The sequence below is a fragment of the Engystomops pustulosus genome, chromosome 11 (assembly GCF_040894005.1).
Source record: "Engystomops pustulosus chromosome 11, aEngPut4.maternal, whole genome shotgun sequence".
Taxonomy (NCBI): domain Eukaryota; kingdom Metazoa; phylum Chordata; class Amphibia; order Anura; family Leptodactylidae; genus Engystomops; species Engystomops pustulosus.
Window position 1 is genome coordinate 89,543,744 of NC_092421.1, and position 60,948 is coordinate 89,604,691.

The following is a 60,948-nucleotide window of genomic DNA, read 5'->3' on the forward strand; positions in this document are numbered from 1 at the left end:
TCCCTGTACTGTGACATCACTGTGTGTATTATCTCTGTACTGTGACATCACTGTGTATTATCCCTGTACTGTGACATCACTGTGTGTATTATCTCTGTACTGTGACATCACTGTGTGTATTTTCCCTGTACTGTGACATTACTGTGTGTATTATCCTTGTACTGTGACATCACTGTGTGTATTATCCCTGTACTGTGACATCACTGTGTGTAATATCCCTGTACTGTGACATCACTGTGTGTATTATCCTGTACTGTGACATCACTGTGTGTATTATCCCTGTACTGTGATATCACTGTGTGTATTATCTCTGTACTGTGACATCACTGTGTGTATTATCCCTGTACTGTGACATCACTGTGTGTATTATCCCTGTACTGTGACATCACTGTGTGTATTATCCCTGTACTGTGACATCACTGTGTGTATTATCTCTGTACTGTGACATTACTGTGTGTATTATCCCTGTACTGTGACATCACTGTGTGTATTATCCCTGTACTGTGACATCACTGTGTGTATTATCCCTGTACTGTGACATCACTGTGTGTATTATCCCTGTACTGTGACATCACTGTGTGTATTATCTCTGTACTGTGACATCACTGTGTGTATTATCCCTGTACTGTGACATCACTGTGTGTATTATCTCTGTACTGTGACATTACTGTGTGTATTGTTCTGATCTTGTTATGTTCATGTCTCTTTCTTCTCCACCGGTTTCGCTGACTGTCTCTTTTCTCCAGGCTTTAGGTCTCTTTCGTGATGTCTCGGTGTCTGCTCTGGTGTCTCTCTCTCCAGATGCCTCTCTCTCTCTCCTGATGCCTCTCTCTCCTGATCTCTCAGTGTCTGCTCTGGTGTCTCTCTCTCCTGATGTCTCGGTGTCTGCTCTGGTGTCTCTCTCTCCTGATGCCTCTCTCTCCTGATGTCTCGGTGTCTGCTCTGGTGTCTCTCTCTCCTGATGCCTCTCTCTCCTGATGTCTCGGTGACTGCTCTGGTGTCTCTCTCTCCTGATGCCTCTCTCTCCTGATGTCTCGGTGTCTGCTCTGGTGTCTCTCTCTCCTGATGCCTCTCTCTCTCTCTCTCCTGATGTCTCTCTCCGGATGCCTCTCTCTCTCTCCTGATGTCTCGCTCTCCTGATGTCTCGGTGCCTGCTCTGTTGTCTCTCTCTCCAGGTGCCTCTCTCTCTCTCTCTCCTGATGTCTCGGTGACTGCTCTGTTGTCTCTCTCTGCTGATGTCTCGGTGTCTGCTCTGTTGTCTCTCTCTGCTGATGCCTCTCTCTCCTGATGTCTCGGTGTCTGCTCTGGTGTCTCTCTCTCCTGATGCCTCTCTCTCCTGATGTCTCGGTGACTGCTCTGGTGTCTCTCTCTCCTGATGCCTCTCTCTCCTGATGTCTCGGTGACTGCTCTGGTGTCTCTCTCTCCTGATGCCTCTCTCTCTCCTGATGTCTCGGTGTCTGCTCTGGTGTCTCTCTCTCTCTCTCTCCTGATGTCTCGGTGCCTGCTCTGTTGTCTCTCTCTCCTGATGTCTCGGTGTCTGCTCTGTTGTCTCTCTCTCCTGATGCCTCTCTCTCCTGATGTCTCAGTGTCTGCTCTGGTGTCTCTCTCTCCTGATGTCTCGGTGACTGCTCTGGTGTCTCTCTCTCCTGATGTCTCGGTGCCTGCTCTGGTGTCTCTCTCTCCTGATGTCTCAGTGTCTGCTCTGGTGTCTCTCTCTCCTGATGTCTCGGTGACTGCTCTGGTGTCTCTCTCTCCTGATGTCTCGGTGACTGCTCTGGTGTCTCTCTCTCCTGATGCCTCTCTATCCTGATGTCTCGGTGCCTGCTCTGTTGTCTCTCTCTCCTGATGTCTCGGTGACTGCTCTGGTGTCTCTCTCTCCTGATGCCTCTCTCTCCTGATGTCTCAGTGTCTGCTCTGGTGTCTCTCTCTCCTGATGTCTCGGTGTCTGCTCTGGTGTCTCTCTCTCCTGATGTCTCGGTGTCTGCTCTGGTGTCTCTCTCTCCTGATGTCTCGGTGTCTGCTCTGGTGTCTCTCTCTCCTGATGTCTCAGTGTCTGCTCTGGTGTCTCTCTCTCTGCTGATGCCTTGCTCTCTCTCTCTCTCCTGATGTCTCGGTGTCTGCTCTGTTGTCTCTCTCTCCTGATGCCTCTCTCTCCTGATGTCTCGGTGTCTGCTCTGGTGTCTCTCTCTCCTGATGCCTCTCTCTCCTGATGTCTCAGTGTCTGCTCTGGTGTCTCTCTCTCCTGATGTCTCGGTGTCTGCTCTGGTGTCTCTCTCTCCTGATGTCTCGGTGTCTGCTCTGGTGTCTCTCTCTCCTGATGTCTCGGTGTCTGCTCTGGTGTCTCTCTCTCCTGATGTCTCAGTGTCTGCTCTGGTGTCTCTCTCTCCTGATGTCTCGGTGTCTGCTCTGGTGTCTCTCTCTCCTGATGTCTCGGTGTCTGCTCTGGTGTCTCTCTCTCCTGATGTCTCAGTGTCTGCTCTGGTGTCTCTCTCTCCTGATGTCTCGGTGACTGCTCTGGTGTCTCTCTCTCCTGATGCCTCTCTCTCCTGATGTCTCGGTGTCTCTCTCTCTGCTGATGCCTCGCTCTCTCTCTCTCTCTCTCCTGATGCCTCTCTCTCCTGATGTCTCGGTGACTGCTCTGGTGTCTCTCTCTCCTGATGTCTCAGTGTCTGCTCTGGTGTCTCTCTCTCCTGATGTCTCGGTGACTGCTCTGGGGTCTCTCTCTCCTGATGTCTCGGTGTCTGCTCTGGTGTCTCTCTCTCCTGATGTCTCAGTGTCTGCTCTGGTGTCTCTCTCTCCTGATGTCTCAGTGTCTGCTCTGGTGTCTCTCTCTCCTGATGCCTCTCTCTCCTGATGTCTCGGTGTCTGCTCTGGTGTCTCTCTCTCCTGATGTCTCAGTGTCTGCTCTGGTGTCTCTCTCTCCTGATGCCTCTCTCTCCTGATGTCTCGGTGTCTGCTCTGGTGTCTCTCTCTCCTGATGTCTCGGTGTCTGCTCTGTTGTCTCTCTCTCCTGATGTCTCGGTGTCTGCTCTGGTGTCTCTCTCTCCTGATGCCTCTCTCTCCTGATGTCTCGGTGTCTGCTCTGGTGTCTCTCTCTCCTGATGCCTCTCTCTCCTGATGTCTCGGTGTCTGCTCTGTTGTCTCTCTCTCCTGATGCCTCTCTCTCCTGTTGTCTCTCTCTCCTGATGCCTCTCTCTCCTGTTGTCTCTCTCTCCTGATGCCTCTCTCTCCTGTTGTCTCTCTCTCCTGATGCCTCTCTCTCCTGATGTCTCGGTGTCTGCTCTGGTGTCTCTCTCTCCTGATGCCTCTCTCTCCTGTTGTCTCTCTCTCCTGATGCCTCTCTCTCCTGATGTCTCGGTGACTGCTCTGGTGTCTCTCTCTCCTGATGTCTCGGTGTCTGCTCTGGTGTCTCTCTCTCCTGATGCCTCTCTCCTGATGTCTCGGTGTCTGCTCTGTTGTCTCTCTCTCCTGATGCCTCTCTCTCCTGTTGTCTCTCTCTCCTGATGCCTCTCTCTCCTGATGTCTCGGTGTCTGCTCTGTTGTCTCTCTCTCCTGATGCCTCTCTCTCCTGTTGTCTCTCTCTCCTGATGCCTCTCTCTCCTGATGTCTCGGTGTCTGCTCTGTTGTCTCTCTCTCCTGATGCCTCTCTCTCCTGATGTCTCGGTGTCTGCTCTGGTGTCTCTCTCTCCTGATGTCTCAGTGTCTGCTCTGGTGTCTCTCTCTCCTGATGTCTCGGTGTCTGCTCTGGTGTCTCTCTCTCCTGATGCCTCTCTCTCCTGATGTCTCGGTGTCTGCTCTGTTGTCTCTCTCTCCTGATGCCTCTCTCTCCTGATGTCTCGGTGTCTGCTCTGTTGTCTCTCTCTCCTGATGCCTCTCTCTCCTGATGTCTCGGTGTCTGCTCTGGTGTCTCTCTCTCCTGATGTCTCAGTGTCTGCTCTGGTGTCTCTCTCTCCTGATGTCTCGGTGTCTGCTCTGGTGTCTCTCTCTCCTGATGCCTCTCTCTCCTGATGTCTCGGTGTCTGCTCTGTTGTCTCTCTCTCCTGATGCCTCTCTCTCCTGATGTCTCGGTGTCTGCTCTGTTGTCTCTCTCTCCTGATGCCTCTCTCTCCTGATGTCTCAGTGTCTGCTCTGGTGTCTCTCTCTCCTGATGCCTCTCTCTCCTGATGTCTCGGTGTCTGCTCTGGTGTCTCTCTCTCCTGATGTCTCGGTGTCTGCTCTGGTGTGTCTCTCTCTCTCCTGATGCCTCTCTCTCCTGATGTCTCGGTGTCTGCTCTGGTGTCTCTCTCTCCTGATGCCTCTCTCTCCTGATGCCTCTCTCTCCTGTTGTCTCTCTCTCCTGATGCCTCTCTCTCCTGATGTCTCGGTGCCTGCTCTGTTGTCTCTCTCCTGATGCCTCTCTCTCCTGATGTCTCAGTGTCTGCTCTGGTGTCTCTCTCTCCTGATGTCTCGGTGTCTGCTCTGGTGTCTCTCTCTCCTGATGTCTCGGTGTCTGCTCTGGTGTCTCTCTCTCCTGATGTCTCGGTGTCTGCTCTGGTGTCTCTCTCTCCTGATGTCTCGGTGTCTGCTCTGGTGTCTCTCTCTCCTGATGTCTCGGTGTCTGCTCTGGTGTCTCTCTCTCCTGATGTCTCGGTGTCTGCTCTGGTGTCTCTCTCTCCTGATGCCTCTCTCTCCTGATGTCTCGGTGACTGCTCTGGTGCCTCTCTCTCCTGATGCCTCTCTCTCCTGATTTCTCAGTGACTGCTCTGGTGTCTCTCTCTCCTGATGCCTCTCTCTCCTGATGTCTCAGTGTCTGCTCTGGTGTCTCTCTCTCCTGATGTCTCGGTGTCTGCTCTGGTGTCTCTCTCTCCTGATGTCTCGGTGTCTGCTCTGGTGTCTCTCTCTCCTGATGTCTCAGTGTCTGCTCTGGTGTCTCTCTCTCCTGATGTCTCGGTGTCTGCTCTGGTGTCTCTCTCTCCTGATGTCTCGGTGACTGCTCTGGTGTCTCTCTCTCCTGATGTCTCGGTGTCTGCTCTGGTGTCTCTCTCTCCTGATGTCTCGGTGTCTGCTCTGGTGTCTCTCTCTCCTGATGTCTCAGTGTCTGCTCTGGTGTCTCTCTCTCCTGATGTCTCGGTGTCTGCTCTGGTGTCTCTCTCTCCTGATGTCTCAGTGTCTGCTCTGGTGTCGCTCTCTCCTGATGTCTCGGTGTCTGCTCTGGTGTCTCTCTCTCCTGATGCCTCTCTCTCCTGATGTCTCGGTGTCTGCTCTGGTGTCTCTCTCTCCTGATGCCTCTCTCTCCTGATGTCTCGGTGACTGCTCTGGTGTCTCTCTCTCCTGATGTCTCGGTGTCTGCTCTGGTGTCTCTCTCTCCTGATGTCTCAGTGTCTGCTCTGGTGTCTCTCTCTCCTGATGTCTCGGTGTCTGCTCTGGTGTCTCTCTCTCCTGATGTCTCAGTGTCTGCTCTGGTGTCTCTCTCTCCTGATGCCTCTCTCTCCTGATGTCTCGGTGTCTGCTCTGGTGTCTCTCTCTCCTGATGCCTCTCTCTCCTGATGTCTCGGTGTCTGCTCTGTTGTCTCTCTCTCCTGATGCCTCTCTCTCCTGATGTCTCAGTGTCTGCTCTGGTGTCTCTCTCTCTGCTGATGCCTCTCTCTCTCCTGATGCCTCTCTCTCCTGATGTCTCGGTGACTGCTCTGGTGTCTCTCTCTCCTGATGTCTCGGTGACTGCTCTGGTGTCTCTCTCTCCTGATGTCTCGGTGACTGCTCTGGTGTCTCTCTCTCCTGATGCCTCTCTCTCCTGATGTCTCGGTGTCTGCTCTGTTGTCTCTCTCTCCTGATGTCTCTCTCTCCTGATGTCTCGGTGTCTGCTCTGTTGTCTCTCTCTCCTGATGCCTCTCTCTCCTGATGTCTCAGTGTCTGCTCTGGTGTCTCTCTCTCCTGATGTCTCTCTCTCCTGATGTCTCGGTGTCTGCTCTGGTGTCTCTCTCTCCTGATGCCTCTCTCTCCTGATGTCTCGGTGTCTGCTCTGGTGTCTCTCTCTCCTGATGCCTCTCTCTCCTGATGTCTCGGTGTCTGCTCTGTTGTCTCTCTCTCCTGATGCCTCTCTCTCCTGATGTCTCAGTGTCTGCTCTGTTGTCTCTCTCTCCTGATGTCTCTCTCTCCTGATGTCTCGGTGTCTGCTCTGTTGTCTCTCTCTCCTGATGCCTCTCTCTCCTGATGTCTCGGTGTCTGCTCTGGTGTCTCTCTCTCCTGATGCCTCTCTCTCCTGATGTCTCAGTGTCTGCTCTGGTGTCTCTTGCTCCTGATGCCTCTCTCTCCTGATGTCTCGGTGTCTGCTCTGGTGTCTCTCTCTCCTGATGTCTCTCTCTCCTGATGTCTCGGTGCCTGCTCTGTTGTCTCTCTCTCCTGATGTCTCGGTGTCTGCTCTGGTGTCTCTCTCTCCTGATGCCTCTCTCTCCTGATGTCTCAGTGTCTGCTCTGGTGTCTCTCTCTCCTGATGTCTCGGTGACTGCTCTGGTGCCTCTCTCTCCTGATGTCTCAGTGTCTGCTCTGGTGTCTCTCTCTCCTGATGTCTCGGTGACTGCTCTGGTGCCTCTCTCTCCTGATGTCTCAGTGTCTGCTCTGGTGCCTCTCTCTCCTGATGTCTCAGTGTCTGCTCTGGTGTCTCTCTCTCCTGATGTCTCGGTGCCTGCTCTGGTGTCTCTCTCTCCTGATGTCTCTCTCTCCTGATGTCTCTCTCTCCTGATGTCTCTCTCTCCTGATGCATCTCTCTCCTGATGTCTCAGTGTCTGCTCTGGTGTCTCTCTCTCCTGATGTCTCGGTGACTGCTCTGGTGTCTCTCTCTCCTGATGTCTCGGTGACTGCTCTGGTGTCTCTCTCTCCTGATGTCTCGGTGTCTGCTCTGGTGTCTCTCTCTCCTGATGTCTCGGTGTCTGCTCTGGTGTCTCTCTCTCCTGATGTCTCGGTGACTGCTCTGGTGTCTCTCTCTCCTGATGTCTCGGTGACTGCTCTGGTGTCTCTCTCTCCTGATGTCTCGGTGTCTGCTCTGGTGTCTCTCTCTCCTGATGTCTCGGTGTCTGCTCTGGTGTCTCTCTCTCCTGATGTCTCGGTGTCTGCTCTGGTGTCTCTCTCTCCTGATGTCTCGGTGTCTGCTCTGGTGTCTCTCTCTCTGCTGATGCCTCTCTCTCCTGTTGTCTCGGTGTCTGCTCTGTTGTCTCTCTCTCCTGATGCCTCTCTCTCCTGATGTCTCGGTGTCTGCTCTGGTGTCTCTCTCTCCTGATGCCTCTCTCTCCTGATGTCTCGGTGTCTGCTCTGTTGTCTCTCTCTCCTGATGCCTCTCTCTCCTGATGTCTCGGTGTCTGCTCTGGTGTCTCTCTCTCCTGATGCCTCTCTCTCCTGATGCCTCTCTCTCCTGATGCCTCTCTCTCCTGATGTCTCGGTGTCTGCTCTGGTGTCTCTCTCTCCTGATGTCTCGGTGTCTGCTCTGGTGTCTCTCTCTCCTGATGTCTCGGTGTCTGCTCTGGTGTCTCTCTCTCCTGATGCCTCTCTCTCCTGATGTCTCGGTGTCTGCTCTGTTGTCTCTCTCTCCTGATGCCTCTCTCTCCTGATGTCTCGGTGTCTGCTCTGGTGTCTCTCTCTCCTGATGCCTCTCTCTCCTGATGCCTCTCTCTCCTGATGCCTCTCTCTCCTGATGCCTCTCTCTCCTGATGTCTCGGTGTCTGCTCTGTTGTCTCTCTCTCCTGATGCCTCTCTCTCCTGATGTCTCGGTGTCTGCTCTGGTGTCTCTCTCTCCTGATGCCTCTCTCTCCTGATGCCTCTCTCTCCTGATGCCTCTCTCTCCTGATGTCTCGGTGTCTGCTCTGGTGTCTCTCTCTCTGCTGATGCCTCTCTCTCTCCTGATGCCTCTCTCTCCTGATGTCTCGGTGACTGCTCTGGTGTCTCTCTCTCCTGATGTCTCAGTGTCTGCTCTGGTGTCTCTCTCTCCTGATGTCTCGGTGCCTGCTCTGGTGTCTCTCTCTCCTGATGTCTCGGTGACTGCTCTGGTGTCTCTCTCTCCTGATGTCTCGGTGCCTGCTCTGGTGTCTCTCTCTCCTGATGTCTCAGTGTCTGCTCTGGTGTCTCTCTCTCCTGATGTCTCGGTGTCTGCTCTGGTGTCTCTCTCTCCTGATGTCTCGGTGCCTGCTCTGGTGTCTCTCTCTCCTGATGTCTCGGTGACTGCTCTGGTGTCTCTCTCTCCTGATGTCTCGGTGACTGCTCTGGTGTCTCTCTCTCCTGATGTCTCGGTGACTGCTCTGGTGTCTCTCTCTCCTGATGTCTCGGTGTCTGCTCTGGTGTCTCTCTCTCCTGATGTCTCGGTGACTGCTCTGGTGTCTCTCTCTCCTGATGCCTCTCTCTCCTGATGTCTCAGTGTCTGCTCTGGTGTCTCTCTCTCCTGATGTCTCGGTGTCTGCTCTGGTGTCTCTCTCTCCTGATGTCTCGGTGTCTGCTCTGGTGTCTCTCTCTCCTGATGTCTCGGTGACTGCTCTGGTGTCTCTCTCTCCTGATGTCTCGGTGACTGCTCTGGTGTCTCTCTCTCCTGATGTCTCGGTGACTGCTCTGGTGTCTCTCTCTCCTGATGTCTCGGTGTCTGCTCTGGTGTCTCTCTCTCCTGATGTCTCGGTGACTGCTCTGGTGTCTCTCTCTCCTGATGTCTCGGTGTCTGCTCTGGTGTCTCTCTCTCCTGATGTCTCAGTGTCTGCTCTGTTGTCTCTCTCTCCTGATGCCTCTCTCTCCTGATGTCTCAGTGTCTGCTCTGGTGTCTCTCTCTCCTGATGTCTCGGTGACTGCTCTGGTGCCTCTCTCTCCTGATGCCTCTCTCTCCTGATTTCTCAGTGACTGCTCTGGTGTCTCTCTCTCCTGATGCCTCTCTCTCCTGATGTCTCGGTGTCTGCTCTGGTGTCTCTCTCTCCTGATGTCTCGGTGACTGCTCTGGTGTCTCTCTCTCCTGATGTCTCGGTGACTGCTCTGGTGTCTCTCTCTCCTGATGTCTCGGTGACTGCTCTGGTGTCTCTCTCTCCTGATGTCTCGGTGACTGCTCTGGTGTCTCTAATGCTCAGCACCTGAGGGTCTCGTGAGGTCAGGTCTTCCTGCAGTCTCTCTGGTCGTCCCCATATAAAGTCATCCGTGCGTCGCCCCCATATACAGTCATGTGGCGTCTCCCCCCGGGCTGCGCTCACAATCCCCTCATTGTGCAGGAGGTCTCAGGATTCTGGCAGCGCTGATAATGCACTTCACCCCCCCCCCGGCATGGAGGTTTTACTATAAAAGTACAAAAAAACATTAACCCTCCGAGGACCGAGGCCACTTAAAGGTTCTCCTCTGCGCAGCGGAACGCAGACCTGAACTGCTCGCTGTTATCAGCCACTTCTGGATGGAAGGATTTCATTGGGACTTTGAAAAAAGGAATGCAAAACTCATCAATTTTTCCTCTTTGTGTTTCCATTTCTCTCCATTATCACAATCTCCGCTTGCTGTCAGGAAATAGATGCATTATTGGTCCTATGCGGCTGTACAGGTGTAATACTGATGGTTTGCTACAATGTATCGGTGCAGGCGTTACATCACACGGTCTGTGCTTGGATACAGTTGATGAGAAAAAGTAGAGAAGAAAGTTGCAACATTTTTAGGAAAAAGTTCTAAAAGTTTCTGTTCTGTCTTGTCCCTGGAGAGACGTGAGATCAGAGCTTTGTGTATGTTAGTAGCAGCAGGACTGTGATATCCTGGGCTTGTCCTCACACTGCTGTGCTCTGTGCATTGCTCCGCAGCTTCTTCCGTTTGCTCCTGCTGTTGCAGGTTTCTGATTGAACACTACAGCAATCAGTGAGCACAGAGCACAGCAGTGTGAGGACGCATCCCCAGATCACTTTCCTCTCTGTCACCCAGCATTGAGCTACTTGACAGCTCTGAGTAAAAGCTGGAGCAGGCTTCTGGATGCATACAGCAGTTACTGCCAGCAATGCACAGATATCAGAGCACAGCAGCTGCAATCCTGGAATATAAATGTATATCACAGTCCTGCTGCTACAACATAAAGGTCTGATTACTCATCTCTCCAGGGTCTATGCCTGACTCTGACTGCTGTCTGCTTGGATGGCTGACAGGTTCCCTTTAATGTTATTTACATAGATCTGGACCCCCCCTTGAAGCCGGGTCATGTGACCTGCACAGCCCCCCCCCCATTATTCCACATGTTGCCTTTTACCCTGTTTCTGGGTTAGATTTCATTTAACACTTGCTGCGCTGGACATTTTCTATGCCCCTTCACTGAGAGCGATCTGCAGATTATCAGTCCATTAACCCCTTCCCTCCCGTCACAGTCTCTAAAGTTCATCTCGGATTTTCCTGGCGACTCTCCGCCTCTGCTGTCGTCCGGATGGTTTCTCCGCCCCCTCTTTTTCGGAGGTCCCTGTTCTGGAGGAGTCTCTTCTGGTCCGGGAGGATTTGCTCTGGGTTTTCTCCGTCTTAGTGACCTCCCCGGTCACGATGCTCTTTGCTTCAAATCTTTCCTTTAAAGAGAAATAACACAGAAAATAACATCAGTTCAGGAGGCAACATGGCCGACACACGCGCCCTGGGGGCAATATGGCCGACACACGCGCCCTGGGGGCAATATGGCCGACACACGCGCCCTGGGGGCAATACGGCCGACACACGCGCCCTGGGGGCAATATGGCCGACACACGCGCCCTGGGGGCAATATGGCCGACACACGCGCCCTGGGGGCAACATGGCCGACGCGCGCGCCCTGGGGGCAACATGGCCGACGCGCGCGCCCTGGGGGCAACATGGCCGACACACACGCCCTGGGGGCAATATGGCCGACGCGCGCCCTGGGGGCAATATGGCCGACGCGCGCCCTGGGGGCAATATGGCCGACACACACGCCCTGGGGGCAATATGGCCGACGCGCGCCCTGGGGGCAATATGGCCGACACACACGCCCTGGGGGCAACATGGCCGACACGCGCGCCCTGGGGGCAACATGGCCGACGCGCGCGCCCTGGGGGCAACATGGCCGACGCGCGCGCCCTGGGGGCAATATGGCCGACGCGCGCGCCCTGGGGGCAATATGGCCGACACACGCGCCCTGGGGGCAATATGGCCGACACACACGCCCTGGGGGCAATATGGCCGACGCGCGTGCCCTGGGGGCAACATGGCCGACACACACGCCCTGGGGGCAATATGGCCGACACACACGCCCTGGGGGCAATATGGCCGACACACACGCCCTGGGGGCAATATGGCCGACACACACGTCCTGGGGGCTACAAACGCCTTCTAAACTGCAGAACATCTCTAATCCATGGACGACTTTCCCCAGAATCTAACGAGAGGCCAGAGCGCACATTGGGGCTCATTTACTAAGGGTCTGAACGCCACACTTCCTTCGGGTTTCCCGAATATTTCCGATTTGCGCCGAATTGCCCTGGGATTTTGGCGCATCGGCGTCGGCTTTCACGCATCAGAAACTGGGGGCGTGGCCATCGGACAACCCGACGGATTTGGAAAAAACACAGAATTTAAAAAATGAATTGTGTCGCAAGATCAGCACTTACATGCACCAGGAAGAAGAAGGTGAACTCCGGTGGATCTTGGCGCAGCAGCGACACCCGGTGGATATCGGGCACACGGACCTTAGGGACTCCCGGCAGAACCCGAATCAGCTTCGGACAACACGCCGCAAGATCGCGACTGGACCGGGTGAGTAAATGAGCCCCAATGTTTTAAATTACTGAAAATAACGGAACTTTTGCTGATCTTCTAATGTACTGAGAAGCCCTTGTACCTCTCAGCATGAGGTCAGTGGGGCAGGAGGGTGACCTGGGGGTAAATGTGCAGAGGGGCAGGTTACCTGTTCTGCATGCTCCTCTGACCCTGTGAACCACAAGGTTACGGCACATCTTCTGCCCCGCGTCACCGCACGGACCCCATGGACGTTCTCCCCTCCGGAAGTAAAGAGAACCAGGCGGCCGCAGCGGGGACGGACCTCCCCCTGCACAAACAAGACGACAGCAGCTCAATATCTCAGATATCACTTCAGAAATACAGAAGATATGACACAAATAATAATAATGACACTAATAAAAAACTTTCAGGATTTAATATTTATTTCACTATTGATTCTATTTCATCCCTAAAATAATTTGATGGAATCCTAAGCGCTGAGGGGTGACTGCAGGTTGTGTATAGATGGTGGTGGTGCGTCCTCACACTGCTGTGCTCTGAGCTCTCTGCATTATGATGGTGACTGCAGGTTGTGTATAGATGGTGGTGGTGCGTCCTCACACTGCTGTGCTCTGAGCTCTCTGCATTATGCTGGTGACTGCAGGCTGTGTATAGATGGTGGTGGTGCGTCCTCACACTGCTGTGCTCTGAGCTCTCTGCATTATGCTGGTGACTGCAGGTTGTGTATAGATGGTGGTGGTGCGTCCTCACACTGCTGTGCTCTGAGCTCTCTGCATTATGCTGGTGACTGCAGGTTGTGTATAGATAGTGGTGGTGCGCCCTCACACTGCTGTGCTCTGAGCTCTCTGCATTATGCTGGTGACTGCAGGTTGTGTATAGATGGTGGTGGTGCGTCCTCACACTGCTGTGCTCTGAGCTCTCTGCATTATGCTGGTGACTGCAGGCTGTGTATAGATGGTGGTGGTGCGTCCTCACACTGCTGTGCTCTGAGCTCTCTGCATTATGCTGGTGACTGCAGGTTGTGTATAGATGGTGGTGGTGCGTCCTCACACTGCTGTGCTCTGAGCTCTCTGCATTATGCTGGTGACTGCAGGTTGTGTATAGATGGTGGTGGTGCGTCCTCACACTGCTGTGCTCTGAGCTCTCTGCATTATGCGGGTGACTGCAGGTTGTGTATAGATGGTGGTGGTGTGTCCTCACACTGCTGTGCTCTGAGCTCTCTGCATTATGCTGGTGACTGTAGGCTGTGTATAGATGGTGGTGGTGCGTCCTCACACTGCTGTGCTCTGAGCTCTCTGCATTATGCTGGTGACTGCAGGTTGTGTATAGATGGTGGTGGTGCGTCCTCACACTGCTGTGCTCTGAGCTCTCTGCATTATGCGGGTGACTGCAGGTTGTGTATAGATGGTGGTGGTGTGTCCTCACACTGCTGTGCTCTGAGCTCTCTGCATTATGCTGGTGACTGTAGGCTGTGTATAGATGGTGGTGGTGCGTCCTCACACTGCTGTGCTCTGAGCTCTCTGCATTATGCTGGTGACTGTAGGCTGTGTATAGATGGTGGTGGTGCGTCCTCACACTGCTGTGCTCTGAGCTCTCTGCATTATGCTGGTGACTGCAGGTTGTGTATAGATGGTGGTGGTGCGTCCTCACACTGCTGTGCTCTGAGCTCTCTGCATTATGCGGGTGACTGCAGGTTGTGTATAGATGGTGGTGGTGCGTCCTGACACTGCTGTGCTCTGAGCTCTCTGCATTATGCGGGTGACTGCAGGCTGTGTATAGATGGTGGTGGTGTGTCCTGACACTGCTGTGCTCTGAGCTCTCTGCATTATGCTGGTGACTGCAGGTTGTGTATAGATGGTGGTGGTGCGTCCTCACACTGCTGTGCTCTGAGCTCTCTGCATTATGCTGGTGACTGCAGGTTGTGTATAGATAGTGGTGGTGCGTCCTCACACTGCTGTGCTCTGAGCTCTCTGCATTATGCGGGTGACTGCAGGTTGTGTATAGATGGTGGTGGTGCGTCCTCACACTGCTGTGCTCTGAGCTCTCTGCATTATGCGGGTGACTGCAGGTTGTGTATAGATGGTGGTGGTGCGTCCTCACACTGCTGTGCTCTGAGCTCTCTGCATTATGCTGGTGACTGCAGGTTGTGTATAGATGGTGGTGGTGCGTCCTCACACTGCTGTGCTCTGAGCTCTCTGCATTATGCGGGTGACTGCAGGTTGTGTATAGATGGTGGTGGTGCGTCCTCACACTGCTGTGCTCTGAGCTCTCTGCATTATGCGGTTGACTGCAGGTTGTGTATAGATGGTGGTGGTGCGTCCTCACACTGCTGTGCTCTGAGCTATCTGCATTATGCGGGTGACTGCAGGTTGTGTATAGATGGTGGTGGTGTGTCCTCACACTGCTGTGCTCTGAGCTCTCTGCATTATGCGGGTGACTGCAGGTTGTGTATAGATGGTGGTGGTGTGTCCTCACAATGCTGTGCTCTGAGCTCTCTGCATTATGCGGGTGACTGCAGGTTGTGTATAGATGGTGGTGGTGCGTCCTCACACTGCTGTGCTCTGAGCTCTCTGCATTATGCTGGTGACTGCAGGTTGTGTATAGATGGTGGTGGTGCGTCCTCACACTGCTGTGCTCTGAGCTCTCTGCATTATGCTGGTGACTGCAGGTTGTGTATAGATGGTGGTGGTGCGTCCTCACACTGCTGTGCTCTGAGCTCTCTGCATTATGCTGGTGACTGCAGGTTGTGTATAGATGGTGGTGGTGCGTCCTGACACTGCTGTGCTCTGAGCTCTCTGCATTATGCGGGTAAATGCAGGTTGTGTATAGATGGTGGTGGTGCGTCCTCACACTGCTGTGCTCTGAGCTCTCTGCATTATGCGGCTGACTGCAGGTTGTGTATAGATGGTGGTGGTGCGTCCTCACACTGCTGTGCTCTGAGCTCTCTGCATTATGCTGGTGACTGCAGGTTGTGTATAGATAGTGGTGGTGCGCCCTCACACTGCTGTGCTCTGAGCTCTCTGCATTATGCTGGTGACTGCAGGTTGTGTATAGATAGTGGTGGTGCGTCCTCACACTGCTGTGCTCTGAGCTCTCTGCATTATGCTGGTGACTGCAGGTTGTGTATAGATGGTGGTGGTGCGTCCTCACACTGCTGTGCTCTGAGCTCTCTGCATTATGCGGGTGACTGCAAGTTGTGTATAGATGGTGGTGGTGCGTCCTCACACTGCTGTGCTCTGAGCTCTCTGCATTATGCGGCTGACTGCAGGTTGTGTATAGATGGTGGTGGTGCGTCCTCACACTGCTGTGCTCTGAGCTCTCTGCATTATGCTGGTGACTGCAGGTTGTGTATAGATAGTGGTGGTGCGTCCTCACACTGCTGTGCTCTGAGCTCTCTGCATTATGCTGGTGACTGCAGGTTGTGTATAGATAGTGGTGGTGCGTCCTCACACTGCTGTGCTCTGAGCTCTCTGCATTATGCTGGTGACTGCAGGTTGTGTATAGATAGTGGTGGTGCGTCCTCACACTGCTGTGCTCTGAGCTCTGTGCATTATGCGGGTGACTGCAGGCTGTGTATAGATGGTGGTGGTGCGTTCTCACACTGCTGGGCTCTGAGCTCTCTGCATTATGATGGTGACTGCAGGTTGTGTATAGATGGTGGTGGTGCGTCCTCACACTGCTGTGCTCTGAGCTCTCTGCATTATGCGGGTGACTGCAGGTTGTGTATAGATGGTGGTGGTGCGTCCTCACACTGCTGTGCTCTGAGCTCTCTGCATTATGCGGGTGACTGCAGGTTGTGTATAGATGGTGGTGGTGCGTCCTCACACTGCTGTGCTCTGAGCTCTCTGCATTATGCGGGTGACTGCAGGTTGTGTATAGATGGTGGTGGTGCGTCCTCACACTGCTGTGCTCTGAGCTCTCTGCATTATGCTGGTGACTGTAGGCTGTGTATAGATGGTGGTGGTGCGTCCTCACACTGCTGTGCTCTGAGCTCTCTGCATTATGCTGGTGACTGCAGGTTGTGTATAGATAGTGGTGGTGCGTCCTCACACTGCTGTGCTCTGAGCTCTCTGCATTATGCTGGTGACTGCAGGTTGTGTATAGATGGTGGTGGTGCGTCCTCACACTGCTGTGCTCTGAGCTCTCTGCATTATGCGGGTGACTGCAGGTTGTGTATAGATGGTGGTGGTTCGTCCTCACACTGCTGTGCTCTGAGCTCTCTGCATTATGCTGGTGACTGCAGGTTGTGTATAGATAGTGGTGGTGCGCCCTCACACTGCTGTGCTCTGAGCTCTCTGCATTATGCTGGTGACTGCAGGTTGTGTATAGATGGTGGTGGTGCGTCCTCACACTGCTGTGCTCTGAGCTCTCTGCATTATGCGGGTGACTGCAGGTTGTGTATAGATGGTGGTGGTGCGTCCTCACACTGCTGTGCTCTGAGCTCTCTGCATTATGCGGGTGACTGCAGGTTGTGTATAGATGGTGGTGGTGCGTCCTCACACTGCTGTGCTCTGAGCTCTCTGCATTATGCTGGTGACTGCAGGTTGTGTATAGATAGTGGTGGTGCGTCCTCACACTGCTGTGCTCTGAGCTCTCTGCATTATGCTGGTGACTGTAGGCTGTGTATAGATAGTGGTGGTGCGTCCTCACACTGCTGTGCTCTGAGCTCTCTGCATTATGCTGGTGACTGCAGGTTGTGTATAGATGGTGGTGGTGCGTCCTCACACTGCTGTGCTCTGAGCTCTCTGCATTATGCTGGTGACTGCAGGTTGTGTATAGATAGTGGTGGTGCGTCCTCACACTGTTGTGCTCTGAGCTCTGTGCATTATGCTGGTGACTGCAGGTTGTGTATAGATGGTGGTGGTGCGTCCTCACACTGCTGTGCTCTGAGCTCTCTGCATTATGCTGGTGACTGCAGGTTGTGTATAGATGGTGGTGGTGCGTCCTCACACTGCTGTGCTCTGAGCTCTCTGCATTATGCTGGTGACTGCAGGTTGTGTATAGATAGTGGTGGTGCGTCCTCACACTGCTGTGCTCTGAGCTCTCTGCATTATGCTGGTGACTGCAGGTTGTGTATAGATAGTGGTGGTGCGTCCTCACACTGCTGTGCTCTGAGCTCTGTGCATTATGCTGGTGACTGCAGGTTGTGTATAGATGGTGGTGGTGCGTCCTCACACTGCTGTGCTCTGAGCTCTCTGCATTATGCGGGTGACTGCAGGTTGTGTATAGATGGTGGTGGTGCGTCCTCACACTGCTGTGCTCTGAGCTCTCTGCATTATGCTGGTGATGGCTCCTGCTGCATTTTTTATCCATTTGTTAAATTATTTGAACCTTTATATAAAATGGCTGGACCCTTGTACAAGTAAAGGTCCTGATAGATTGTAAGCTCCTGGGAGTAGGACCCTGACCAGGTTATTACTCTGTAATGTCCCCCATGATCTGTACAGCGCTGCAGCATATGATGGCGCTATATAAAGATTATTATAGCTTCTGTGTGTGACTTGTCCCCTGAGCTGTGAGTGGCTTCTGTAATATTGAACCAGAATCCTAGTGAAAAGCTATGAGCACAGAGCACAGCAGTGTGAGGACAAGCCCCCAGTGCACTTGTAGAAGCTACAATCTTAGAATATATATCCGTATATCACAGTCCTGCTGCTACTAATAACACAAAAGTTACAATTACACATCTCTCCAGGGACAATACCTTATACAGCTTGTACTGAGCACAGAGCACAGCAGTGTAAGGACAATCCCCCAGTACATTTTCAGAAGCTACAAACCTTGAATACAAGTCCATATTTCACAGTCCTGCTGCTACTAACAGCATACACAAAAGTATGATTACACATTCTCCAGGGACAATGCCTGACACTGACTTCAGAGAGCACATAGCACAGCAGTGTGAGGACACACACCCAGTGCACTTACAATCCTAGAATATAAATCCATATATCACAGTCCTGCTGCTACTAACACACACACAAAGGTCTGATTACACACTTCTGTTGCTTGAACCTGCTTATTGGTTCCCTTTAATTGTACACATAACTAGTGATTGTCCAGCAGACGGGAGGATGATGAGAGTTATCTTCCCCTATGACTATAAAGGGGGAAATCCTCAGCCACAACAATAACAGAACTTTATGGATATTTTGTGTAATTGTCCCTTCCTATAGTAAATCCGCAGCGCAACCTACAGGCCACCAGAGGTACTGCACATGTCCCACTCACCGCCACGCCGCTCCCATCCGCCTCCGTGAAGAAGACGTCGCCCCCCAGGAAGTCCTCATTCAGATAAAGGACCCCACTAGGGAAAAAGACAAATGACAGGACGGATACAGCGGCAGCGATGTAACAATGTATCACACACATGAATCAGATCCTCGGGGCGCCGTCACACAGGAGATGATTTGCCTAATTAAACAGCTGTTAACACTTACGTTTACAAAACACAAATGTTAACACATGCGCTAAACGCAACAAGTGACCGCGCCCCCAGGTCTCGGGGTGGTTATACCGGACGTCACCAGGATAATCCAGTAGTATCAAGCCTAGATAATGCGCAAATTATATGTTCAGGATTATGGGCGATGGTTCGAGGGACGATGGTTCGAGGGACGATGGTTCGAGGGGCGATGGTTCGAGGGGCGATGGTTCGAGGGGCGATGGTTCGAGGGGCGATGGTTCGAGGGGCGATGGTTCGAGGGGCGATGGTTCGAGGGGCGATGGTTCGAGGGACAATGGTTCGAGGGACAATGGTTCGAGGGACGATGGTTCGAGGGGCGATGGTTCGAGGGGCGATGGTTCGAGGGGCGATGGTTCGAGGGGCGATGGTTCGAGGGACGATGGTTCGAGGGACGATGGTTCGAGGGACAATGGTTCGAGGGACAATGGTTCGAGGGACAATGGTTCGAGGGACAATGGTTCGAGGGACAATGGTTCGAGGGACGATGGTTCGAGGGACGATGGTTCGAGGGACGATGGTTCGAGGGGAGATGGTTCGAGGGGCGATGGTTCGAGGGACGATGGGCGAGGGGCGATGGTTCGAGGGACGATGGGCGAGGGACGATGGGCGAGGGACGATGGTTCGAGGGACGATGGGCGAGGGACGATGGGCGAGGGACGATGGGCGAGGGACGATGGGCGAGGGACGATGGGCGAGGGACGATGGGCGAGGGGCGATGGGCGAGGGACGATGGGCGAGGGACGATGGGCGAGGGACGATGGGCGAGGGACGATGGTTCGAGGGACGATGGTTCGAGGAACGATGGTTCGAGGGACAACGGTTCGAGGGACGATGGGCGAGGGACGATGGGCGAGGGACGATGGGCGAGGGACGATGGGCGAGGGACGATGGGCGAGGGACGATGGGCGAGGGACGATGGGCGAGGGACGATGGGCGAGGGACGATGGGCGAGGGGCGATGGGCGAGGGGCGATGGGCGAGGGACGATGGGCGAGGGACGATGGGCGAGGGACGATGGGCGAGGGGCAATGGGCGAGGGACGATGGGCGAGGGGCGATGGGCGACGGTCACCCACCTGTAGTCCCGGTGGATGTATGCGGGGGGCTCCCGCCAGCACTCCTTCTCCTCAGGGTCCAGGATACAATTGTCGGCATGGACGGGGTGACTGAGGTCGGAGCGCCCCTCCTGTTCTCCTGATACAACAGGAAAAAGAGGAGTCATCGTTTAACCCCTTCACAACATGCGGCCATTTACGGAAAGGGCCAAACGCCCAAATCTCCTGAACCCCGGCTCCTAGAAACACAGGAGAACCTCCCCTGTATTATGATTGGATTGTCTGATGTTCCCTCTTAACCCCTGAACAGCTCCAGTCACCGAGGGGCATTTTTAGCAAATTTTAGGACGTATCGTTTTGAGGCCAGATCTTTTTTTTTTTGCTACCTTAAAATTTGGAGCTCGTTAAAAGTTAAAAGATTTTTTTCATTGTTTTTTTTTTATTGTTCATATTAATGACTTCCCTATTTTGTTTTGGTCGTTATGATGTATAATACGTTTAGGTTTTTCATCACATTGGGGCCTCTATAAGAGCCCCGGGTACAGGGGGAAGTGACCCCGGTGAGGGCCGATGCTGATCAGACCCAGCAGCTCCGATTACCCCCATGTGACCGCCGATGTCTGTAGCGCCACTGGTGCCGGCTCTGATCCGCTCTGAAGGGAGAAGCCGTAATAAACCGCATCTCCTTAGGACGTCTTAGACTCCGGACCTGTGACGGCTGACGTCTTGAGAGAAGAGTTACAGGAAAAAATAAAAAATGATGTGCGATGATCGAGATGTGCGATTGTGAGTGTGAGAGCGGATCTCTGCGGTTCTGTGATGCCGCCACAATCCTTAGATTCTCCTCTTTGGGTTTCTAGGTGCCAGGGTCCTGGAGTTACAGGCCATATGTCAGCTGAAGGCAGAATCTAGAGGTACACGCACCTGAATTGCCCTGAACATTCTGGCATCACAGACCATGAAGGGGTTAAGGGGAGTATACGGGGACGCGGGGTATAGACGGAAAGTTACCTTCAATGGCCGAGCGACACACGAGCTGAGAATACGAGAAATATAAGTTCTTGGTCTGGAAGTAAGACTGCGTGAGGATGCGGGCGCGCTCCGTGGCGTGATACAGGAAGTACGCACGGTTCCGGTCCACCAGTCCCGCGGCCGCCAGCTGAATAAAGACAAAGCCAAAAAGACGCCAATTATATCACCCAACACTGCCCGGAGCGGCGGCCATAGTGCTGGAGCCGTGTGTCACCCTGGAGGTAGGTACCTGCAGAGCTTGCAGGACGCTAAGACCTTGGAGACGCTCATGAGGTGTATAAGGAGATCGTCTTCTCTTCAGCGCTTCACCAGAGGCTTCTGCTTCCTGAGTGCAGACACAAGTTTACATTATAATCCCTGCCCTAGACCACCAGGGATTGTACCATACCCACCTACACTACCCTAGACCACCAGGGATTGCACCATACCCACCTACACCATCCTAGACCACCAGGGATTGTACCATACCCACCTACACTACCCTAGACCACCAGGGATTGTACCATACCCACCTACACTACCCTAGACCACCAGGGATTGTACCATACCCACCTACACTACCCTAGACCACCAGGGATTGTACCATACCCACCTACACTACCCTAGACCACCAGGGATTGTACCATATCCACCTACACTACCCTAGACCACCAGGGATTGTACCATACCCACCTACACTACCCTAGACCACCAGGGATTGTACCATACCCACCTACACTACCCTAGACCACCAGGGATTGTACCATACCCACCTACACTACCCTAGACCACCAGGGATTGTACCATATCCACCTACACTACCCTAGACCACCAGGGATTGTACCATACCCACCTACACTACCCTAGACCACCAGGGATTGTACCATACCCACCTACACTACCCTAGACCACCAGGGATTGTACCATACCCACCTACACTACCCTAGACCACCAGGGATTGTACCATACCCACCTACACTACCCTAGACCACCAGGGATTGTACCATACCCACCTACACTACCCTAGACCACCAGGGATTGTACCATATCCACCTACACTACCCTAGACCACCAGGGATTGTACCATACCCACCTACACTACCCTAGACCACCAGGGATTGTACCATACCCACCTACACTACCCTAGACCACCAGGGATTGTACCATACCCACCTACACTACCCTAGACCACCAGGGATTGTATCATACCCACCTACACTACCCTAGACCACCAGGGATTGTACCATACCCACCTACACTACCCTAGACCACCAGGGATTGTACCATACCCACCTACACTACCCTAGACCACCAGGGATTGTATCATACACACCTACAATACCCTAGACCACCAGGGATTGTACCATACCCACCTACACTACCCTAGACCACCAGGGATTGTACCATACCCACCTACACTACCCTAGACCACCAGGGATTGTACCATACCCACCTACAATACCCTAGACCACCAGGGATTGTACCATACCCACCTACACTACCCTAGACCACCAGGGATAATAATTTATTATAATATTTATTTATTTATATAGCGCACACAGATACCGCAGCGCTGCACAGAGCTATCACATCCGTCCCTGTCTCCATGGGGCCACAATCTAATCACCTACAAGTATGTATGGAGTGTGGGAGGAAACCGGAGGAAACCCACACAAACACAGAGAGAACATGCAAACTCTTTGCAGATGCTGATCTGGGTGGGATTAGAACCCAGGACCCCAGCGCTGCAAGGCAGAAGTGCTACTCACTCAGCCGCCGTGCCGCCCCTTACCACGGGGACACTATTATGATGCGTCCACTCCCTTAGTCCCCTTTTACCGTTACCACCTCCGTCCAGCAGGGATCGTCTCCATTATACTATTAACCCTTCAGATCCTTTATGATTATGTATTATTCTTACCTGTACAAGCCCCAGTAAAGCCTCACACTCGTCCTCAGTGAGGACCCCATCTAGGGTGACCCTGGACGTGCCGTTCATTTGTCTTGGGGTCAGGGTGACCGTCACCTCTTCATATGGAAGTTGTCCTGTAGGTTAGATATGACATTGGCGCTGAACCCATACACAGCCCCCGGCCCTGCCCCCGCATACACACAGCCCCCCGGCCCTGCCCCCGCATACACACAGCCCCCCGGCCCTGCCCCCGCACACACAGCCCCCCCGGCCCTGCACCCGCACACACTGCCCCCCCGGCCCTGCCCCCGCATACACACAGCCCCCCGGCCCTGCCCCCGCATACACACAGCCCCCCGGCCCTGCCCCCGCACACACAGCCCCCCCGGCCCTGCACCCGCACACACTGCCCCCCCGGCCCTGCCCCCGCATACACAGCCCCCCCGGCCCTGCCCCCGCACACACAGCCCCCCCCGGCCCTGCGCCTGCACACACACTGCCCCCCGGCCCTGCCCCCGCACACACAGCCCCCGGCCCTGCCCCCGCATACACACAGCCCCCCGGCCCTGCCCCCGCACACACTGCCCCCCGGCCCTGCCCCCGCATACACAGCCCCCCCCGGCCCTGCGCCTGCACACACACTGCCCCCCGGCCCTGCCCCCGCACACACAGCCCCCGGCCCTGCCCCCGCATACACACAGCCCCCCGGCCCTGCCCCCGCACACACTGCCCCCCCGGCCCTGCCCCCGCATACACAGCCCCCCCGGCCCTGCCCCCGCACACACAGCCCCCCCCGGCCCTGCGCCTGCACACACACTGCCCCCCGGCCCTGCCCCCGCACACACAGCCCCCGGCCCTGCCCCCGCATACACACAGCCCCCCGGCCCTGCCCCCGCACACACTGCCCCCCGGCCCTGCCCCCGCATACACACAGCCCCCCCGGCCCTGCACCCGCACACACTGCCCCCCCGGCCCTGCCCCCGCACACACTGCCCCCCCGGCCCTGCACCCGCACACACTGCCTCCCGGCCCTGCGCCTGCACACACACTGCCCCCCGGCCCTGCGCCTGCACACACACTGCCCCCCGGCCCTGCGCCTGCACACACACTGCCCCCCGGCCCTGCGCCTGCACACACACTGCCCCCCGGCCCTGCCCCCGCACACACAGCCCCCCCGGCCCTGCGCCCGCACACACACAGCCCCCCCGGCCCTGCCCCCGCACACACAGCCCCCGGCCCTGCCCCCGCATACACACAGCCCCCCGGCCCTGCCCCCGCATACACACAGCCCCCCGGCCCTGCCCCCGCACACACTGCCCCCCGGCCCTGCGCCCGCACACACACTGCCCCCCGGCCCTGCGCCCGCACACACACTGCCCCCCGGCCCTGCGCCCGCACACACACTGCCCCCCGGCCCTGCGCCCGCATACACACTGCCCCCCGGCCCTGCGCCCGCATACACACAGCCCCCGGCCCTGCCCCCGCACACACTGCCCCCCGGCCCTGCGCCTGCACACACACTGCCCCCCCGGCCCTACGCCCGAATACACTGACCCCTGCACCCGCACACACACTGCCCCCCCGGCCCTACGCCCGAATACACTGACCCCTGCACCCGCACACACACTGCCCCCCGGCCCTGCACCCGCACACACACTGCCCCCCCCCCCCGGCCCTGCACCCGAATACACACTGCCCCCGGCCCTGCGCCCGAATACACAGTCCCCCGGCCCTGCGCCCGCATACACAGTCCCCCGGCCCTGCGCCCGCATACACAGTCCCCCGCACCCGCACACACAGCCCCCCCGGCCCTGCGCCCGAATACACAGTCCCCCGGCCCTGCGCCCGCACACACTGCCTCCCCTCCCCTGCGCCCGCATACAATGATTCCCGGCCCCTGCGCCCCCACACACTGCCTCCCCGGCCCTGCGCCCCCACACACACTGCCCCCCGGCCCTGCGCCCGCACACACTGCCCCCCGGCCCTGCCCCCGCACACACAGCCCCCGGCCCTGCCCCCGCATACACACAGCCCCCGGCCCTGCCCCCGCACACACTGCCCCCCGGCCCTGCGCCTGCACACACACTGCCCCCCGGCCCTGCGCCCGCACACACTGCCCCCCGGCCCTGCGCCCCCACACACACTGCCCCCCGGCCCTGCGCCTGCACACACACTGCCTCCCCGGCCCTGCGCCCGCACACACACAGCCCCCGGCCCTGCCCCCGCATACACACAGCCCCCGGCCCTGCCCCCGCACACACTGCCCCCCGGCCCTGCGCCTGCACACACACTGCCTCCCCGGCCCTGCGCCCGCACACACACTGCCCCCCGGCCCTGCGCCCGCACACACTGCCCCCCGGCCCTGCCCCCGCACACACAGCCCCCGGCCCTGCCCCCGCATACACACAGCCCCCGGCCCTGCCCCCGCACACACTGCCCCCCGGCCCTGCGCCTGCACACACACTGCCCCCCCGGCCCTACGCCCGAATACACTGACCCCTGCACCCGCACACACTGCCCCCCCCCCCGGCCCTGCACCCGAATACACACAGCCCCCGGCCCTGCCCCCGCACACACTGCCCCCCGGCCCTGCGCCCGCATACACAGTCCCCCGGCCCTGCGCCCGCACACACTGCCCCCCGGCCCTGCCCCCGCACACACAGCCCCCGGCCCTGCCCCCGCATACACACTGCCCCCCCGGCCCTGCGCCCGCACACACTGCCCCCCGGCCCTGCCCCCGCACACACAGCCCCCGGCCCTGCCCCCGCATACACACAGCCCCCGGCCCTGCCCCCGCACACACTGCCCCCCGGCCCTGCGCCTGCACACACACTGCCCCCCCGGCCCTACGCCCGAATACACTGACCCCTGCACCCGCACACACTGCCCCCCCCCCCGGCCCTGCACCCGAATACACACTGCCCCCCGGCCCTGCACCCGCACACACAGCCCCCCCGGCCCTGCGCCCGAATACACAGTCCCCCGGCCCTGCGCCCGCATACACAGTCCCCCGCACCCGCACACACAGCCCCCCCGGCCCTGCGCCCGCACACACACAGCCCCCCGGCCCTGCGCCCGCACACACTGCCTCCCCTCCCCTGCGCCCGCATACAATGATTCCCGGCCCCTGCGCCCCCACACACTGCCTCCCCGGCCCTGCGCCCCCACACACTGCCTCCCCGGCCCTGCGCCCCCACACACTGCCTCCCCGGCCCTGCCCCCGCATACACTAACCCCCGGCCCTGCGCCTGCACACACACTGCCCCCCCGGACCTACGCCCGCATACACTGCCCCCCCGGCCCTGCGCCCGAATACACTGACCCCTGCACCCGCACACACAGGGCCTGTAGGTTAGATATGACATTGGCGCTGAACCCAAACACAGCCCCCCGGCCCTGCCCCCGCACACACAGCCCACCCCGGCCCTGCGCCCGCACACACACTGCCCCCCCGGCCCTGCACCCGCACACACAGCCCACCCCGGCCCTGCGCCCGCACACACACTGCCCCCCCGGCTGCCCCCCTGCGCCCGCATACACTGACCCCCGCACCTGGGCCCGCATACACTGACCCCTGCACCCGCACACACAGCCCCCCCGGCCCTGCGCCCGCACACACACAGCCCCCCCGGCCCTGCGCCCGCACACACTGCCTCCCCGCCCCTGCGCCCGCATACACAGCCCCCCGGCCCTGCACCCGCATACACTGCCTCCCCGCCCCTGCGCCCGCATACACTGACCCCCGCCCCTGCGCCCGCATACACAGCCCCCCGGCCCTGCACCCGCACACACTGCCTCCCCGCCCCTGCGCCCGCATACACTGACCCCCGCCCCTGCGCCCGCATACACAGCCCCCCGGCCCTGCACCCGCATACACTGCCCCCCGGCCCTGCACCCGCATACACTGATCCCCGCCCCTGTGCCCGAATACAACGATCCCCGCCCCTGCGCCCGCATACACAGCCCCCCGGCCCTGCACCCGCATACACTGCCCCCCGGCCCTGCACCCGCATACACTGATCCCCGCCCCTGTGCCCGAATACACTGATTTCGCCCCTGCGCCCGCATACACAGCCCCCCGGCCCTGCACCCGCATACACTGCCCCCCGGCCCTGCACCCGCATACACTGCCTCCCCGCCCCTGCACCCGCATACACTGACCCCCGCACCTGCGCCCGCACATACTGCCCCCCGCCCCTGCGCCCACATACACTGATCCCCGCCCCTGCGCCCCCACACACTGCCTCCCCGGCCCTGCCCCCGCATACACAGTCCCCCGCACACACAGCCCCCCGGCCCTGCGCCCGCACACACTGCCTCCCCTCCCCTGCGCCCGCATACAATGATTCCCGGCCCTGCCCCCGCATACACTAACCCCCGGCCCTGCGCCTGCACACACACTGCCCCCCCGGCCCTACGCCCGCATACACTGCCCCCCCGGCCCTGCGCCCGAATACACTGACCCCTGCACCCGCACACACAGGGCCTGTAGGTTAGATATGACATTGGCGCTGAACCCAAACACAGCCCCCCGGCCCTGCCCCCGCACACACACTGCCCCCCCGGCTGCCCCCCTGCGCCCGCATACACTGACCCCCGGCCCTGCACCCGCATACACTGCCCCCCGGCCCTGCACCCGCATACACTGCCTCCCCGCCCCTGCGCCCGCATACACTGATCCCCGCCCCTGCCCCCGCATACACTGATCCCCGCCCCTGCCCCCGCATACACAGCCCCCCGCCCCTGCCCCCGCATACACAGCCCCCCGGCCCTGCACCCGCATACACTGACCCCCGCACCTGCGCCCGCACATACTGCCCCCCGCCCCTGCGCCCCCACACACTGCCTCCCCGGCCCTGCCCCCGCATACACTGACCCCCGGCCCTGCCCCCGCATACACTGACCCCCGGCCCTGCACCCGCATACACTGACCCCCGGCCCTGCGCCCGCATACACTGCCTCCCCGCCCCTGCGCCCGCATACACTGACCCCCGGCCCTGCGCCCGCATACACTGACCCCCGGCCCTGCACCCGCATACACTGACCCCCGGCCCTGCACCCGCATACACTGACCCCCGGCCCTGCACCCGCATACACTGACCCCCGGCCCTGCACCCGCATACACTGACCCCCGGCCCTGCGCCCACACACACTGCCTCCCCCGGCCCTGCGCCCGCACACACTGCCTCCCCGCCCCTGCGCCCGCATACACTGACCCCCGCACCTGCGCCCGCACATACTGCCCCCCGCCCCTGCGCCCACATACACTGATCCCCGCCCCTGCGCCCCCACACACTGCCTCCCCGGCCCTGCCCCCGCATACACTGACCCCCGGCCCTGCACCCGCATACACTGACCCCCGGCCCTGCACCCGCATACACTGACCCCCGGCCCTGCACCCGCATACACTGACCCCCGCACCTGCGCCCGCATACACTGCCTCCCCGCCCCTGCGCCCGCATACACTGCCTCCCCGCCCCTGCGCCCGCATACACTGACCCCCGCACCTGCGCCCGCACATACTGCCCCCCGCCACCTGCGCCCGCACACACTGATCCCCGGCCCTGCCCCCGCATACACTGACCCCTGCACCCGCACACACCGCCCCCCGGCCCTGCACCCGCACATACACAGCCCCCCCGGCCCTGCGCCCGCACACACACAGCCCCCCCGGCCCTGCGCCCGCATACACTGCCCCCCGCCGCTGCGCCCGCATACACTGACCCCCGCACCTGCGCCCGCATACACTGATCCCTGCACCCGCACACACACTGCCCCCCCCGGCCCTGCGCCCGAATAAACAGTCCCACAGCCCTGCGCCCGCATACACTGACACCCGCACCTGCGCCCGCACATACTGCCCCCCGCCCCTGCGCCCGCATACACTGATCCCCGCCCCTGCGCCCGCACACACAGCCCCCCCGGCCCTGCGCCCACACACACAGCCCCCCCGGCCCTGCGCCCGCACACACAGCCCCCCCGGCCCTGCGCCCACACACACTGCCCCCCCGGCCCTGCGCCCGCACACACTGCCTCCCCGCCCCTGCGCCCGCATACACTGACCCCCGCACCCGCACACACACTGCCCCCCGGCCCTGCACCCGCACACACCACCCCCCGGCCCTGCACCTGCACACACAGCCCCCCGGCCCTGCACCCGAATACACAGTCCCACAGCCCTGCGCCCGCATACACTGACCCCCCCGGCCCTGCACCCGCACACACTGCCCCCCCCCGGCTCTGCACCCGCACACACACTGCCCCCCCGGCCCTGCACCCGCACACACTGCCTCCCCGCCCCTGCGCCCGCATACACTGCCCCCCGGCCCTGCGCCCGCATACACTGCCCCCCGGCCCTGCGCCCGCATACACTGCCCCCGGCCCTGCGCCCGCACACACTGCCCCCCCGGCCCTGCGCCCGCATACACTGCCTCCCCGCCCCTGCGCCCGCATACACTGACCCCTGCACCTGCGCCCGCACACACTGCCTCCCCGCCCCTCCGCCCGCATACACTGATCCCCGCCCCTGCGCCCGCACACACTGCCTCCCCGGCCCTGCGCCCGCATACACTGCCCCCCGGCCCTGCGCCCGAATACCCAGTCCCCCGCTGCTGCGCCCGCATACACTGCCCCCCGCACCTGCGCCCGCATACACTGACCCCCGGCCCTGTGCCCGAATACACAGTCCCCTGCGCCCGCATACACTGATCCCTGCGCCCGCACACACAGTCCCCCGGCACTGCACCCCAAGACCCTTCACTCACCCCCGGCCTCCTCCGCAGCCGCTCTCTCCGCCCTAAGTATAAAGAGACATAAACCTCATCATATAAAGGGCCAATAATTATACGTGGCGAATATTCCGCGGATCTGCGGTTCCACGTACCTGATTCTCTCTCTCAGACTCGCTGGGATTATTTCCTCTGGGGTCCATCGGTCCTGGAAAGAAAGATGGTAGAAGATGGAAGCAGTGTATACATCATGTTATGTATTCCGTCTGGGGGAGGGGCTTGATTGTCAAAAAAATTGGCCAATCAACAGCAGTCGGGGCAGACGGGTCATATGACTGGGGGAAATAGAATCTTTTTAGCTCACACATTTAAAAATATGTCGATTTAACCTTCTTTTTTGCTGTTTCCATGGTAACAGACTACAAACACGCCCCGTGTAGTCAGATCCGGTGAAGATGGAATAATATACAAGAGCCCTGAGAGATCAGACTACACTGGGATTATTTGTAGTCTGTAACCACGGAGAAGCAGATCACCTGACCAGGGGCTGCATCCAGAGAACAGCAAGAGAAATCTAACAAGTCATAAAGAGTCTCAGCTCCTCATTCAGGGTTTTATAAGTTTTCACACTGATGATTTCTATATATGGGGAGGGAGATGTGACTGACCAGATCTTGGAAGTCGATGCCCAGATTCTCCATCACGTAATACAGCAACTTCTTCTCGGACAGCACCTGGCGCAGGAGTGACGCGATGTTCTGCAACACAAGACCCGATCATAGGCTAAACCCTCATCATTAACCCTTTGGAATAGTAATGGGAGGGGGGTACATACTTTTGCACAATACTAAATTCTTCCCCCAGTATTTACCTCCCGGGGTCGGACTTCGCTTCTGCTCTGTAGTTTCTCTTCATATCCGCGCAGACTCCCCCGCGCCGTCTCATTGTGTGGATTGAAAAGCAGTAACGTGCGGGCGATCCGTGCCGCCGACTCCCAGTCCCCAACTATAGAGACACAAGGACAAGACCAGCGATGACGCTGCGCCACCTCTTACTGCACCACAGACACAGCGCCGCTCACAGAAGAGTGGCCAAGCCTGGTACTGCAGCGTAGTCCTTTATTACCAGCTTCCTATATGGATGAGCAAGAAGATGAAGACTTACGCCGAGCATATCCTTGCTGAAGCAGCTGCAGATGAGACACGAGGACGTCCTCCTGTGATGGCGTCTGTCCAGGGGTCAGTGATACCTCCAGGATGCATCGCTGCTTACACTGCAGGACCTGGGTGTAATATTCTGGGAGAGAAGAGAACCAGCAATAGTCATGGAGGTCGTCTGTCTTACTAATGACTTGGCTCTCTACCTAGACATGGGGGCGCATTGGCTCCTCGAGGAGTAGAAGTTCTGGTGGCCAAAGGGTAAAGTTTAAGGCGCTTCTCAGGCACTTCTACACCTCAAGGTTTCAGCCTTCCTGAGATCATGGCTTCATGGGGGATACTTGGGCGGCCTCTGTGCCAAACTGTGCACCCAGTACCAAACCGTCTTGTACCTATCCAGGACATTCAATACCAGGAGCGCCAATCCTGACCATCACGAAGAAGAGATACAGCACTTGGTCTTAGGCACACAGTTATTGGTGGTCCAGCAGGGATGATGTCTACCTCCAATGACCTCGGTGAAGTCGCGGTGGGTTTCATTCTCGCGCTCTCGGGTTCCCTCACAGAAGGTGCGGCAGTCATGAAGTGTAGACAGGAAGGAGCTCAGGGACTCCTCCAGTCTCAGGACTGCGGTGGTCGTCCTCTCCTGAGATAGTAGAGATAATGCCTGGGCAAAGAGAACCTGTAGAGGAAAACAAAAAAAATGGTAAAAACTTGTGAATAAAGGTCAATAAGGTGAGTATTGGGGGATTAACTGTACCCTGTATGGGGGCTCCTCCAGGTCCCGAAAGCTGTGTTCTTGTATCCCTTTCATGGTGCGATAGCGGGTCACATCACCTTGGATCTGCTCATGATGGGGGTTCCTCATGTAGAAGGTGTATGCAGCGGCTGCAGCTTCATCCAGCTCCTCCAACTAGGAAAAGCCCCAAAAAACTCAGAACGTTCAATCCACATCCAACGATACCCACAATGACAAAATAGACTGGAGCCAATGAACTCTCCATCACAACAGAACCTAGAGCCAAGCAGATTTATATCTCACTAGATCCTAGAGCCATCAAATCAGAAGCTACAGATAAATGAATCCCAGCAGAATGTGGAGACAGAAATACTTACAACCTACCAGTTCCTAAACCTATGTGTCATCCATCCCAGCAGAAGATAGAGAGGAAGATATATCCATCCCACCAGAACCTAGAGAGGAAGATATATCCATCCCAGCAGAACCTAGAGGAAGATATATCCATCCCTCCAGAACCTACAGAGGAAGATATATCCATCCCACCAGAACCTACAGAGGAAGATATATCCATCCCACCAGAACCTAGAGAGGAAGATATATCCATCCCAGCAGAAGATAGAGAGGAAGATATATCCATCCCTCCAGAACCTAGAGCAGAAGATATATCCATCCCTCCAGAACCTAGAGAGGAAGATATATCCATCCCACCAGAACCTAGAGCAGAAGATATATCCATCCCTCCAGAACCTAGAGCAGAAGATATATCCATCCCACCAGAACCTAGAGCAGAAGATATATCCATCCCTCCAGAACCTAGAGCAGAAGATATATCCATCCCACCAGAACCTAGAGAGGAAGATATATCCATCCCTCCAGAAGATAGAGAGGAAGATATATCCATCCCACCAGAACCTAGAGCAGAAGATATATCCATCCCACCAGAACCTAGAGAGGAAGATATATCCATCCCACCAGAACCTAGAGCAGAAGATATATCCATCCCTCCAGAACCTAGAGAGGAAGATATATCCATCCCTCCAGAACCTAGAGAGGAAGATATATCCATCCCTCCAGAAGATAGAGAGGAAGATATATCCATCCCTCCAGAAGATAGAGAGGAAGATATATCCATCCCACCAGAACCTAGAGCAGATGATATATCCATCCCACCAGAACCTAGAGCAGATGATATATCCATCCCACCAGAACCTAGAGAGGAAGATATATCCATCCCACCAGAACCTAGAGCAGAAGATATATCCATCCCACCAGAACCTAGAGCAGATGATATATCCATCCCACCAGAACCTAGAGCAGATGATATATCCATCCCACCAGAACCTAGAGCAGATGATATATCCATCCCACCAGAACCTAGAGCAGATGATATATCCATCCCACCAGAACCTAGAGCAGAAGATATATCCATCCCACCAGAACCTAGAGCAGATGATATATCCATCCCACCAGAACCTAGAGCAGATGATATATCCATCCCACCAGAACCTAGAGAGGAAGATATATCCATCCCACCAGAACCTAGACAGGAAGATATATCCATCCCACCAGAACCTAGAGAGGAAGATATATCCATCCCACCAGAACCTAGAGCAGAAGATATATCCATCCCACCAGAACCTAGAGCAGAAGATATATCCATCCCACCAGAACCTAGAGCAGAAGATATATCCATCCCACCAGAACCTAGAGAGGAAGATATATCCATCCCACCAGAACCTAGATAGGAAGATATATCCATCCCACCAGAACCTAGAGAGGAAGATATATCCATCCCACCAGAACCTAGAGCAGAAGATATATCCACCCTCCAGAACCTAGAGCAGAAGATATATCCATCCCTCCAGAACCTAGAGCAGAAGATATATCCATCCCTCCAGAACCTAGAGCAGAAGATATATCCATCCCACCAGAACCTAGAGCAGAAGATATATCCATCCCTCCAGAACCTAGAGCAGAAGATATATCCATCCCACCAGAACCTAGAGCAGAAGATATATCCATCCCACCAGAACCTAGAGAGGAAGATATATCCATCCCACCAGAACCTAGAGCAGAAGATATATCCATCCCACCAGAACCTAGAGAGGAAGATATATCCATCCCACCAGAACCTAGAGAGGAAGATATATCCATCCCTCCAGAACCTAGAGAGGAAGATATATCCATCCCACCAGAACCTAGAGAGTAAGATATATCCATCCCACCAGAACCTAGAGCAGAAGATATATCCATCCCACCAGAACCTAGAGAGGAAGATATATCCATCCCACCAGAACCTAGAGAGGAAGATATATCCACCCTCCAGAACCTAGAGCAGAAGATATATCCATCCCTCCAGAACCTAGAGCAGAAGATATATCCATCCCACCAGAACCTAGAGAGGAAGATATATCCATCCCTCCAGAACCTAGAGCAGAAGATATATCCATCCCACCAGAACCTAGAGCAGAAGATATATCCATCCCACCAGAACCTAGAGAGGAAGATATATCCATCCCACCAGAACCTAGAGCAGAAGATATATCCATCCCACCAGAACCTAGAGCAGAAGATATATCCATCCCACCAGAACCTAGAGAGGAAGATATATCCATCCCTCCAGAACCTAGAGCAGAAGATATATCCATCCCACCAGAACCTAGAGCAGAAGATATATCCATCCCACCAGAACCTAGAGAGGAAGATATATCCATCCCACCAGAACCTAGAGCAGAAGATATATCCATCCCACCAGAACCTAGAGCAGAAGATATATCCATCCCACCAGAACCTAGAGAGGAAGATATATCCATCCCACCAGAACCTAGAGAGGAAGATATATCCATCCCACCAGAACCTAGAGAGGAAGATATATCCATCCCACCAGAACCTAGAGAGGAAGATATATCCATCCCTCCAGAACCTAGAGAGGAAGATATATCCATCCCACCAGAACCTAGAGCAGAAGATATATCCATCCCACCAGAACCTAGAGAGGAAGATATATCCATCCCACCAGAACCTAGAGCAGAAGATATATCCACCCTCCAGAACCTAGAGCAGAAGATATATCCATCCCTCCAGAACCTAGAGAGGAAGATATATCCATCCCTCCAGAACCTAGAGCAGAAGATATATCCATCCCTCCAGAACCTAGAGCAGAAGATATATCCATCCCACCAGAACCTAGAGAGGAAGATATATCCATCCCACCAGAACCTAGAGAGGAAGATATATCCATCCCACCAGAACCTAGAGCAGAAGATATATCCACCCTCCAGAACCTAGAGCAGAAGATATATCCATCCCTCCAGAACCTAGAGCAGAAGATATATCCATCCCACCAGAACCTAGAGCAGAAGATATATCCATCCCTCCAGAACCTAGAGCAGAAGATATATCCATCCCACCAGAACCTAGAGCAGAAGATATATCCACCCTCCAGAACCTAGAGCAGAAGATATATCCATCCCTCCAGAACCTAGAGCAGAAGATATATCCATCCCACCAGAACCTAGAGCAGAAGATATATCCATCCCTCCAGAACCTAGAGCAGAAGATATATCCATCCCACCAGAACCTAGAGCAGAAGATATATCCATCCCACCAGAACCTAGAGAGGAAGATATATCCATCCCACCAGAACCTAGAGCAGAAGATATATCCATCCCACCAGAACCTAGAGCAGAAGATATATCCACCCTCCAGAACCTAGAGCAGAAGATATATCCATCCCTCCAGAACCTAGAGCAGAAGATATATCCATCCCACCAGAACCTAGAGCAGAAGATATATCCATCCCTCCAGAACCTAGAGCAGAAGATATATCCATCCCACCAGAACCTAGAGCAGAAGATATATCCATCCCACCAGAACCTAGAGAGGAAGATATATCCATCCCACCAGAACCTAGAGCAGAAGATATATCCATCCCACCAGAACCTAGAGCAGAAGATATATCCATCCCACCAGAACCTAGAGAGGAAGATATATCCATCCCACCAGAACCTAGAGAGGAAGATATATCCATCCCACCAGAACCTAGAGAGGAAGATATATCCATCCCACCAGAACCTAGAGAGGAAGATATATCCATCCCTCCAGAACCTAGAGAGGAAGATATATCCATCCCACCAGAACCTAGAGAGGAAGATATATCCATCCCACCAGAACCTAGAGCAGAAGATATATCCATCCCTCCAGAACCTAGAGCAGAAGATATATCCATCCCTCCAGAACCTAGAGCTGAAGGTATATCCATCCCACCAGAACCTAGAGCAGAAGATATATCCATCCCTCCAGAACCTAGAGAGGAAGATATATCCATCCCACCAGAACCTAGAGCAGAAGATATATCCATCCCTCCAGAACCTAGAGCAGAAGATATATCCATCCCACCAGAACCTAGAGAGGAAGATATATCCATCCCACCAGAACCTAGAGAGGAAGATATATCCATCCCACCAGAACCTAGAGCAGAAGATATATCCATCCCACCAGAAACTAGAGAGGAAGATATATCCATCCCTCCAGAACCTAGAGAGGAAGATATATCCATCCCTCCAGAACCTAGAGAGGAAGATATATCCATCCCACCAGAACCTAGAGCGGAAGATATATCCATCCCACCAGAACCTAGAGAGGAAGATATATCCATCCCACCAGAACCTAGAGCAGAAGATATATCCATCCCTCCAGAAGAGTACTAAAAGTAGGGGAAAAAAACTAAACAAAGGCTAACAAGAGGACGGCACCTCATGTGATACTGTGAGGATAAGGAGAAAGAGGTACGTATGGTATCCAATGGAACCACGCAGAAAATAGGGGGGGTATGTAGGAAGTGACCCCCCCCCCCTAGAGGTGTGCTCACCTTATTATAAAGTTAATGCGCTTTTAAAGTATGCGTAAGCTGCCCTTCAGCGTGCTGGTGTTTAACCTAAGTGATCCAATAGACAGAAGGGGTGGTTTAGAAAACCAAAAGAGGGCTGGAACGGCGCTATTCGGACAAGGGTCTTCAAGAGGGTTAAAATGCTTTATTCCATAGTAGGCGCGTTTCGGGCTAATCAGCCCTTCTTCAAGTACATTGGTTTGGCGGATTAAGCTGCCGCTGAAAATCACCTCCTATTTTATCCAGTACTTGAAGAAGAACTGATTAGCCCGAAAAGCGTCTACTATGGAATAAAGCATTTTAACCTTCTTGAAGACCCTTGTCCGAATAGCGCCGTTCCAGCCCTCTTTTGGTTTTCTAACCCACCCCTTCTGTCCATCCCAGCAGAAGATAGAGAGGAAGATATATCCATCCCACCAGAACCTAGAGAGGAAGATATATCCATCCCACCAGAACCTAGAGAGGAAGATATATCCATCCCACCAGAACCTAGAGCGGAAGATATATCCATCCCACCAGAACCTAGAGAGGAAGATATATCCATCCCACCAGAACCTAGAGAGGAAGATATATCCATCCCACCAGAACCTAGAGCGGAAGATATATCCATCCCTCCAGAACCTAGAGAGGAAGATATATCCATCCCTCCAGAACCTAGAGAGTAAGATATATCCATCCCTCCAGAACCTAGAGAGGAAGATATATCCATCCCACCAGCACCTAGAGAGGAAGATATATCCATCCCTCCAGAACCTAGAGAGGAAGATATATCCATCCCTCCAGAACCTAGAGAGTAAGATATATCCATCCCACCAGAACCTAGAGCAGAAGATATATCCATCCCTCCAGAACCTAGAGCAGAAGATATATCCATCCCTCCAGAACCTAGAGCAGAAGATATATCCATCCCTCCAGAACCTAGAGAGTAAGATATATCCATCCCACCAGAACCTAGAGAGTAAGATATATCCATCCCACCAGAACCTAGAGCAGAAGATATATCCATCCCTCCAGAACCTAGAGCAGAAGATATATCCATCCCTCCAGAACCTAGAGAGTAAGATATATCCATCCCACCAGAACCTAGAGAGTAAGATATATCCATCCCACCAGAACCTAGAGCAGAAGATATATCCATCCCTCCAGAACCTAGAGCAGAAGATATATCCATCCCACCAGAACCTAGAGAGGAATATATATCCATCCCACCAGAACCTAGAGAGGAAGATATATCCATCCCTCCAGAACCTAGAGAGGAAGATATATCCATCCCTCCAGAACCTAGAGCAGAAGATATATCCATCCCTCCAGAACCTAGAGAGGAAGATATATCCATCCCACCAGAACCTAGAGCAGAAGATATATCCATCCAACCAGAACCTAGAGCAGAAGATATATCCATCCCTCCAGAACCTAGAGAGGAAGATATATCCATCCCACCAGAACCTAGAGAGGAAGATATATCCATCCCACCAGAACCTAGAGAGGAAGATATATCCATCCCACCAGAACCTAGAGAGGAAGATATATCCATCCCACCAGAACCTAGAGCAGAAGATATATCCATCCCACCAGAACCTAGAGCAGAAGATATATCCATCCCTCCAGAACCTAGAGAGGAAGATATATCCATCCCTCCAGAACCTAGAGCAGAAGATATATCCATCCCACCAGAACCTAGAGCAGAAGATATATCCATCCCTCCAGAACCTAGAGCAGAAGATATATCCATCCCTCCAGAACCTAGAGAGGAAGATATATCCATCCCTCCAGAACCTAGAGAGTAAGATATATCCATCCCTCCAGAACCTAGAGAGGAAGATATATCCATCCCTCCAGAACCTAGAGCAGAAGATATATCCATCCCTCCAGAACCTAGAGCAGAAGATATATCCATCCCTCCAGAACCTAGAGAGTAAGATATATCCATCCCACCAGAACCTAGAGAGTAAGATATATCCATCCCTCCAGAACCTAGAGAGGAAGATATATCCATCCCTCCAGAACCTAGAGCAGAAGATATATCCATCCCTCCAGAACCTAGAGAGGAAGATATATCCATCCCTCCAGAACCTAGAGCAGAAGATATATCCATCCCACCAGAACCTAGAGCAGAAGATATATCCATCCCTCCAGAACCTAGAGCAGAAGATATATCCATCCCACCAGAACCTAGAGCGGAAGATATATCCATCCCTCCAGAACCTAGAGAGGAAGATATATCCATCCCTCCAGAACCTAGAGAGTAAGATATATCCATCCCTCCAGAACCTAGAGAGGAAGATATATCCATCCCTCCAGAACCTAGAGCAGAAGATATATCCATCCCTCCAGAACCTAGAGCAGAAGATATATCCATCCCTCCAGAACCTAGAGAGGAAGATATATCCATCCCTCCAGAACCTAGAGAGTAAGATATATCCATCCCTCCAGAACCTAGAGAGGAAGATATATCCATCCCTCCAGAACCTAGAGCAGAAGATATATCCATCCCTCCAGAACCTAGAGCAGAAGATATATCCATCCCACCAGAACCTAGAGCAGAAGATATATCCATCCCTCCAGAACCTAGAGCAGAAGATATATCCATCCCACCAGAACCTAGAGAGGAATATATATCCATCCCACCAGAACCTAGAGAGGAAGATATATCCATCCCTCCAGAACCTAGAGAGGAAGATATATCCATCCCTCCAGAACCTAGAGAGGAAGATATATCCATCCCTCCAGAACCTAGAGCAGAAGATATATCCATCCCTCCAGAACCTAGAGAGGAAGATATATCTATCCCACCAGAACCTAGAGAGGAAGATATATCCACCCTCCAGAACCTAGAGAGGAAGATATATCCATCCCACCAGAACCTAGAGAGGAAGATATATCCATCCCTCCAGAACCTAGAGAGGAAGATATATCCATCCCTCCAGAACCTAGAGAGGAAGATATATCCATCCCACCAGAACCTAGAGCAGAAGATATATCCATCCCACCAGAACCTAGAGAGGAAGATATATCCATCCCACCAGAACCTAGAGAGGAAGATATATCCATCCCACCAGAACCTAGAGAGGAAGATATATCCATCCCTCCAGAACCTAGAGCAGAAGATATATCCATCCCACCAGAACCTAGAGAGTAAGATATATCCATCCCACCAGAACCTAGAGCAGAAGATATATCCACCCTCCAGAACCTAGAGCAGAAGATATATCCATCCCACCAGAACCTAGAGAGGAAGATATATCCATCCCTCCAGAACCTAGAGAGGAAGATATATCCACCCTCCAGAACCTAGAGAGGAAGATATATCCATCCCACCAGAACCTAGAGAGTAAGATATATCCATCCCACCAGAACCTAGAGCAGAAGATATATCCATCCCTCCAGAACCTAGAGCAGAAGATATATCCATCCCACCAGAACCTAGAGCAGAAGATATATCCATCCTTCCAGAACCTAGAGCAGAAGATATATCCATCCCACCAGAACCTAGAGAGGAAGATATATCCATCCCACCAGAACCTAGAGAGGAAGATATATCCATCCCTCCAGAACCTAGAGAGGAAGATATATCCATCCCACCAGAACCTAGAGCAGAAGATATATCCATCCCTCCAGAACCTAGAGCAGAAGATATATCCATCCCACCAGAACCTAGAGAGGAAGATATATCCATCCCTCCAGAACCTAGAGAGGAAGATATATCCATCCCACCAGAACCTAGAGAGGAAGATATATCCATCCCTCCAGAACCTAGAGCAGAAGATATATCCATCCCACCAGAACCTAGAGCAGAAGATATATCCATCCCACCAGAACCTAGAGAGGAAGATATATCCATCCCACCAGAACCTAGAGCGGAAGATATATCCATCCCACCAGAAACTAGAGCGGAAGATATATCCATCCCACCAGAACCTAGAGAGGAAGATATATCCATCCCTCCAGAACCTAGAGAGGAAGATATATCCATCCCACCAGAACCTAGAGAGGAAGATATATCCATCCCTCCAGAACCTAGAGCAGAAGATATATCCATCCCACCAGAACCTAGAGCAGAAGATATATCCATCCCACCAGAACCTAGAGAGGAAGATATATCCATCCCACCAGAACCTAGAGCGGAAGATATATCCATCCCACCAGAAACTAGAGCGGAAGATATATCCATCCCACCAGAACCTACAGAGTAAGATATATCCATCCCACCAGAACCTAGAGCGGAAGATATATCCATCCCACCAGCACCTAGAGAGGAAGATATATCCATCCCTCCAGAACCTAGAGAGGAAGATATATCCATCCTTCCAGAACCTAGAGCAGAAGACATATCCATCCCTCCAGAACCTAGAGCAGAAGATATATCCATCCCACCAGAACCTAGAGCGGAAGATATATCCATCCCTCCAGAACCTAGAGCAGAAGATATATCCATCCCACCAGAACCTAGACAGGAAGATATATCCATCCCACCAGAACCTAGAGCAGATGATATATCCATCCCACCAGAACCTAGAGCAGAAGATATATCCATCCCACCAGAACCTAGACAGGAAGATATATCCATCCCTCCAGAACCTAGAGCAGAAGATATATCCATCCCACCAGAACCTAGAGAGGAAGATATATCCATCCCACCAGAACCTAGAGCAGAAGATATATCCATCCCTCCAGAACCTAGAGAGGAAGATATATCCATCCCTCCAGAACCTAGAGAGGAAGATATATCCATCCCTCCAGAACCTAGAGAGGAAGATATATCCATCCCTCCAGAACCTAGAGCAGAAGATATATCCATCCCACCAGAACCTAGAGCAGAAGATATATCCATCCCTCCAGAACCTAGAGCAGAAGATATATCCATCCCACCAGAACCTAGAGAGGAAGATATATCCATCCCTCCAGAACCTAGAGCAGAAGATATATCCATCCCACCAGAACCTAGAGCAGAAGATATATCCATCCCACCAGAACCTAGAGAGGAAGATATATCCATCCCACCAGAACCTAGAGCGGAAGATATATCCATCCCACCAGAAACTAGAGCGGAAGATATATCCATCCCACCAGAACCTAGAGAGGAAGATATATCCATCCCACCAGCACCTAGAGAGGAAGATATATCCATCCCTCCAGAACCTAGAGAGGAAGATATATCCATCCCACCAGCACCTAGAGAGGAAGATATATCCATCCCACCAGCACCTAGAGAGGAAGATATATCCATCCCTCCAGAACCTAGAGAGGAAGATATATCCATCCCTCCAGAACCTAGAGAGGAAGATATATCCATCCTTCCAGAACCTAGAGCAGAAGACATATCCATCCCTCCAGAACCTAGAGCAGAAGATATATCCATCCCACCAGAACCTAGAGCGGAAGATATATCCATCCCTCCAGAACCTAGAGCAGAAGATATATCCATCCCACCAGAACCTAGACAGGAAGATATATCCATCCCACCAGAACCTAGAGAGGAAGATATATCCATCCCACCAGAACCTAGAGCAGAAGATATATCCATCCCACCAGAACCTAGACAGGAAGATATATCCATCCCTCCAGAACCTAGAGCAGAAGATATATCCATCCCTCCAGAAACTAGAGCAGAAGATATATCCATCCCTCCAGAACCTAGAGCAGAAGATATATCCATCCCACCAGAACCTAGAGCAGAAGATATATCCATCCCACCAGAACCTAGAGAGGAATATATATCCATCCCTCCAGAACCTAGAGCAGAATATATATTCATCCCACCAGAACCGAGATCCAGTCATACCTACAGAGGAGCCTACAGCGCAAGTCTTTTTGCCCTGAGAAATGAACAATTACATTTTGCTTTGTTTCCACCATTTTCGATACTTTTCTGGGAAAGCTGGGAGACAACCAATACGGCTACCAATACAACTCCCTCACTACATCTATCACTCAGCAGCCATGATGCCACCCAGCTTTCCCAGAAACAGATGTTTGGGAGAGAATGAATGTGACAAGCTTCCCCTGTGACACTACGACCTATGTGGCCGCTATTCACAGTATTTTGAGGATTTTTGCCTTTAGGTTTTACTTCCTGTTTTCCAATAATCAGCGCAGCCCCCGCCCACCATATACACAGATCCACGTGTGCAAGCCCCTACATGACAGCAATGCATTCTGGGCAGTTAACCCCCAAGTTACTTACATTACACCATCATGACACTCTCCTGGTATCCACAGCTACTCACCTCATACCCCATGATCCGGCACTGGCAGATAGGACCCCTGTTCTCTGCAGATCATTGCATACAGACCAAACACCCCACCTGAGATTTGGAATGCAGACTATTGCACTTCCAATGCTACGTGTTAACTTTGCACATCTGGAACTCACTGCAGAGTATTGCACCCCTCCCCTGTAGAGAGAATCTATAGCCTCATAAATGAAGCAGTAAGAAGCATCTACAGAGCATCGCATTCAAAGAAACCTACCAACCACTAAGAACTGCAGACTATTGCATCAGAGTCAAAGCTCCTAAAGCAATTAAATAATTCCTTTTTATACATCAAATCTGAAATGCAGACGGTGGCATCTCTAATATGCAAAGTATTATACACTGCAGGTAGCAGCAGGACCTCTCTCCCCCTCCTGCAGATGATTGCACCACCTACCCTGTAATGTGCCACCTGGAGGTAGTTGTAGGGCGCCCCCTTGTGGAAGGTCTTCTCTGTGTCCTGTGTCAGCCGGTACAGGGAGGGTTCCCCCATCTGCAGGCGCTCGCAGCTCAGCAGACACTCGGCCCTGTCCATCACAGCCTCCTCCAGTTGGGCCCCTTGGAGCCCACATCTGTCCCTGCACCTCAGCCGGACCCCCCGCACCTCCTGGAGGCTCCGCAGCGACCCCAAAAGTTTATCCCGAGCCTCAGCCCACTCTCCCTTGGAGAAGAGAGAGACCCCATCCCACAGCAGCTCATCCGGGGGCTGCAGGGTCAGAGAGCAGGCCAGAGGCAGGAGGAGCAGCACAGGGGCCTTCATGATGAGGGGAAGCAGGAGGAGAGGCCCTGCTGCCAAATATCACATCCCCAGCAGCCCGGGGAGGGGGCAGGAGGGGAGGAGACACAGGGGCAGGTAACAGCCAACGTGGACGATCCATGGAACGTTACAGAACTGATGTTTACAAATAAAGAAACAAAATAACAACAGCTCCGGGATACAATGTAACGACACCTCAGACACATGAAGACTGGGGCTTGTACGTTCTAAAGCAATATAAATGTATGTCATGTATAAAGTTATCTACATTAGTCCCCCAAAATATGGATAGATTTGGTTGGTGGCGCATATTATGTTCATTTATGCTTGTAACTTGTGGATGTACAAGGAATAGTTTAGCATTTAATCAAAATAAAATAAATTAAATAATCATAGAAACTTACAGAAACAGGATAGTAGCTTTTTATATAAGAGCTAGAGGGGGTATATACCTAATTTCAGAACAATGAAAGTAACATTGGTTCACACCAAAATGAATCTTTTGAAAAATGATGCGAAACTTAGGTAACTTGAATCTTGAATTGTTTGCTCATCTGCAGTTTGGTCCTTTGTTGCGAGGGGCTCTGTATTTGTCTTGTGCTTTAGTAGGTGCAAGGAAAATTAAGCATTTATGAAATTAATGAGTTCTTATAGACTTTAAAAAAATTTTTTACAATCCCAAAATTAGCAATCCCTTTAAGAAATGGAAGACCTATTTTAACTGATACAGTGTAACAAACCCTTATTTGAAACATCTTGCAAAAGTGGTTGAAAGATACACAACGGGGCACATTCACTCAAAAAGCGGTGCGCTGTGCACATGGGCATTTATTATTTTTGGCGCAGGGGGCGGCGCTGGAGCCGTGCTATATTTTTCATTTGGATGTAAGTTTGTGGCAGAGGGGATTAATAGAGTGGCGCACAAACTAGAAGGTTTCAAACTCCCTAGAGTTGCTTTTAGCTGGACTCTATGACAAATTGCGGCAAAAATTGAAAGAATAGAAGCGCCAGAAAACTGGTGGATTCACGAGCGGCGGCAAATTTTGTGCCCAAAAATGCAACAAATTGAGAGTCAAGGTGTCAGAAGGCGCAGAAAAGAAAAAAACACCGCCAGTTTTCCGTTTGAAAGGCCAAAATAAATGACCCCCAAGTGTCACGGGACTATTTCCACCTCTTCATTAATCTGGTGTAAACATAGAACTACTGATTCAAAAGTCTCATAACAAGTCTCACAGTTACTCCCGTCCCTTCTGGTGGATGTGCTGGGACTTTTTATGCATTTTGAGAAATTAGTCCATAAGAACATTTACTAAAGGGCCAAACCCACTATAATGAATGTGATGGGCAGCAGAGCTCCGAAAATAGACATGGGCCTATTTACTAAGGGCCCGGCGCCAGTTTTCTATGGTTCTTTCTAGTGTAAACCCCCTGCACAGGTGTAAGAAGTGTCGCAGCTGCACTATTCATCATGCGACACAAAACAAGGTGCGTCCGATGCTCAGTCATGAAAATTCCGGCAGAATTGTGTCACACGCCCCTTATTCACCCCTTACCGACATGTGACGTAATAGTACATCACATGCCGGGTGCATTGAGAGGGCTCTTATAGCCGGTAAATCTTCGCTGCATATTGCATATTGTCAACCCACTGACCGCTGCCGAAGCTTTAAAAAAATGGCGGTGCATGGGCGGCGTCATCGAGGAGCGGCAATCCGTTGCCATGACAGCCTCGGGTTTCCACGTTATTTCTAGAGTAAAGTCAGACAGAAACCTTTATAACATTTTTCAGACATTCAGGGGGTCATTTATTATGGATTGTCAAACGCAAAACTGGCTTTGGTTTTTTTATTGTGCGCTTCTTTTTTTTCCAACACATTTTTTGGTGCTTTTTGTGGCCCAAAAAGAGTCCAGCTAAAAGCGAGTCAAGGGAGCACTAAACCTTTCAGTCCGTGCGCCAAATCATTAGTCCCTTGCGCTACAAACTTACGTCCCACTGATAAATATAGTGCAGCTCCAGCGCCGCCCTGCGCCAAGAATAGTAAATGCCCCTCACTGTTACTGATTTCTGCCAATCTGTCACCTAAGAGAAAGTGCAGTTTTTATATTTGTGTAAATGAAAATTTTTGTGCACCAGGGGCGGGGCCGTGCCTGCCAGGGCACCCATGTTATTCTTGTTTACACCTTCTCTCTGCGAGTGATGTGAATCTGTATGTAACAGCTCAAGGCTTTATAGAAGGAAGCACAGCCCCGCCCCTGGGGAACATAGTTCATTTGCATAAATATAAAATCTCAATTTTCTTTAAAGGAAACCTACCACTTCTGAAGGTAGGTATGAGATACAAACACCGGGCACCAGCTCAGGGTGAGCTGGTGCCGGTGCTTAGTCTCGTTAGTGTTAAAACCGCGGTATCGCGGTTTTAACACTTTTGAAACTTTCTAGCAGAAACTGCTTCGGCGCTTCGTGCACACGATCGTGCGCGCGCCTACATTGGAAACGCCGCAGGCGCTGCGCGCGCACGGTCGCGCGCAGCGCCGAAGCAGTTTCTGCTAGAAAGTTTCAAAAGTGTTAAAACCGCGATACCGCGGTTTTAACACTAACGAGACTAAGCACCGGCACCAGCTCACCCTGAGCTGGTGCCCGGTGTTTGTATCTCATACCTACCTTCAGAAGTGGTAGGTTTCCTTTAAATATGGTAAACAGGAAAGTGTATAAAGTACCGTATATAATGCTGATTCATTTGTGGAGTGAACCCCTTTAAGTGTCCTCCCCCTTGTGGATGCAACAATGTATCTCTCCAGATGTTACTATTATACATTTATTGTATCAGCTCCTTCATATAACACACAAAGAGAAGATAGAATCACAATTATGAAGTATGAAAAATGTCCAGAAGATCCATCTATCCCGGTATCTAACTCTACATCTAATCCATGACAGGTCCGTTCCTCAGAACCCAAACCTCCATCGGGGCTTGGCGTAACCCAACTGGACCTTGTGGTTGAATAGAGAGACCAGTCCGAGGGATGTGTCCATGGTCACAGGTCTCTGGAGGAGCAGCAGACCATTGGCGCTGCCAGGGAGGGGGTTGTGTACATGCACCATCTTCACCATCTCCACCAGCTGCTCCATGAAGGTCTCCAGCTGGAAGAGAAGAGAGACAAGGTTATGAGTGGCACCTCCATGTGGTCCCCGTCCTGGTTTTTATTTCAATATCTAAAACCTCCCTGAATGGAAGAATCAGCCCTATGCCCTGACTGTCTCTAAATGGTTCCTGAAATACTCTGTGCTGCACTGGGTCCTGATAATATATATGCAAGTATCTCATGAGGTTTGATATAGATTATCTTGTCTAGGTCGTCTTCTTCAGCCTCACCTGACACATGTCCCTCAGGTCCTTATCTGTGGGATTTCCAGGGTGTTGGATGAGATTGATGTACGACAAATCTTGTGTCCATGGATTCCACCATGATAGGAGGGATGGAGGTTCCCTGAGCTTGTCCCACTTTATTTGGATGGCATTTCCTTCCCGTCTGGAGAAAGCAGAGCACATTGGTCTAGGACTATGCATGCTAGATATGGAGACATATATACTATAGAGTAGATTATATTGGTAAAGTGTAGGTTTTTAGTTAGAGTAAATCCTCCCATAGAGAGCAGTGGAGCCTGTGTCTCAACTGCCTCCCATAGAGAGCAGTGGAGCCTGTGTCTCACCTGCCTCTCATAGAGAGCAGTTGAGCCTGTGTCTCACCTGCCTCCCATAGAGAACAGTGGAGCCTGTGTCTCACCTGCCTCCCATAGAGAACAGTGGAACCTGTGTCTCACTTGCCTCCCATAGAGAGCAGTGGAGCCTGTGTCTCACCTGCCTCCGATAGAGAGCAGTGGAGCCTGTGTCTCACCTGCCTCCCATAGAGAACAGTGCAGCCTGTGTCTCACCTGCCTCCCATAGAGAACAGTGCAGCCTGTGTCTCACCTGCCTCCCATAGAGAGCAGTGGAGCCTGTGTCTTACCTGCCTCCCATAGAGAGCAGTGGAGCCTGTGTCTCACCTGCCTCCCATAGAGAACAGTGGAGCCTGTGTCTCACCTGCCTCCCATAGAGAACAGTGGAGCCTGTGTCTCACCTGCCTCCCATAGAGAGCAGTGGAGCCTGTGTCTCACCTGCCTCCCATAGAGAGCAGTGGCGCCTGTGTCTCACCTGCCTCCCATAGAGAGCAGTGGAGCCTGTGTCTCACCTGCCTCCCATAGAGACCAGTGGAGCCTCTGTCTCACCTGCCTCCCATAGAGAGCAGTGGAGCCTGTGTCTCACCTGCCTCCCATAGAGAACAGTGGAGCCTGTGTCTTACCTGCCTCCCATAGAGAGCAGTGGAGCCTGTGTCTCACCTGCCTCCCATAGAGAACAGTGGAGCCTCTGTCTCACCTGCCTCCCATAGAGAGCAGTGGAGCCTGTGTCTCACCTGCCTCCCATAGAGAACAGTGGAGCCTGTGTCTTACCTGCCTCCCATAGAGAGCAGTGGAGCCTGTGTCTCACCTGCCTCCCATAGAGAACAGTAGAGCCTGTGTCTCACCTGCCTCCCATAGAGAGCAGTGGAGCCTGTGTCTCACCTGCCTCCCATAGAGAGCAGTGGAGCCTGTGTCTCACCTGCCTCCCATAGAGAGCAGTGGAGCCTGTGTCTTACCTGCCTCTCATAGAGAGCAGTGGAGCCTGGGTCTCGCCTGCCTCCAATAGAGAACAGTGCAGCCTGTGTCTCGCCTGCCTCCCATAGAGAACAGTGCAGCCTGTGTCTCACCTGCCTCCCATAGAGAGCAGTGGAGCCTGTGTCTTACCTGCCTCCCATAGAGAACAGTGCAGCCTGTGTCTCACCTGCCTCCCATAGAGAGCAGTGGAGCCTGTGTCTCAGCTGCCTCCCATAGAGAGCAGTGGAGCCTGTGTCTCACCTGCCTCCCATAGAGAACAGTGGAGCCTGTGTCTCACCTGCCTCCCATAGAGAACAGTGGAGCCTGTGTCTCACCTGCCTCCCATAGAGAACAGTGGAGCCTCTGTCTCACCTGCCTCCCATAGAGAGCAGTGCAGCCTGTGTCTTACCTGCCTCCCATAGAGAACAGTGCAGCCTGTGTCTCACCTGCCTCCCATAGAGAGCAGTGCAGCCTGTGTCTTACCTGCCTCCCATAGAGAACAGTGCAGCCTGTGTCTTACCTGCCTCCCATAGAGAACAGTGCAGCCTGTGTCTCACCTGCCTCCCATAGAGAGCAGTGGAGCCTGTGTCTCACCTGTCTCCCATAGAGAGCAGTGGCGCCTGTGTCTCACCTGCCTCCCATAGAGAACAGTGCAGCCTGTGTCTCACCTGTCTCCCATAGAGAGCAGTGGAGCCTGTGTCTCACCTGCCTCCCATAGAGAACAGTGGAGCCTCTGTCTCACCTGCCTCCCATAGAGAGCAGTGGAGCCTGTGTCTCACCTGCCTCCCATAGAGAACAGTGGAGCCTGTGTCTCACCTGCCTCCCATAGAGAGCAGTGGCGCCTGTGTCTCACCTGCCTCCCATAGAGAGCAGTGGAGCCTGTGTCTTACCTGCCTCCCATAGAGAGCAGTGGAGCCTGTGTCTCAGCTGCCTCCCATAGAGAACAGTGGAGCCTGTGTCTCACCTGCCTCCCATAGAGAACAGTGCAGCCTGTGTCTCACCTGCCTCCCATAGAGAGCAGTGGCGCCTGTGTCTCACCTGCCTCCCATAGAGAGCAGTGGAGCCTGTGTCTCACCTGCCTCCCATAGAGAACAGTGGAGCCTCTGTCTCACCTGCCTCCCATAGAGAGCAGTGGAGCCTGTGTCTCACCTGCCTCCCATAGAGAACAGTGGAGCCTGTGTCTTACCTGCCTCCCATAGAGAGCAGTGGAGCCTGTGTCTCACCTGCCTCCCATAGAGAGCAGTGGAGCCTGTGTCTCACCTGTCTCCCATAGAGAACAGTGGAGCCTGTGTCTTACCTGCCTCCCATAGAGAGCAGTGGAGCCTGTGTCTCACCTGCCTCCCATAGAGAGCAGTGGAGCCTGTGTCTCACCTGCCTCCCATAGAGAACAGTGCAGCCTGTGTCTCACCTGCCCCCATAGAGAACAGTGCAGGCTGTGTCTCACCTGCCTCCCATAGAGAACAGTGCAGCCTGTGTCTCACCTGCCTCCCATAGAGAACAGTGCAGCCTGTGTCTCACCTGCCTCCCATAGAGAGCAGTGGAGCCTGTGTCTCACCTGCCTCCCATAGAGAGCAGTGGAGCCTGTGTCTCACCTGCCTCCCATAGAGAACAGTGGAGCCTGTGTCTTACCTGCCTCCCATAGAGAACAGTGCAGCCTGTGTCTCACCTGCCTCCCATAGAGAGCAGTGGAGCCTGTGTCTCACCTGCCTTCCATAGAGAGCAGTGGAGCCTGTGTCTCACCTGCCTCCCATAGAGAGCAGTGGAGCCTGTGTCTCACCTGCCTCCCATAGAGAGCAGTGCAGCCTGTGTCTCACCTGTCTCCCATAGAGAGCAGTGGAGCCTGTGTCTCACCTGCCTCCCATAGAGAACAGTGGAGCCTGTGTCTTACCTGCCTCCCATAGAGAGCAGTGGAGCCTCTGTCTCACCTGCCTCCCATAGAGAGCAGTGGAGCCTGTGTCTCACCTGCCTCCCATAGAGAACAGTGCAGCGTGTGTCTCACCTGCCTCCCATAGAGAACAGTGCAGCCTGTGTCTCACCTGCCTCCCATAGAGAGCAGTGGAGCCTGTGTCTCACCTGCCTTCCATAGAGAGCAGTGGAGCCTGTGTCTCACCTGCCTCCCATAGAGAGCAGTGGAGCCTGTGTCTCACCTGCCTCCCATAGAGAGCAGTGCAGCCTGTGTCTCACCTGTCTCCCATAGAGAGCAGTGGAGCCTGTGTCTCAACTGCCTCCCATAGAGAACAGTGGAACCTGTGTCTTACCTGCCTCCCATAGAGAGCAGTAGAGCCTGTGTCTCACCTGCCTCCCATAGAGAGCAGTAGAGCCTGTGTCTCACCTGCCTCCCATAGAGAACAGTGGAGCCTGTGTCTCACCTGCCTCCCATAGAGAGCAGTAGAGCCTGTGTCTCACCTGCCTCCCATAGAGAGCAGTGGAGCCTGTGTCTCACCTGCCTCCTATAGAGAGCAGTGGAGCCTGTGTCTCAGCTACCTCCCATAGAGAACAGTGGAGCCTGTGTCTCACCTGCCTCCCATAGAGAGAAGTGGAGCCTGTGTCTCACCTGCCTCCCATAGAGAGCAGTGGAGCCTGTGTCTTACCTGCCTCCCATAGAGAGCAGTGGAGACTGTGTCTCACCTGCCTCCCATAGAGAGCAGTGGAGCCTGTGTCTCACCTGCCTCCCATAGAGAACAGTGCAGCCTGTGTCTCACCTGCCTCCCATAGAGAACAGTGGAGCCTCTGTCTCACCTGCCTCCCATAGAGAACAGTGCAGCCTGTGTCTCACCTGCCTCCCATAGAGAGCAGTGGAGCCTGTGTCTCAGCTGCCTCCCATAGAGAACAGTGGAGCCTGTGTCTCACCTGCCTCCCATAGAGAACAGTGCAGCCTGTGTCTCACCTGCCTCCCATAGAGAGCAGTGGAGCCTGTGTCTCACCTGCCTCCCATAGAGAGCAGTGGAGCCTGTGTCTCACCTGCCTCCCATAGAGAGCAGTGGCGCCTGTGTCTCACCTGCCTCCCATAGAGAGCAGTGGAGCCTGTGTCTCACCTGCCTCCCATAGAGAGCAGTGGAGCCTGTGTCTCACCTGCCTCCCATAGAGAACAGTGGAACCTGTGTCTCACCTGCCTCCCATAGAGAGCAGTAGAGCCTGTGTCTCACCTGCCTCCCATAGAGAACAGTGGAGCCTGTGTCTCACCTGCCTCCCATAGAGAGCAGTGGAGCCTGTGTCTCACCTGCCTCCCATAGAGAACAGTGCAGCCTGTGTCTTACCTGCCTCCCATAGAGAGCAGTGGAGCCTGTGTCTCACCTGCCTCCCATAGAGAACAGTGGAGCCTGTGTCTCACCTGCCTCCCATAGAGAGCAGTAGAGCCTGTGTCTCACCTGCCTCCCATAGAGAACAGTGGAGCCTGTGTCTCACCTGCCTCCCATAGAGAGCAGTGGAGCCTGTGTCTCACCTGCCTCCCATAGAGAGCCGTGGAGCCCGTGTCTCACCTGCCTCCCATAGAGAACAGTGGAGCCTCTGTCTCACCTGCCTCCCATAGAGAACAGTGGAGCCTGTGTCTCACCTGCCTCCCATAGAGAGCAGTGGCGCCTGTGTCTCACCTGCCTCCCATAGAGAACAGTGGAGCCTCTGTCTCACCTGCCTCCCATAGAGAACAGTGGAGCCTGTGTCTCACCTGCCTCCCATAGAGAGCAGTGGAGCCTCTGTCTCACCTGCCTCCCATAGAGAACAGTGCAGCCTGTGTCTCACCTGCCTCCCATAGAGAACAGTGCAGCCTGTGTCTCACCTGCCTCCCATAGAGAACAGTGGAGCCTGTGTCTCACCTGCCTCCCATAGAGAGCAGCGGAGCCTGTGTCTCACCTGCCTCCCATAGAGAGCAGTGGAGCCTGTGTCTCACCTGTCTCCCATAGAGAGCAGTGGCGCCTGTGTCTCACCTGCCTCCCATAGAGATCAGTGGAGCCTGTGTCTCACCTGCCTCCCATAGAGAGCAGTAGAGCCTGTGTCTCACCTGCCTCCCATAGAGATCAGTGGAGCCTGTGTCTCACCTGCCTCCCATAGAGAACAGTGCAGCCTGTGTCTCACCTGCCTCCCATAGAGAGCAGTGGAGCCTGTGTCTCACCTGCCTCCCATAGAGAGCAGTGGAGCCTGTGTCTCACCTGCCCCCCATAGAAAACAGTGCAGCCTGTGTCTCACCTGCCCCCCATAGAGAGTAGTGGAGCCTGTGTCTCACCTGCCTCCCATAGAGAGCAGTGGAGCCTGTGTCTCACCTGCCTCCCATAGAGAGCAGTAGAGCCTGTGTCTCACCTGCCTCCCATAGAGATCAGTGGAGCCTGTGTCTCACCTGCCTCCCATAGAGAACAGTGGAACCTGTGTCGCACCTGCCCCCCATAGAGAGCAGTGGCGCCTGTGTCTCACCTGCCTCCCATAGAGAGCAGTGGAGCCTGTGTCTCACCTGCCTCCCATAGAGAACAGTGCAGCCTGTGTCTCACCTGCCTCCCATAGAGAACAGTGGAGCCTCTGTCTCACCTGCCTCCCATAGAGAACAGTGGAGCCTGTGTCTCACCTGCCTCCCATAGAGAACAGTGGAGCCTGTGTCTCACCTGCCTCCCATAGAGAGCAGTGGAGCCTGTGTCTCACCTGCCTCCCATAGAGAACAGTGGAGCCTGTGTCTCACCTGCCTCCCATAGAGAGCAGTGGAGCCTGTGTCTCACCTGCCTCCCATAGAGAGCAGTGGAGCCTGTGTCTCACCTGCCTCCCATAGAGAGCAGTGGAGCCTGTGTCTCACCTGCCTCCCATAGAGAGCAGTGGAGCCTGTGTCTCACCTGCCTCCCATAGAGAGCAGTGGAGCCTGTGTCTCACCTGCCTCCCATAGAGAGCAGTGGAGCCTGTGTCTCACCTGCCTCCCATAGAGAGCAGTGGAGCCTGTGTCTCACCTGCCTCCCATAGAGAGCAGTGGAGCCTGTGTCTCACCTGCCCCCATAGAGAGCAGTGGAGCCTGTGTCTCACCTGCCCCCCATAGAGAGCAGTAGAGCCTGTGTCTCACCTGCCTCCCATAGAGAACAGTGGAGCCTGTGTCTCACCTGCCTCCCATAGAGAGCAGTGGAGCCTGTGTCTCACCTGCCTCCCATAGAGAACAGTGGAGCCTGTGTCTCACCTGCCTCCCATAGAGAACAGTGGAGCCTGTGTCTCACCTGCCTCCCATAGAGAACAGTGGAGCCTGTGTCTCACCTGCCTCCCATAGAGAGCAGTGGAGCCTGTGTCTCACCTGCCTCTAATAGAGAACAGTGCAGCCTGTGTCTCACCTGTCTCCCATAGAGAGCAGTGGAGCCTGTGTCTCACCTGCCTCCCATAGAGAACAGTGGAGCCTCTGTCTCACCTGCCTCCCATAGAGAGCAGTGGAGCCTGTGTCTCACCTGCCTCCCATAGAGAACAGTGGAGCCTGTGTCTCACCTGCCTCCCATAGAGAGCAGTGGCGCCTGTGTCTCACCTGCCTCCCATAGAGAGCAGTGGAGCCTGTGTCTTACCTGCCTCCCATAGAGAGCAGTGGAGCCTGTGTCTCAGCTGCCTCCCATAGAGAACAGTGGAGCCTGTGTCTCACCTGCCTCCCATAGAGAACAGTGCAGCCTGTGTCTCACCTGCCTCCCATAGAGAGCAGTGGCGCCTGTGTCTCACCTGCCTCCCATAGAGAGCAGTGGAGCCTGTGTCTCACCTGCCTCCCATAGAGAACAGTGGAGCCTCTGTCTCACCTGCCTCCCATAGAGAGCAGTGGAGCCTGTGTCTCACCTGCCTCCCATAGAGAACAGTGGAGCCTGTGTCTTACCTGCCTCCCATAGAGAGCAGTGGAGCCTGTGTCTCACCTGCCTCCCATAGAGAGCAGTGGAGCCTGTGTCTCACCTGTCTCCCATAGAGAACAGTGGAGCCTGTGTCTTACCTGCCTCCCATAGAGAGCAGTGGAGCCTGTGTCTCACCTGCCTCCCATAGAGAGCAGTGGAGCCTGTGTCTCACCTGCCTCCCATAGAGAACAGTGCAGCCTGTGTCTCACCTGCCCCCATAGAGAACAGTGCAGGCTGTGTCTCACCTGCCTCCCATAGAGAACAGTGCAGCCTGTGTCTCACCTGCCTCCCATAGAGAACAGTGCAGCCTGTGTCTCACCTGCCTCCCATAGAGAGCAGTGGAGCCTGTGTCTCACCTGCCTCCCATAGAGAGCAGTGGAGCCTGTGTCTCACCTGCCTCCCATAGAGAACAGTGGAGCCTGTGTCTTACCTGCCTCCCATAGAGAACAGTGCAGCCTGTGTCTCACCTGCCTCCCATAGAGAGCAGTGGAGCCTGTGTCTCACCTGCCTTCCATAGAGAGCAGTGGAGCCTGTGTCTCACCTGCCTCCCATAGAGAGCAGTGGAGCCTGTGTCTCACCTGCCTCCCATAGAGAGCAGTGCAGCCTGTGTCTCACCTGTCTCCCATAGAGAGCAGTGGAGCCTGTGTCTCACCTGCCTCCCATAGAGAACAGTGGAGCCTGTGTCTTACCTGCCTCCCATAGAGAGCAGTGGAGCCTCTGTCTCACCTGCCTCCCATAGAGAGCAGTGGAGCCTGTGTCTCACCTGCCTCCCATAGAGAACAGTGCAGCGTGTGTCTCACCTGCCTCCCATAGAGAACAGTGCAGCCTGTGTCTCACCTGCCTCCCATAGAGAGCAGTGGAGCCTGTGTCTCACCTGCCTTCCATAGAGAGCAGTGGAGCCTGTGTCTCACCTGCCTCCCATAGAGAGCAGTGGAGCCTGTGTCTCACCTGCCTCCCATAGAGAGCAGTGCAGCCTGTGTCTCACCTGTCTCCCATAGAGAGCAGTGGAGCCTGTGTCTCAACTGCCTCCCATAGAGAACAGTGGAACCTGTGTCTTACCTGCCTCCCATAGAGAGCAGTAGAGCCTGTGTCTCACCTGCCTCCCATAGAGAGCAGTAGAGCCTGTGTCTCACCTGCCTCCCATAGAGAACAGTGGAGCCTGTGTCTCACCTGCCTCCCATAGAGAGCAGTAGAGCCTGTGTCTCACCTGCCTCCCATAGAGAGCAGTGGAGCCTGTGTCTCACCTGCCTCCTATAGAGAGCAGTGGAGCCTGTGTCTCAGCTACCTCCCATAGAGAACAGTGGAGCCTGTGTCTCACCTGCCTCCCATAGAGAGAAGTGGAGCCTGTGTCTCACCTGCCTCCCATAGAGAGCAGTGGAGCCTGTGTCTTACCTGCCTCCCATAGAGAGCAGTGGAGACTGTGTCTCACCTGCCTCCCATAGAGAGCAGTGGAGCCTGTGTCTCACCTGCCTCCCATAGAGAACAGTGCAGCCTGTGTCTCACCTGCCTCCCATAGAGAACAGTGGAGCCTCTGTCTCACCTGCCTCCCATAGAGAACAGTGCAGCCTGTGTCTCACCTGCCTCCCATAGAGAGCAGTGGAGCCTGTGTCTCAGCTGCCTCCCATAGAGAACAGTGGAGCCTGTGTCTCACCTGCCTCCCATAGAGAACAGTGCAGCCTGTGTCTCACCTGCCTCCCATAGAGAGCAGTGGAGCCTGTGTCTCACCTGCCTCCCATAGAGAGCAGTGGAGCCTGTGTCTCACCTGCCTCCCATAGAGAGCAGTGGCGCCTGTGTCTCACCTGCCTCCCATAGAGAGCAGTGGAGCCTGTGTCTCACCTGCCTCCCATAGAGAGCAGTGGAGCCTGTGTCTCACCTGCCTCCCATAGAGAACAGTGGAACCTGTGTCTCACCTGCCTCCCATAGAGAGCAGTAGAGCCTGTGTCTCACCTGCCTCCCATAGAGAACAGTGGAGCCTGTGTCTCACCTGCCTCCCATAGAGAGCAGTGGAGCCTGTGTCTCACCTGCCTCCCATAGAGAACAGTGCAGCCTGTGTCTTACCTGCCTCCCATAGAGAGCAGTGGAGCCTGTGTCTCACCTGCCTCCCATAGAGAACAGTGGAGCCTGTGTCTCACCTGCCTCCCATAGAGAGCAGTAGAGCCTGTGTCTCACCTGCCTCCCATAGAGAACAGTGGAGCCTGTGTCTCACCTGCCTCCCATAGAGAGCAGTGGAGCCTGTGTCTCACCTGCCTCCCATAGAGAGCCGTGGAGCCCGTGTCTCACCTGCCTCCCATAGAGAACAGTGGAGCCTCTGTCTCACCTGCCTCCCATAGAGAACAGTGGAGCCTGTGTCTCACCTGCCTCCCATAGAGAGCAGTGGCGCCTGTGTCTCACCTGCCTCCCATAGAGAACAGTGGAGCCTCTGTCTCACCTGCCTCCCATATAGAACAGTGGAGCCTGTGTCTCACCTGCCTCCCATAGAGAGCAGTGGAGCCTCTGTCTCACCTGCCTCCCATAGAGAACAGTGCAGCCTGTGTCTCACCTGCCTCCCATAGAGAACAGTGCAGCCTGTGTCTCACCTGCCTCCCATAGAGAACAGTGGAGCCTGTGTCTCACCTGCCTCCCATAGAGAGCAGCGGAGCCTGTGTCTCACCTGCCTCCCATAGAGAGCAGTGGAGCCTGTGTCTCACCTGTCTCCCATAGAGAGCAGTGGCGCCTGTGTCTCACCTGCCTCCCATAGAGATCAGTGGAGCCTGTGTCTCACCTGCCTCCCATAGAGAGCAGTAGAGCCTGTGTCTCACCTGCCTCCCATAGAGATCAGTGGAGCCTGTGTCTCACCTGCCTCCCATAGAGAACAGTGCAGCCTGTGTCTCACCTGCCTCCCATAGAGAGCAGTGGAGCCTGTGTCTCACCTGCCTCCCATAGAGAGCAGTGGAGCCTGTGTCTCACCTGCCCCCCATAGAAAACAGTGCAGCCTGTGTCTCACCTGCCCCCCATAGAGAGTAGTGGAGCCTGTGTCTCACCTGCCTCCCATAGAGAGCAGTGGAGCCTGTGTCTCACCTGCCTCCCATAGAGAGCAGTAGAGCCTGTGTCTCACCTGCCTCCCATAGAGATCAGTGGAGCCTGTGTCTCACCTGCCTCCCATAGAGAACAGTGGAACCTGTGTCGCACCTGCCCCCCATAGAGAGCAGTGGCGCCTGTGTCTCACCTGCCTCCCATAGAGAGCAGTGGAGCCTGTGTCTCACCTGCCTCCCATAGAGAACAGTGCAGCCTGTGTCTCACCTGCCTCCCATAGAGAACAGTGGAGCCTCTGTCTCACCTGCCTCCCATAGAGAACAGTGGAGCCTGTGTCTCACCTGCCTCCCATAGAGAACAGTGGAGCCTGTGTCTCACCTGCCTCCCATAGAGAGCAGTGGAGCCTGTGTCTCACCTGCCTCCCATAGAGAACAGTGGAGCCTGTGTCTCACCTGCCTCCCATAGAGAGCAGTGGAGCCTGTGTCTCACCTGCCTCCCATAGAGAGCAGTGGAGCCTGTGTCTCACCTGCCTCCCATAGAGAACAGTGGAACCTGTGTCTCACCTGCCTCCCATAGAGAGCAGTAGAGCCTGTGTCTCACCTGCCTCCCATAGAGAGCAGTGGCGCCTGTGTCTCACCTGTCTCCCATAGAGAACAGTGCAGCCTGTGTCTCACCTGCCTCCCATAGAGAGCAGTGGAGCCTGTGTCTCACCTGCCTCCCATAAAGAGCAGTGGAGCCTGTGTCTCACCTGCCTCCCATAGAGAGCAGTGGAGCCTGTGTCTCACCTGCCTCCCATAGAGAGCAGTGGAGCCTGTGTCTCACCTGCCTCCCATAGAGAGCAGTGGAGCCTGTGTCTCACCTGCCTCCCATAGAGAGCAGTGGAGCCTGTGTCTCACCTGCCTCCCATAGAGAGCAGTGGAGCCTGTGTCTCACCTGCCTCCCATAGAGAGCAGTGGAGCCTGTGTCTCACCTGCCCCCATAGAGAGCAGTGGAGCCTGTGTCTCACCTGCCCCCCATAGAGAGCAGTAGAGCCTGTGTCTCACCTGCCTCCCATAGAGAACAGTGGAGCCTGTGTCTCACCTGCCTCCCATAGAGAGCAGTGGAGCCTGTGTCTCACCTGCCTCCCATAGAGAACAGTGGAGCCTGTGTCTCACCTGCCTCCCATAGAGAACAGTGGAGCCTGTGTCTCACCTGCCTCCCATAGAGAACAGTGGAGCCTGTGTCTCACCTGCCTCCCATAGAGAGCAGTGGAGCCTGTGTCTCACCTGCCTCTAATAGAGAACAGTGGAGACTGTGTCTCACCTGCCTCCCCATGACACTTACTTGTTGAGAGCCAACTTGGGATAGGCCAGAGGTCCCCATGTCACTGTGCCAATGTAATTTAAAGGGACACGAAAGACGTGAGATCTACCGAGCTCCACAAAGTCGTAGTAGCAGATGAGAAGCGACCGGTCGCAGATACAAGCGAGCACCTCCCGCTCGGTGCCCCAGTGACTCAACCTGCAGGAGACAAAACCGGTGAGAAAATGTTGGGTCCAACGTCCGGGATCTATGATCTAGAATTGTAGTTACTGGGCCAGGATCCAGGTGCTCCTCATCTTCCCGTCTTCTTCTGGAGATAGGTGGCTCTGGATGTCCTTCATGGCTTGCTCGACCAACGTGGGCTACAGGAGGACAAAAACATTTGGGTGAAATCCACCTACCCAAAGCTAACAAGGAGATCTTTACCTTATGGTCCGACCCAAGAAGATCAGTCCTTCTACAGGTCATTGGTTTGGAAGACACTTTAGACAAATCCTCTCCACTACTTACATGGGAATCGGAGCTAAATAAATTTGTGCTCTGAATGGTCACAAACATATCGCAGAGTAGTGAAGACTCCTAAATGTATGAATTTCTTCCATCGTGAGGCGGAATCTAACATCGGAAAGGCTAAGCCGCATCTTTCCTGTGTCTTCACATCTTCTGGAGACACATGGTCCCATATATGAGGGTCCTATCCTAGCACTGTGCCTTTCCGGACCCTGCCATAAGCCCGTTCTCCAGTCTTCTCCCTCCCAGGCCTCGCTCTTTCCTCATATCCTTCAGCCAGAACCTTAACCTCCTTTGTATTTCTATCTACCAAGATGATCATCACCAGCTGCTATGGGGCCCACAGTGTCAGGGGGCCCGTCATTCAGTCTAGCTACGCCCCCGCAGATATAATACTCCATGATAATGCTGTATTCCCATGTCTATGCACCGTCCATTCAGTGACTGACTCTTTCCCCCGGGGACAGTTGGCACTTTGGTCGCTGCCCATAAATCCCTTCCCCATCCCCCCGGTTGTTCCTACTTTAATTTTTTTTATTATGCTACTAGATGTACAGAGATAGATGACCCCATGTCACGTGTCTCAGCACCAGGCCCCCCGGCGCACCAGTCCCTGCACATTACAGTTACTATACCACATGTTCCTCCTTATTATCACTGGCACTTTTCAGCCTTTATTCCTGGTTAGTTTGTAGACGTTTCTTTTGTTACTTTCTATTTGTTTTATGTTTTAGAAACAAAACCCTTTGAGAAAAACCTTTGGGAGACATGAGCCCGTCCGGGGGTCGGAGATTTGGGTCCAGCAGTAAGAAGTAGAAGGTTGTAGGAAATATAATTAACCCCTGAGAAGGTCCATCTTGTCTCCACTGATTCCAGTCTAGTGACAGAAGAAGCGATGGCGACACAAACCCTGGGCACGTAACCACTGAGCCAATGCCTGGGATACATGATGCCAGCGCTGATGAGACTGGAAGCAGAGAGGTCTAGGGAGGAGGATCGATAATTTCATCAGAGCCATTTATTATAGGCTGGTGATGTACATTTGGGATCTCATCCATTTCTATCCAAAAGGACTGGAAATCCCTGAGACCAACAATCATACAAAGCAAACTGTAGTAGAGCCCCCTCCCAGATAACTGATATGAATACAAGTCTCCCATATACAGCTATATACCTGTCATATACAAAAACAAACTGCCCTCAGCCACCACCAGGGGGAGCTTGTGCATAGGAATGAATAAAGCTTACACTGAGCTACCCCTAGTGGCCGCTACCTGAAAATGCAGCAGCTAAAGTGAACCCTGAATCATCTGTGTAGGACCCCAGGAGCCCACGGCTGCCATTACTGATGATTGAGAAAACGCGGCTCATTGGACAAAACAATAATAGTGGAAAATACATCAGAGACGCCAAGAAGAGAAAGACCCGCAGTTACCCGGAATATGAAGTAATCCTCGTCCACAGGTTTCGGTGTTCTTTCTGGATCAATGTACTGTGGGGTGTAGGATGCTCGGGGCGCCAGGGTGTACATTGGGTGGCTGGATATTTTGGGGTCCACGCTGTCAGTGGGCGGTGAGGTCTCGTTGGGCTTCTCCTCGGGGCTCATTTCTGTATATCCAGTGATGTAATGTTTGGTTTATTATACGTCTATATACTATATACTTCGCTCTCTCTCAGTCTCTTGCTGTCACTTTCAGTCCCCAGATTTGCCTTGTCCTCAGCGTCTCTCCTGCTGTCTCTGTGATGTCTCTGCGACTGCGCTGTGATGTCTCTGTGGCTGCGCTGTGACGTCTCTGTGATGTCTCTGTGGCTGCGCTGTGACGTCTCTGTGATGTCTCTGTGGCTGCGTTGTGACGTCTCTGTGATGTCTCTGTGGCTGCGCTGTGATGTCTCTGTGATGTCTCTGTGGCTGCACTGCGATGTCTCTGTGATGTCTCTGTGGCTGCACTGCGATGTCTCTGTGATGTCTCTGTGGCTGCGCTGTGACGTCTCTGTGATGTCTCTGTGGCTGCGTTGTGACGTCTCTGTGATGTCTCTGTGGCTGCGCTGTGATGTCTCTGTGATGTCTCTGTGGCTGCACTGCGATGTCTCTGTGATGTCTCTGTGATGTCTCTGTGGCTGCGCTGTGATGTCTCTGTGATGTGACTGCAGGTGTCTCTTACCTCGCAGTTCTCTGTCTCTTTCTGTATTGGTGAAGCAGGAAGTAGGATAAAGGAAACCGGTTCCTCCAGTACCGGACTCTAGAGCCCCCCCCCCGGCACACAATGCCCTGGTGCACTGGACTGTGTACACAGAGTGTCACCCTGCACACACCTCACAACTTTTGGGCGAGGTATAATACTCCTTAATGCAACTCTGCAACATATAAAACCCCTCTATAATATTATCCTCCTGTTACATTTGGTTTTACACTTTTATTTATCTCCCCAAACTTACACATAATCCTATCTGTACCCCTACCCCCACCCCTCCTCACATGGTGTGGTCCCTGCTCTCCAGCCTCCTCCTGTCCCATAGAGTCCCATGAATCTTGGAGTCCCCATCATACTTACATCAGTCATGTCAGGTGATGAAACCTCGGCGGGATCCATGGCCGGATCTTACTGTCAGGATCGGAGGTTGTGGATCCTCTGAACCACCGCGGCGATGACATAAGCCGACACCTGGGACCGGGATCTAATAGGCACGCGGTTTTCACCAGAGCCGCGGCAAAGCAGGATGGACTTGCTGCAGCGTGGTGCCACCAGGTGGTTCCACAGGTGTGACTTGTCCGCGGTGGCAGCTTTCTCTAAGGCACAAGGCACAAAGATCCGGCGGCTGCGCAGGGAGAGGCGGGTTTATCTAGGTTTCTGGGAAAGGACCAGCGCCAATCAGCAGTGTGCTGGCCCTTTAAATTTCCTGGAGCCAGCGCGCGCCCTAGGAGAGGGGGACGGGAATCCCAAACAGGGAGATGTGAGCAGCA

At 54.3% G+C, this 60,948-nt stretch overlaps 2 protein-coding genes across 2 annotated transcripts; both read right to left on the minus strand.

Moving 5' to 3' along the window:
* Nucleotides 1-9,236: 9,236 nt before the first annotated feature.
* P3H3 (prolyl 3-hydroxylase 3) lies at nucleotides 9,237-42,742 on the minus strand. The gene is made up of 15 exons (XM_072129610.1): nucleotides 42,309-42,742; nucleotides 30,788-30,940; nucleotides 30,532-30,709; nucleotides 30,035-30,166; nucleotides 29,742-29,875; nucleotides 29,539-29,628; nucleotides 29,026-29,078; nucleotides 28,907-28,938; nucleotides 22,152-22,276; nucleotides 20,481-20,576; nucleotides 20,231-20,378; nucleotides 19,241-19,358; nucleotides 17,932-18,007; nucleotides 11,867-12,007; nucleotides 9,237-10,517 (listed from the first exon to the last, which is right to left on the minus strand). Exons 1-15 carry the CDS (start codon nucleotides 42,669-42,671, stop codon nucleotides 10,332-10,334), a joined length of 2,025 nt encoding a protein of 674 aa, XP_071985711.1. The 5' UTR covers nucleotides 42,672-42,742; the 3' UTR covers nucleotides 9,237-10,331.
* Nucleotides 42,743-45,470: 2,728 nt separating this feature from the next.
* Nucleotides 45,471-60,206, minus strand: LOC140105762 (tumor protein p63-regulated gene 1-like protein). The gene is made up of 6 exons (XM_072129829.1): nucleotides 60,149-60,206; nucleotides 59,422-59,594; nucleotides 57,747-57,838; nucleotides 57,498-57,674; nucleotides 46,043-46,199; nucleotides 45,471-45,810 (listed from the first exon to the last, which is right to left on the minus strand). Exons 2-6 carry the CDS (start codon nucleotides 59,590-59,592, stop codon nucleotides 45,616-45,618), a joined length of 792 nt encoding a protein of 263 aa, XP_071985930.1. The 5' UTR covers nucleotides 59,593-59,594; nucleotides 60,149-60,206; the 3' UTR covers nucleotides 45,471-45,615.
* Between the last annotated feature and the right edge of the window lie 742 nt (nucleotides 60,207-60,948).

Coding starts and splice junctions, on each gene's coding strand:
- P3H3 (XM_072129610.1), bottom strand. CDS start 42,671: ATGAAGGCCCCTGTGCTGCTCCTCCTGCCTCTGGCCTGCTCTCTGACC. Junction 30,710..30,787: donor TGGAGGAGCCCCCATACAGG/GTACAGTTAATC, acceptor TTTCCTCTACAG/GTTCTCTTTGCCCAGGCATT. Junction 30,167..30,531: donor CTTCACCGAGGTCATTGGAG/GTAGACATCATC, acceptor CTTCTCTCCCAG/AATATTACACCCAGGTCCTG.
- LOC140105762 (XM_072129829.1), bottom strand. CDS start 59,592: ATGAGCCCCGAGGAGAAGCCCAACGAGACCTCACCGCCCACTGACAGC. Junction 46,200..57,497: donor CCCAAGTTGGCTCTCAACAA/GTAAGTGTCATG, acceptor TGCTTTCTCCAG/ACGGGAAGGAAATGCCATCC. Junction 45,811..46,042: donor ACCTGAGGGACATGTGTCAG/GTGAGGCTGAAG, acceptor CTTCTCTTCCAG/CTGGAGACCTTCATGGAGCA.